At 31.5% G+C, this 58,090-nt stretch overlaps 5 protein-coding genes across 8 annotated transcripts; 1 reads left to right on the top strand and 4 right to left on the bottom strand.

Annotated features, from left to right (window-relative positions):
• Positions 1–2,213: 2,213 nt before the first annotated feature.
• ARC5 (P-loop containing nucleoside triphosphate hydrolases superfamily protein) lies at positions 2,214–8,678 on the bottom strand. The gene is made up of 15 exons (XM_020366659.3): positions 8,302–8,678; positions 7,721–8,230; positions 7,512–7,645; positions 7,325–7,417; positions 7,091–7,154; positions 6,793–6,841; positions 6,544–6,626; positions 5,757–5,914; positions 5,615–5,675; positions 5,164–5,226; positions 4,647–4,747; positions 4,160–4,217; positions 3,621–3,953; positions 2,594–2,758; positions 2,214–2,493 (listed from the first exon to the last, which is right to left on the bottom strand). Exons 1-15 carry the CDS (start codon positions 8,623–8,625, stop codon positions 2,428–2,430), a joined length of 2,262 nt encoding a protein of 753 aa, XP_020222248.1. The 5' UTR covers positions 8,626–8,678; the 3' UTR covers positions 2,214–2,427.
• A 2,797-nt stretch (positions 8,679–11,475) lies between these two features.
• LOC109804799 (FAD/NAD(P)-binding oxidoreductase family protein) lies at positions 11,476–14,096 on the bottom strand. The gene has a single exon (XM_029272727.2). The coding sequence runs from the start codon at positions 13,010–13,012 to the stop codon at positions 11,594–11,596; it is 1,419 nt and encodes a 472-aa protein (XP_029128560.1). The 5' UTR covers positions 13,013–14,096; the 3' UTR covers positions 11,476–11,593.
• A 140-nt stretch (positions 14,097–14,236) lies between these two features.
• Positions 14,237–20,246, bottom strand: LOC109804793 (uncharacterized). 3 transcript variants are annotated; one of them, XM_083068715.1, is made up of 4 exons: positions 20,096–20,112; positions 19,979–20,023; positions 18,967–19,124; positions 14,237–16,722 (listed from the first exon to the last, which is right to left on the bottom strand). In XM_083068715.1, the coding sequence occupies exon 4, from the start codon at positions 16,380–16,382 to the stop codon at positions 14,463–14,465; it is 1,920 nt and encodes a 639-aa protein (XP_082924841.1). In that variant the 5' UTR covers positions 16,383–16,722; positions 18,967–19,124; positions 19,979–20,023; positions 20,096–20,112; the 3' UTR covers positions 14,237–14,462. The 3 variants fall into 3 exon arrangements, with proteins under 3 accessions (XP_082924841.1, XP_082924840.1, XP_082924839.1); XM_083068714.1 differs by lacking the exon at positions 19,979–20,023 and having other exon boundaries at positions 20,096–20,246; XM_083068713.1 differs by having other exon boundaries at positions 19,979–20,165.
• Positions 20,247–30,960: 10,714 nt separating this feature from the next.
• LOC109805329 (beta-xylosidase/alpha-L-arabinofuranosidase 2) lies at positions 30,961–35,576 on the bottom strand. The gene is made up of 7 exons (XM_020367368.3): positions 34,826–35,576; positions 33,951–34,238; positions 33,657–33,826; positions 33,447–33,544; positions 32,822–33,172; positions 32,127–32,537; positions 30,961–31,709 (listed from the first exon to the last, which is right to left on the bottom strand). The coding sequence occupies exons 1-7, from the start codon at positions 35,228–35,230 to the stop codon at positions 31,138–31,140; spliced, it is 2,295 nt and encodes a 764-aa protein (XP_020222957.2). The 5' UTR covers positions 35,231–35,576; the 3' UTR covers positions 30,961–31,137.
• An 11,348-nt stretch (positions 35,577–46,924) lies between these two features.
• Positions 46,925–56,931, top strand: LOC109804867 (somatic embryogenesis receptor kinase 4). 2 transcript variants are annotated; one of them, XM_020366759.3, is made up of 11 exons: positions 46,925–47,301; positions 48,717–48,849; positions 48,927–48,998; positions 50,241–50,384; positions 50,560–50,628; positions 50,718–50,789; positions 51,794–51,867; positions 53,706–53,840; positions 54,594–54,929; positions 55,563–55,957; positions 56,229–56,931. In XM_020366759.3, the coding sequence occupies exons 1-11, from the start codon at positions 47,199–47,201 to the stop codon at positions 56,562–56,564; spliced, it is 1,869 nt and encodes a 622-aa protein (XP_020222348.1). In that variant the 5' UTR covers positions 46,925–47,198; the 3' UTR covers positions 56,565–56,931. The 2 variants fall into 2 exon arrangements, with proteins under 2 accessions (XP_020222348.1, XP_029128561.1); XM_029272728.2 differs by having other exon boundaries at positions 48,689–48,849.
• The last annotated feature ends 1,159 nt before the right edge of the window (positions 56,932–58,090 follow it).

Genomic DNA, 58,090 nt, shown 5'->3' with positions numbered 1-58,090 from the left:
TGTTTATGTTAAATTTTGCTAAAATTAAGTAACAATTTAAAGGTAATCAAAATATTGACATTTTAATATATTGTGAAAGGTATATATTACATAAATTTTGATCTATATAAATGAAGTATTAAACCATCTTGAATTAATATAAAATTTTGCATGTATAATTTACAAGTAAAAAACTTTTAGTCTAATAATAAATTTTAAAAATTTACGTGTAATAATTGATATAAGTTATAACTGTATCATTTGATCTTTCTCCCACATATATATGTTTTTTATTTACAATGATAGTAATTTTAGAGAATTTTCTAATTCTCTTATCTCATTTAATTTATTATTTTGTTATATTTTTAAATAAATTTTGATAATTTAAAAAAAATTATCAATAATTAACATTCTAACATATGTAATACACAACATAACTATTTGTTTATATAACTAAATTTATAACAAAATAGATGTTTTTAATTATTTAAAATTTGTAAAAATATAATTTTAAACAATTTTAAATTTATGAAAAATAATTTGTTGTGATATAAAATTTATTTTAATCATTAATAATTTTTTAAAATATTAAAATGAATATGAAATTGACACATTCAAAGATATAAGAGGTCAAAAAGTATTGAAATGAATATAAAAATGATATATTCAATATTATAAGATGTTATTTTTTATTTAAATAAATATAAAAATAATATACAAAAAAGTTATAAATATAAAAAAACAATACAAACAATAATACTAATATATATATATATATATATATATATATATATATATATATATATATATATAATTTGGATATTTAGTTACTACTCATTAAATAATGAACGGTTCATTTGATATATAAAATAATAAAAAAACTAAAGTTAATTTTTTCATGATATTATAAAATTTCTCATTTAAACATATCATTAAAATATTAAATTCAAATTTTATATTTATAAAAATAATAAAATTTTAATATTATTTTTTATTATTTAAAAATTTTAAAAATAAATTATGTACACGTAATTAAATTATCGTGTTATATATATGTTATAGATTAAGGTATAGATTTTTCTTTTTAATCTTTTTCTTTTTTTCCCTTTCGTTTCCTAATCTGCCCTTCTGCCTCCTTCGACCCATCACTTGCATTTTTTTTCTTCTTCCTAGTTCCTATGAAACTTCAACACTGCCTCTTCACTGGCACCGCGAAGCCCATTGCGAATCGCACACCTGCAAATCATACTGCAAAAGTTGCCACTACCGCAAACAACAAATCGTGAGCAAAACTCACAACAAACAACTAATCGGGAATGAATACCCTCCTACAAATTAAAACAATGAAAAAAAAATTCTCAAAATATGCTCCTTCATGCACACACAATGAGAAAAATCCCTTGCACAACAAATGTAAATCTAGGAGAAGTTGGTGGTTGGTCCCTTGTTTTCGCTTGAACTGGCCACCATTTCTGTGCCAACTTTTCAAGAGGTGGATTTGAGTTTTTCTCATTCCTCTAAATCCTTGATGATGCTACCGCTGCATCCACATTCAACCAAAGTTTTTCACTACCTTAATAATTACATTAACATATTTGTTGTTATTAGTAATAATTATGTTAATCGGTGCATCTCCCTATGCCATTGGGGTTGGACCCAATGCCAGAACCCATCTGCAGCCATCATCAGAAGCATTGGAAAACTTCATCCCAAGATTGCTCTCGGTACATCTATCACTAGTCTAATTTGTTTCTCCAAACCCAATGCCATTCAAGCATAATGTAGTATAACCGAAGTTGCCATATTTCCTAACTTCAGCATCATGAGGAGACAGTAAAGCTTTCATTTTCAAATCCATTATCCAGGTTTGTGCACTACAGCTACAGAAGGTTGAAGTAGCATAACAGTTCATCACATGCTACTACAATACTCACATACCTACCAGAACTTTAAGGCTAGAAAAGCAAATGACGATATACAGCCTCCACCACTTACAAAGCCCGATGTATCTGATATCTTGGAAATATATGTTACACGACCTAGTTTAGGGCCAGAGTTCAGAATCAACAGCATACATGCCATGATTATTGATTTAACTCGACATGTGCTAATCCAGTGTAATTTGCTTCTTTTAACTTGTAGACATATTCAAATTATCTTGGAACTCTAAACAACCAAATATCTGTATGTGTAACATGCAAGAATAAAAAAAGAATGTTCAAACACCCAATGTATTCTAGAAGCACAGGAACTGACTTGAGAAACCATGAGGAAAAAAGATTTTGTTAACTACAGTAGAGTCCTCATAATGAACATCTATTCATCCCTCTTCTATGATAAGCCATTAGGTAAGCACAAACATAGGAAAAATGAAAATTCATAAAATCTGTAAATCACATGCCTATTTGATTTGAAAATTGTACTCAGCAGTGCCAGAAGCTCACATATTCACATGGCTCGATTTACAATTAGCTGCTCGTGTATCATTCTGAATTTCTCTTTGAGCCTCTTGATCTGCAAAACCATAAAAAAGATAACATTATGAATAACAAAGATACAGTTGGCATCTCAGGAAATTGTTCGTCAGAAAACCATTTATATGAATTATGAATACCCTTTTCAGTTCAATTTCTGTATCTCTCTTTTGCTGCCCAAATGAGTGCTGCAGATTGGTCATGTCAAAAACATTATCCAGGTCATCTTGAAAAGCAGATTCCAGGTCTTCCCGGAGAAGTGCAGGCAACTTGTCCACAATGGGCATCAAAAGGAAACAGTTGAACTGCAAAATATTAGGTATAAGCAGTCAATAAAAGATAGAAGAAAAAAATGGGGCGGAATTCTAAATTATTTATGATTTTTATCATGATAATTAGTAGCCCCAAATTAATGCATTGTTAGTGTCTTGACATATTTTCTTGTAGTATTAGTTGTAATCAACCTGAACAACAAACATGAAAGAATGAAAAGAAAAATTCAGGTAAACAAGGTGTCTAACTAACAAATAATAACTAACTTGCAACCTTGTGCTGTAGGCTGCTTTCCATGTGTACATGAAATGTTTAGCCCGTGTACTGATCATCCTTTGAGAAATTACAAAATACAAGTGCTAAATGAGAGGAAAAAAAACTTTTTTTACAATATCTGATGTTGATGCAAATTAAATTTTTGTTAAGTATTGGAATTATTGGAAGAATCATCAAATATATTTTCAATTACATACCTATATTTATACTTCACAATTTACACTCCAAACAAAATGGATTATCGGATTATTCTAAACTCAATCTTAAAACTTATTTCCAAAACACACCAATTTTTGTAACCTCAATTCTTTATAAAAAAAAATTTTAAAAAAAAACCTCAACCACAATCAATTTAAGATGGCTTTAGTTTCAAAGAGCTACAATTTTCTCTTATAATGTCAATGTCTTGTTGTAAAAGCAGAGGGCACCTCTTTGACCAAAAAATATTTCAAAACATCCGAAAATTTCAGCAAATATTGTAGCGTTTGTATGTACATAAACCCAGACAATCAACCCTTCTTTTCTGTGCTTAATCTATTTTACTTCAAGCAGGAAAGGATGAAATTCACAGACCAAACACAAAGATGCATAAATGAACAAAAAAGAAGCATCACAGACCTTCAATTCTGTGGAAACCAAGAAATATTCTCTAATTCCATGAAATATCTGTTGTACCAAGCCATAAACTATCCTTTCAGATGAAGGTGCAAGCCTCCTATTCCAGAGAGTACTATCCAGAAGGTCAGCAAGCTTTGTTTCTGTTGTCTGAATGGATGAACTAGAATCAGTGCCAGAGGCCACATGGCTGAGTTTTACATCCGGTTGTGACTTTGCTTCTTCTTTCTCATGTGCACTTGTTTGTGATAGAGCAGTTGCTGTAGGATTATTACAAGCATTGGAATGTTCTGTTCCACCAAATGAATCTAAGAACTGACGTAACCCAGCCCGACTCTACGAAGTTCACAGTGACACCAGAATGAGATATAAAATTAGCCATGTAAACTTAACTTGGCAACTAATATTTTATTCATTTTCTCTGAGTTTAAGTGGATATAATCATACAAGCCTAGCTTAAATTCAAAGTAGGAGCAAGATCATTTTAAAATGCAGCATGCTAAAGCATCAGTCTCTGTAAATGCACCTTAAATCAAGAATACCTTATTGTGGAGAGACCATGAAACATATCGTGTGGTGCTTACCAAGTCCTCCATACATCTGTAGCAAAGCATGGAAAAATGAAATTTAGAATATAGCAAAGAAACAGTCACAAATATTAATATTAAACAGGTATCATGTATGAAAAAATAAATTATGGATGAGAATGTGAAGATGAACTCATATATGATTCATGGTTGGGAAGTTCAGTTCAGTTCATTTATATTATCACATCACATTTAGTACAAAACGGTTCATTTTTTATGATCAAGGGAAAAAAAATGGACTCTAATATCTAAAAAGAACAAACATGAAAAAATGAAGGGAAAAACATAAAATCGTGATGTAATGCAAGAATGCTACATAATACACTTGATGTCCTTTTTTAAAAGTTAAACTATGCTTCTTACTCCTCGTACTAAAATTAAGCTTATGTTTTCATTTGACATATAGAAACAAACTTGTAGCAAATGGGACAAGGTGGTTAACTTTTCACGGCATGATTTTTCAGTAGACTCTGCAAAGTTGTTGAAGGCAGAGGCAACACGCCTGAGGAACACCTCATGGCCACTTAGATATTCACTATCTTTCTGTCAAACAAAAATGCATAAATAAAATAAGTTTGGAAAATAACAAACTAATAGTTGTACAAAGCTAATAGGATATTTGCATAAGCATAAAAATTGGATTCATAAAAAATACTAGAACCAACTATCTCAAAAGCATGAGCTGTTAGGTGAAGACCTAAAAGGTTTTATATCATATATACTACACCCCATGCAAGAGCCCTTCAGGATTGAAGCACTGATAAGACCCACCCCTACCTTGTGGTAAAACTCACTTTTATTTGCAATAATAGGGCTGACAAGGACAAAACTTTAGGCAACTTGCTCATGGAGGCTATTGGTAGTTGATACCATGTCAAGAACTAGGTATCCTAAAAGCTGAAGCTGTTAGGTTAAGATTTAAATATTTTATATCTTACAGAAAAATCCAAAGAGAATACCTGAAGAAGATAAACAGAGATCGGAAGTAATCTCTTAAGTATATACAACAGTCTGGACCCCAACTGTGACAAAGAATAGAGAATTAATCAGTTAGTTAGACTTGGAATATGAGAAAAAAATGAAATATTAATAATTCAAAGAGTACAACAAGGATCATTATTTGTACAGCTTTGATCATAAAAACTTTGCTAGAATTATGAACACCAAATAACCTGATCGCTACAGAAAAGGAAACTTGGACCAATCAATCCTAATGAAGGAATAAATGTTATCCTGATTGCGTGATTGTAATTCTGACTAATAAAAAAACTCTGATACAGTGGATTGAAGTGAAATTATTAAAAATAAATCCATCGCATGGTCTTATAAGATGACTTGCATTCCTAATGAATTTAAATAATCAAAGAAAGAAATTGAAAGGAACATATTCATTTTTATAGCATTAATCACCTGATGAAGAAAAGGTTCAAATGTGTCATGAGCCTTCGCAACAGCAATTACACAAGCAGTCCTGGTTACTCAATAAAAATTATTTTAATATTTAACATTGAGTAGTATTACAAGAATGAATTGGTAAAACACGCTGAATTACCTAGAGTAGTTTGTTCCATCATGAATGTCTTCAACTCCACAAGCATTTACAATTTCTTCCCGCGTAATTGGGGGACACTTGATTCCTCCAACCACAAAACGAAATTCAGCCATTGCCCTATGATATTGTGCACCACCATAAAGACGCATCCCTGCATTCTGTATAAAAGGATAGGCTAGCTTGTCATATTATAGAAACAAAGTAAACTGAAAGCATGAGACTGAAATGTATGTATACAAGCCTAACCAATGAAATCAGAATTCTGTAAGTGTTTTCAGTAGCGGCAAGAAAGAAGAAAATTCTTAGGCAATTCAATAGGCCTAATCACTCCTGAGTCCCGATTCCAAATTCCAGCCTCCCCTCCCCTCTACCTCTATTTCCTTTTTTATACCTCAATTTTGTTACAAGCTCCCACACTCACTCCCCTCCATCTACTACCAAGTATGCAGTTAGTTGAGCCCTTCTTTCTCCCAGGTGCATTGCACCTTTTAACTTTCCTAACATACACCTTAGTACTGATGGCCTTGGGCCTATATCACCAGATGTTTGCTTAACAAGCTGCTGAGAGAATTTTCACCTACCACACAAATATAAAACTCGTACAAAAGCAATAATTAACAGACATAACTGCAGAGTTAAATTAAATCATCATCCAAATGAAAAAAAAAAGGCAATTATACAGATTTTCAATAAGGGGAAATAGTAAAATCAGGAGTAGTTAGCTTGATATCCTCTGCAATTGAAAAGTAAGGAAGAACATTACAGTAAAAAGTGGGCAAAAACTTACAGGTATTAACTTGTGAGGGAATTGAACACTATCAGCACCAACAAATGCTCCTCCATTTATTCGCTCATCTTGCAGTGTTTCACCTGAAACAACAAACATAATAAGTCAAGGAATTTAACCACGGCCATGACCATTTCCAAGGTCAAGGAGATAGCCAAACATAGTAAGCTTGCTTTTCAATTATTGTGTATTATTTATTGTTCAATAGGCTTGTCCATAAAAAAGAGCTAAGGTGAATAGGTGATTTACCAAACTTATCAGGAGGCGCAACAACTGTCCCTTTAAGCAACAAAGACAACTGAACAATAGAAAATATGCAAGTGAGGGAGGAAATAATAAACGTACGTCTTCAAGGTTTGAGCACTATGTATGAATTCAAGCAGCAGACAGAATATTGGACAGATAAACAATTCTACTGCACAAGCTAAACATCCCAGATTAAATACCCCTTCGCTTTGTAGGACTTCTAATATCCACCAACATATGAAATTTACCCAATAAAGAAGGTCAGATACAGAGAAGAAAATTGAACATATGACAAAGAAACCTTGGTCAAGAACATATCATGGAAGGCTCTTCCTTTCTCCTTCAGTTTGGCCTCATCAAGTGTGCTGTATATAATGTGAAGAAAGAATAAAACAAGTGATAAAAGGAAAACAGAGATAGATGACAGTTATAAATTAAAACTAATAATAATAAAAAAAAGCTAATATATATATCATCCTTTTCCATTCCCAATTAGATCATGTACACCAAAAGTATTTTTAACTTCAATACATACCTCAATTCTAGATCTATATCACTCAATTTCCTTGTCACACTCCGGTACTCCTTCTCAAGAAGAGGAATGATCAATGGTACGTTATTTATATACCTAGCAGGATCATTATTAAGGACGCATCCATGGAATATTAAAAAATAAGCAGACGAACAAGAAAAACAAACTATAATGTGTTGAGTGTGAAAACCTCTTTTGCAGCAATTCTTCCAGAAACAACCGAAGCTTGCTCACACCTATCCTACTCCTTTCCTGCTTTGACAAAGCCCTGCCCAACTTCTCCTCCAAAGATGCAACATCTTCAATCTCCCTGAAGCACACTGCCTGCATCCATAAGTAAGAGTAAATAAACGAAGGAAATGAAACTATGAAGGGAGAAGTGGGGGTTTATTCTAAAACCTGTTTAAACTCATCATTGGAGGCATAGAGATAACCAGTTCCAGAACCAACTCTTCCAGAAGGCACGGACGTGAAGAAGGGAGAATCCCCAAGAATGCAGCCGTCGAGCGTAGACGGAGGCGGCGAAAGGAAAACCTCAACATCGGAAGGCCGCGCGAACTGCGGAATCCTGGTGTCGAGCTTGGTGGAGACGATGACAGTCCTGGCCAACTCGGGATCGACCTGCATGACGACGCGCCTGGTGGTGGCGTTGCTCCAGTCGCTGCAATCCTCCAGGCAGAGAATGATGAACTCCTTGTGCTGCATCTTGGCCCGCACCAGGGACTCGACGGCGCGGGCCTGGGCCTGGAGGGCCCTGTTTTTGCGGCCGGGAGCGGGCGCGATGAGGCCGGGAGTGTCGATGATGGTGAGGTTGGGGCAGTACTTGTACTGGACTTTGATGATGATTTCGTTTGCGGAGAATTGGCTTGTGTCCTGCTCCAACCTGGCGTTTTCTGCTTCAATATATGCCTGCGATAATGGAGTGTTGGTGTTAGTTAGGGTGTGAATTGAAGTTGAATTGAGAGTTTGTGAGTTGTGACCTGGATTTGAGGGAGGGATTTTTGGTGAGAGAGGGAGGGGTCGGTGTCGGAGACGAGGTGGCAGAGAGGGGAGTCGCAATGTGGGTCGTATTTCATGTGGAGGGTGATGGGCCTGCGGGTCTTGGTGCCGCCGCCCACGTGGTTGAACTGAAAGCCCATTAGGGCCTCGACGAGGGCGCTCTTGCCGTCGGTTTGGTGGCCCACGACGAGAACCGCGGGGGCGTCGAAGGGCGTGTGGAGGTCCTGGGCCAGCGCGTGGAGCTCGTTGTAGGCTTCGTAGAGGCCCCACTCGCGCTGCTGCTCCTCCTCCTCCTTAGTTTCCATTTCCGCGCTCTTTTCTCAATTCAGATAACACCAGACTGAGGGACTTTTATTTTCTCTTGTAATGTTCTTTACGATTTTACCCCTCAAAGTGAAAACTCAATCTTTGTTGCGCCCTGCCCTCCCATCATTGGATGCGTCATTCACGTGTCTCTTCTCTCTCTGCATATTTAGTTATTTACTAACTCTTAACTGTATTCTTAATTATCATAATTACGTACTTACTTAATTACTCCCTCCATTTAGAGCATTTACAATGGCATCTCCACCACTTTAAATGGGTCCTACATTGCCACGTCACTTATAAGCAATTCATATTATATTTTTATAATTTTTGTTCTAATGAAAATTGTTTATAAGTACCTTAACTTTTTTACAACTCATATTACACTTTTTGACACCTCACATGATATTTTATGATAAATTTTTATAAAATTAATTATTATGAATAATATATAAATATGAATAACTAATAATTAAAATAATTTTCATAATAAAAAAATTTTAATAATAAAAAAAGTTACATAATAAAAAGAATATTAAAATTTTAATAATAACATATGAGAGAAGTTTTATCAAATTATTGGATGACCCTCATCCAATCAAATCTCTTCATTTTCAATTTTACAGGGTTAAGAACCATTGATTCTGCAAGCAACAAAGAGAAAAATTTAAGAATCGTTGCTGTCACGTAGATTTACTCCAACGAAAATTTCTTGTAAGCACCGTTACTTATAACTAAGACACGCAAAGCACTTCCCGCTGGAGGTGCACTTAGTATTAGTATTAGTATTAGTATTAGTTAGTCAACGTAATTGAAGTCAACGAAGCCAAGAAAGGCACTCACTCACATCACATGCCCTCCCTATAGTTAAGCGCTGCCCAAACTTCAAATTCAATTTTGTCAATTGTGATAAAAACGCAACTCCGAAACACATTTAGAAAAAAAATGTGCGTTTCTAAAATGAAAAAAAAAAATCTATTTCTTACCATATTTAAATAGACACTTGGTCTGTTTAAAACATAAGAAAAAGAGTTGAAAATAAAAGAAAGAAAAAAAAATACATATTTGTTAAAAGATGTACCCTCTCACAAAGAAGAAAGGAAAAAATTGTAAGACTTGTTCAAACATTTTTTCTTCTTATTTTGGAAAGTGAATAAGACAAAAATTAATGAGTTAAAAACAAAATATTCTTATTTATTATGCATCTCCTTTTATAATTAGAATATTATGGCTTAGCAAAAAAAAATTATAATATTATGTCATTATTTATATGAATATTTGTGTTGTAGAATTTCTTTCCTTTTAATTTTGTACAAGCTAAAAAAATGTCTCACTTTTTACTGGTTTTCTTTTCTTTCTTGTTTATACCTGTATTTTTCTTTCTTATTTTTACCTGTATTTTTCTTTCTTAAATAAAAAAAATCATTAAAGTAATACAACTCTTTAATTTGATTAATGTTACATCAATTTTGTGTGTGTTTGGTTCAGATTTTCAACATAATAAATCACATTAAAATGGAAAGTATTAATTATAGTTTTTATATTTTAAACATAATTTTTATTCTGAATCACGTTTTGGATATATAACCAAACATGCACTCTATAAAAAAAAAAAATCTGTTACATTCCCTTTTGGATTGCTGCTAGCAATTCTCAATGAGATTTGTGTCATAAACAACATGTTTCTCTAATTGAAAAAACAACGTCTTGCTCAAATAAATTATTTTAGTTTTTGCCACACTTGTCAATTTGGTTTATATTTGTTAGTTTGTTATTTATTTATTTATTTTCCTCTGATTCCAACCCCGTTACGGTCCCTACTTATCCTTGATGATAAGTTTCCATTGCATCATAGGAATTTCTATAAAGAGGAAAGATTTTCTTTATCGCATACTTTATCCGGAAAAAATAAGTTTTAGAATTTTTATAATTACATGAATCATACTCATTTGAAAAAATATCTCCGTGATTCCCGCTCATTAATACGGAAAGTACTACAAATATATCTGCACAAAAGAGATTTGTAATAAATAAATAATACAATTAAATGTACTTATACCAAGTATAGGGATGACAATGGGACGCGTGGGATCTTATTAGATAAAAATTAGTCTTATACTTATTTTATATCTGCATAGATATCTATTAAGTGAATATTCATAAATTTTTTAAATACTCACGAATATCCATAGATATTCATAAATATTTATAAATCTTTTAATAAATTAAAAAATTATATTATAAATAATTTTAAATTTATATTTAATATCATTAAAATATTAAAAAATAAAAATTTATTGTTAATTTTGAACTTGTATTTAACGTTAATTTTGTTGAAATAATAATAAAAATGAAAGATAATTAATAACTTAATATACATTAATCTCACAAGTAAGTTAAAGTCTCATCACAAAGCTATAATAATTCAATCTCATAATTTCAAATGAAAGTAAATAACTTACAATACATAAATTTTATTGGTCCACTCAAAGCTAGAAAATCAATCAAATTATATCTGACATAATTCTATAACATACTTAACACATGTTGGTAACTTCATCAACATCACTTTTGTAAGAAAATAAGATGAGAGAGTATAGTTTTAGGGTTATGTGGTACAAGGATAATTAAGATATTTAAGAAATATTATTAAACGGATATCCGCGGGTATGGATATCATCATACCCACCCCCACCCCGTTTATAAACGAGTAAAAACTTATCCGTCCCTATTATCTGAAGGTACCTAATTAAGCTATCTATTTATTATCCGTAACGGGTTTTATCTACAGATACTCGCGGGTGCAGGTATTTTTGTCATCCCTACTCAAGTATAAGAAAGAGAGAAAATGAGAAGATAAATATATATATATATATATAAGATAATTTTTTCTTGCAAAATATAAGATAATTTATGTAATTGAGTGATATAACAAAGAGTAAAAATAATTAAATTTAAATAAATAGTTTAAGCCGGAGTGAGGGCTATATCCTTCAATAGGGATTCTGCAGCCCTCCTTCCAGAGACCAAAGCACCATCAAACGTGGCAGAGGTCAAATAATCACCACACACATACAAACCCGACTCAACTCTCGGGTTTTTCTTCAGATCCGTGGGTGGGCACTGATTGGGCTGTGCAAACCCGATCCGATAAGTCCTCAAATGCTTCCACTCCCTAACGAATTTCCCCCCAAACCAACCCGAAAGCTCCTCAACCACTCGACCCACTAACTCATCATCAGACACGCCCTCAAAAAGCCCAATCAATGATACCGACACAAGGGCCTTATCGGGAGGCCCATACGACGGGGCCACATTGGTGGCAAAGAACATGTTATTCACAATCCCCTTACCCGACCCGTTCAAAAACAGAACCGGCTCATTAACCGGAATCTGCTCCCGGTTCGCGGTGAAATACAAACAAACAGTGCTACGAACCGGTTTTTTAGCGACCAAACCGGTCCTTCCCGCGAGAAGCTTAACCGCCGCGGGCTCTTCAACCGCGACGATGACGCCCAGCTCGCTCTTGAAAACGTCGCCGTTTTGCATCCTGACGAGCGGCGAGCCGGAGGCGCGGGGGTCGAGGGAGAGGGAGAGGGCCTTGGAGTTGAGGAGGATCGAACCGGGGGGCAGCGCCGCCGCGAGCTGCTCCGGGATGGCGGAGATGCCATTGGCGGGGAGAGCGTTGTCGCCGAGGGCGAGGCACTTGAAGATGAAGTCGAAGAGGCGCGACGAGGTTTGGAGGGTGGGGTCGAAGAAGATTCCGCCGAAGAAGGGGCGGAAGAATGTGGCGATGATGGAGTCGGAGAAGCCTAGGTTCTTGAGAAGGTGGAGGGTGGGGAGCTCCTCTGCGGTGAGGATTTGTTCGTCGGATTTGGCCAGGACGCGGATTCGGGTGGATCCGATTAGGAGCTTGTCGAGGGGGGTTCCGATTGGGTTGGTGAGGGATTTGGCGGAGTCGATGAAGTGGCGAAGGGGATCGGCGACGGTGTGGAATTGGCCGTCGTAGAAGATTTGGGCTCCGGAGTAGAACTTTTGGAGGTTTAGGGTTTTGTAGTTGAGGAGCTTTTGGGCTTCTGGATAGGCGGTGATGAAGATTTGGAAGCCGCGGTCCAGGAGGAAGCCGTCCACAATGTCGGTGCGGACGCGGCCGCCCACCGCGTCGGAGGCTTCCAGGAGGAGGAAGGGGATGTTGCGGGAGTTTAGGTGGGTGGCGGCGGCGAGGCCCGCTAGGCCGGCGCCGATGACGATGACGCCGGTTTGGGGAGGCGAGGGGGAGAGTTGTGCGGAGGATTGGATTTGGGGATTGAGTTTGAATCTGAAACGTTTTGGAGAAGAGAGGAAGGAGGGGTTTGTGCATGGGAGGGAAAGTGTGATGCTAGTCATTGGAGTTTGGATAAGGTTTTGGGTTAATGATCATTGATCAGACCCTTTTTTTTTTTCACTACAGTCTACAAGGCTTTGCTTCTGGTGCACGTGCCTCTTTCTCTTTGATTGGTTTGGGTAGAGATGAGAATTGAGATGATTATCTCATGTCTTCACGTGGGTCAGATATTAATATTATCACGTAGCATGCTTGCTAGCGGAAATTGTTTGGATAAAACTACATTCTTGTGTATGGCTGATAAACAAAGCTACCCTAGGATACTCATAATTCAGTCGTCGTATTCCTCAATTTTTTTGGGTAATTTAGGGCTGGAGGGAGTTTAGAGCAGCTCCAAAGTTAGTCTAATGTTGGACATGAAACTCATACCTCATTGAATAATAATTAAATTATCTGCACAACGAAACAGCTTGGACCATGCGTGCTTGATCCTGCTGGAATAGATGATTCCACTACCTGTTCCTACATAACTCGAGAAGAAATACTCAATTGCTGATTTCGTGTTTATAAAACTAACGGACACGGTGAATCGGTGATATGTAGGAACGAAATACTCTTTTGAATGCTTACCCCAGATTTGCTTTTCGTGGAACGATACTCTTCTTTCTGGGATCCAAACTGCAAGATATTGATACGGTTAAGCTATCAAATACCGAAGACACAATTTATTTCTTATTGACGTTGAATGAGAAACGCATGCTACTTGACTGTTGTCTCAGTAATAGTACGTACAACTTACCAAAACTATAAGTATGCTGTAGATGTTTTCAATAAAATGCAATTCATTATATGTACTTTGCTACCCTAAAAATTTTCTGACCAGACCAATTTATTGCCTTTTTTTGGTTTATTATATCATCACTTTTATTCTGCCACTTGTTTGGGCCTTGAGCTAATGGTGGGTGGCTTATTCATAAGGCCTTTCGGGGGGTGTTGAAACATGACCACTAATTAATTTATTTTTTAATATGTAACTTGGTTAAAACCGATTTTAAAAAACTACTAATTAATGACTTGAAACCAGTTATGTCCAATTAAGTGGATAAAGATTTTAAATTCAATCCATTGAATTAGACATAGATTATCCAATTCATACCCACCCCTTTAACTCTCGCGCTTCTTTTATTTCTTCATACCCTCAAACGGATGTAGACATATAACCTGTCATTACTGGTTTGGACATAATAACCGATTCTATAAAATGAGCAGATGTGTGCAGATATGGATTAGTTTTGCTAAATTGAATATTTTTTCACAGCATTGGTTGCAACCTTACATTGAATAATGAAAGCCATTGTACGGACGAAGCACTACAAACAATAGGAGCCTAATAATCAACACCCAACTATACACAAGTTATTGAACAAGCAGAGCACAAAGCTTTATGCACAATTCCATGATGGAAATGGTCCCTAATTCCTAAATTGAATCTACAACTTGAAAGTCACCATTTCAGATACCGTCAAGTGCATTTTTGAGATTCCCTCCAAAATACAACATGAGGTCGCCACCGTGTACCCTGCCCTCCGGCAGATTAAAGTCGAGACCTTTCTGCGCACCACTGCAGCCTGCGGCTGAGCTCTGGCAGTTTCTGTCTTCATCTGGCTTCTTGGCAGTCAAGAAGTTTGAATAAGATGGTGATTTCATTGAGAGCGGAACTAACACCTCCTTGGGTATGAGGTGCTGTCGAGTTGGTGGAGTTTCCATAGAATCATAGGAGTCAGACACAACACTGACTCCAGAGGAAGAATTGTTCTCAAAACTGCTGCAGGCAGTGGAAGCAGCAGGTACAAGACCGCAGAAAAGTCCCGGTGCAATGAGACTGCCCTTGTTCATATCCCGCTCTTGCACCAAGCTGCTGTGAGCAGCACAGAGCCCACTCTTTCCCCTTGCAAACTTCTCACACTTTCCATCTCCCCAACTACATCGCTTTCCTCCACCATGGGCCTTGCAGAAATCTGTGCTCCCTTGAGCACTCTTCCCACAGCCTTCAGACTTGCACCGCTTCCCCCCACCATGCCTAACACAACAGTCCGTACGGCCACGTGCACTCTTGGTGCAACCTGCAACAGCACACCTCTTTCCACCACCATGAGCAACACAGAAGTTTGTGCCTCCATGTACACTTTTGGGGCAAATGCCACCTCCATTGAAAAGGCAGCGCTTCCCCCCACCATGTGCCTTGCACAGTGGGGTGCTTCCTTCAGCACCTTTGGTACACCCTGCAAATGAGCAACGCTTCCCACCACCATGTGCTTTGCAAAACATGGTGCTCCCTTGTGCACCCTTTGTACATCCTTGGTATTGACAACGGCGTCCACCCCCGTGAGAGATGCACAATCCAGCCTGACCTTCAGCACTTCGGGTACAACCTTCTATTCTACACCTCTTACCCCCTCCATGTCTAATGCAAAGTCCTGACTTACCCCGAGCAGCTTTTGCACACCCACCTGGATACCCGCATCGCCTACCACCACCATGTGCAATGCAATAATCTGTCTTCCCCTCGGCACTTTTAGTACATCCCAAGTATTGGCACCTCTTCCCTCCACCATGGGCTTTACAATAAGCAGTACGGCTCTCGGCACCTTTGTTGCATCCTGGTTTCTGACATCTCTGTCCACCACCATGTCCAATACAAAGCCCCGAAGCACCTCGAGCTCCCTTTGTACAGCCAAAAAATCTACATGTCTTAGGATTGCTTGTTCGGTTCTCCGAAGTTATACCTGTACCCTGGGGCCCAGACGCAGTACCAAATGAGTAATTTACGGCATCAGATGGTTCTGGGCACAGTTGAGATTTAGTCCCAATAATTAATTCTTGTGTCTGCACTGAAGTTTCAGCATTATCCATTCTTGGAGCTAAAAGAAGTGATGGTATATAGCCACCTGATTTCTTTGCTGAGGTAGAACCCTCATCAACAACAGGAATCCTTGAATAATAATTTTCTGCAGATGATGGGCTTGAGAAACATGACAGATTCACATCAGTCTCAGTTGAACCTGAGCAGTCGAGCACACTTGACGCCTCATTTGTTACACCCGAAAGGCCAAGTTGAAGGATTGATTCGCATTCAGATGGCATGTGCTGAGAAAAAAGATTGGCTGACTTTTTCTTCACATTAAACCCCAAATTGTTGTAGTCATCACCATATGCCATTGGGGTAGGGCCCAATCCCAGAACCAATCTGCAGCCATCATCAGAAGCATTGGAAAACTTCATCCCAAGATTGCTCTCGGTACATCCATCACTAGTCTTATTTGTTTCTCCAAACCCAATGCCATTCAAGCATAATGTAGTATCACCAAAGTTGTCATATTTCCTAAGTTCAGCATCACGAGGAGACAGTACAGCTTTCATGTTCAAATCCATTATCCAGATATTGTGCACTACAGCTACAGAAGGTTGAAGCAGCAGAACAGTTCACCACATACTACTATAATACTCGCATACCTACCAGAACTTTAAGGCTAGAAAAGCAAATAACAATATACAGCCTCCACCACTTACAAAGCCCGATGTATCTGATCTGTCCATTTTCACTATATCCCAAGCAAAGTTTTGCAAATCTTTCAATGAATTTAATTTTACCAAATATATCTTATAACATCTCTTGGAAAGAAACCTTTGATAAGACTTCTCAACACTGATGTGAAGAGTTCTCTGGAGCTTCTCGTGCTCCCAGTGAATAAATCATTAAGCTTCATTAACCCTGGCAAAGATATAAGGAAATAAGTTATTAATTTATGAATTAATACTTAAAGAACCTATTTTAACCCACGATGCACCCATATAAAATAATTCACTACCATGACCCATGATTGAGAGGGTTCATGTGATTAAAAAATGGAAATGACATATGTCTAACCCCTAACAACCCAAGCAGAAAAAAAAAATCCAAATTAATGAAATGACACATTGGTAGGAAGGCAAAGGTACAAAAATATTATTGAGCAAAGGCATAGAAATTTCTAAACATATTGACACACAGCTACAAATGACTGGTATCATTGTGAAACAAGAATCTTGATCTGAATGTTCCTAGAGTTCAAATAAATTTATGCATGTAGATTTAGTTTCGTAGCTTCCTATTTTAAAATACACCTAGGTATTGCAACATGAAAAACACGTTTCCATATTACTTTTGTGCTGTCTGTGCACAGTAAACGATGAGCTTTTCCAGAATATTTAAGATATGTTTATAAAGCATGATGACATCATATAAGGAAACATAAGAAAATAGGAGAGAACATTTTTCCACAAAATGTTTTAACAAAATTATGGAAAAAACTAGAAATGATTGGAATAACTGTTCTTTCTCTCCCAAAATCAATTTTTCATAATTGAAGCCTGAATAATTTGCTTAAGCCTTGTCACTGTTAAATTTTTGTTTGGCTGCCATCTGGATGCATAAAGATTGCAAAGGATGGTGCCTTACTGCCTTTTCATTATAGTTTAGGTGAATTTGATATATCTTGACTTCAAACAATCACTTAAAAATTAATCACCTTGAAATTAAAATCCATACTAAATATTAGTGTAAGTTGTTCAATCATTTGAAGATAAAAAATTAAAATTGATCTTGACGCTTTTTTACCTGTGAGGGATAATTTTTTTCAAAAATCCCCAAAATGGGTAAGTTTTAAAAAGTTGTATTTGTGAAACATGACTTCTAAATCAAAGTTGTATTTTACAAATACGAAGTTTACTTTTTTTTTATGGAAGTCATGATTCGTCATTCTACTTTTAATTTTTTTTTAAAACCAAATGGCAAAGTCATATAGTGAGAACACGACTAGCCTCTAATGTTTCGTTCTTACTTTTTTTTAACATTAAAATAATATTATTATGTTTAAATAAAAAAATTTACATTGTGTTTTAAAACACTTTCTGTTTTGCTTTTTTTTTTTAAAAAAAAGAAAGTAGAAGTCGTGTTTGAGAAACAAGAATTTCAGTTTGGAATTCGTGTTTCACAAACACTTACCCTATCTTCGGAAATTTTTGTTTTAAGTTACCCATTTTGGGAGTTTCTAAAAAATTACCCCATATATTATATATTAAAAAAACCTGGTCTTAAATTACAATACCACATGTCTTTTACATACTAGCTTCTTTACCGAGAAAAATAATATGAAATTATTATATGAAAAATCAAACCTAAAAAAACGCGGTAGATGTAGCTTTCATTTCATCAAACAATTAAAAATATGTGAACCAGATTCACATTACAAAACAAGTTTCAAAGATTGTTTATACAGTTTTTCAAGCATTCAACCTTCATAAAAACAGGAAAGAGTGTCTAAGCACCACACCAAACATCGATTGTTGGGTTTTACTTAACATGCCAAAAATAAAAACCAAGAAGATCTGAAGATGGGAGAAAACCAGAAAACCTTACTTCTTCCAAAACGTATTTCACCTTGTAAATTGGCAAGTGACATTTGGCAAATATACCGAATTTGAGCCGTCAGATCATAATTAAAGTATTGGACTTTCAGATGCATTACTCTTGGAGTTTGCAAGAACCTCATAAGGTCTCCAAGTCTCCAACGAATGCACTAACAGTCATAACTCTTGATGAGGGAAAAAAAAAATATATATATATATATATATATATTATAGATAGTAAAATGGGACAAATATTTAAGAGATATAAGTTGTAATAAGTATTCTAAGCCAAAAAAAAGATTGAAATTTAATTAGCAAGAATAAATGGAAACATAAAACTGTTCTATGTACACCAGAAATTAAAAGAGAAAATACAAAGGGAAGAAGATCAGCATGTAGAAGACCAAGTTCATTCATTTCATAAAGAAAGAACCTCACATCTTTTTGGAAGAGAATATTAAATATAGCTTTGAACAGAAACAGAACCAAAGAGAAAAAATAAAATGAAATAAAGCTAGGAACAAGGAAAAATAAAGGAAACTGGAAACTTCACAAGGAGTTTTCTGACCTTTGCCAATCTAATAGTGGTAGGATCCATTCTCATTTTGTTTGAATAGAACTCCATAGTCATAAAGCCTTTCAGTGTATAAATTTCTTTGCAAAATTTCCAGCAGAAACCAACTATCCAAATATATAAGAGAAGGCCAAAGATATATAGAGTTGCTCCTGCATAAAATTTGAACATAACGAACAATTCAAGCCTCAAGCTAGGAAGTAAAGGCAAAATAGGAATTTTCGTCTAGAGCAGAACACTCAAGATAGCAAACTAAGCTACACTAACTTCAAGGCTTCAACTATTCAACCAGGATAACATAAAAATATAATTGGTATACAACCAGTATATATCTTAGTAATATAGCGCACTCCTAAAAACATTATCATTCAATATACACACATGGCAACTATTAGAGAATCAGCAACAAGGGGATAAGCAGAGCAGCAGATTCAAGAGAAGAAAAAAAACCAAATCCACACATTGTTTTGAATCCAAAATTAAAGATAATACCAAGAGAGAGAGAAAATATTCAACAAGAAATATAAAATAACGCCAAGGGGATATGTAGAGAAAACCAATCAACTGAAAGGAAATCCAATTGCCTGCATGATACCCTCACCAGAAAACAAGACAAGACAAAACAAGGATTAACACAAACAGATCGAAGATTATCATATTTTCCCGAAATTTCACAATCAGAATTAACCAGTAAAACACAAACAAACACAGTCAAATCTAGCAAATTCCCAAACCAAAAACACAAAAGTGAAACAGAAAAGCATGCCATCTCAGCTATAAATATATCCCCCAATTAAATATAGCAACAGCGCCGACAAACACAAGCATAACAAATAAAACAGCCATGGAAAATCAGCTAGTTAAAAAAAAAAAAAAATCAGCTACACAAAAAGCAACTAGAGGAAGCCATAAGAATACGAAAAATGAACGAATCACAGAGCAATTGGGTTACAGAAACACGGTAATTCGGCAAAGAAACGAGAAGCGAATCGGATTAGACATATACCGCAACGACGAAAAATCTAGATTGAAGCAATAGAAGTTTCCAGATCTGAGAATCACTGAAAACCCTGAGAGTTGAAAACTAACGAAGAGGAAGACGAAGAAAAAGACAAGGAAATACCGAAATATTGACGAAAGAAGAGGCGAAGGGAAGAAGAGGAACACAAGCCAGACAGACACACAGATAGAAACTCGTTACGTAATAAAGCCCCGCAAATAAATAAAGTAGGGGCGGCTCTGTTATTTCTTTTTTTTTTTTTTTAATTTCAATTTTACTAAAATTTTCTTCGGCGAGTACGAACGCTAAGCTGAAAAATATCGAGGGGTTGCGGAATGACAAAAGTACCCTTCTCCGCAAGTGGGAAAAAAACAAGCGTCACATGCTGGCGGGGCATGCATACTTTTGGTCGAAAAGGATACCATGCGAAATTCCATTTATGCCCCTGGGTCAGCGTTTCGTACGGTCGAAACGGAGGGCGGTTTCGTCTTTTCCCATTTTGTCCACTGCAGCGGGTGTGTTTTGTCTTGGGTTAGTGGAAGCAGGAGCTGTCGTGGCACGCTCGTGTCTACCAACGTCGAACAAATTTTGGGGATATAATCGCCTGCGGTAACGGTGGCTGCACGACCGTAGTCGTGACTCGTGACCGTTGATGTATCTGAAGTGAAATCAAGTCAATTATTCGAAGAAAGCTACGAATCCATGATTTTTATTTTCTTTTGGGTGTGACGTGAAGATCCTTGTCGCCTCAACGAGTAATGATTCATTTTGATCCGATGAACATTATTTTATTAGTATATGAAATTAATAAAATATTATACAAATTCTGAAAATGTAAAATAAACTTTATATTTAACTATTTTGTATTTAATACATAATAAAGTAAAATGTAACTAGGTTGATTTTGACATTTGTGATAGTAACTGGTTTAGGGTTTGTTTAGCTGGTGGAGAAGAAGAAAGGTAACTTGGTATTGGAGGAAGCTTTATAGGAGAAAAAAAAAAGGTTAGTTCTTAGATGACATCATTGGCGGAAATGAATCTTAGAAATTAGTTCCGCACACGATTCAAATACATGATAGCCAATTAGCTGCACCGCTGCAGCGTGATTCTTATCTATTCTGGGACATAAATCCCTATCGCTGAATCTCATGACCTTCAATAGGCATATGTTAAAAATTAAATTCCTTATGAATATGAACAATTTCAAAACTTGCTTTTCATTTTTTTACGAGTCGTCTTACTTCTTTTTATGATAAATATTAATGCTTAGATAAAGAGTGAAGTGGACAAAATACAAGCAAGAGATGAGAGAGACTAAATAAAAAAAATTAATAGATTTTTAAGAGGATATGAATTAAAAATAATAAGAAGAAAAATAAAACTTTTTTTTTACACTTTGGTTGAATATAAAAGCAAAAAAGGACAGAAATAACTTTTCTTTTGAAAACGTATTTATTCTTAACTCATAATTGAAAAGATAACATAATAATTAAAAAAAATTAGGTGAGTCTCACACATTTTATCTTTTCTTTTTCTTTTTCTTCAATGATGGTCACACACATAGATATTTTCTCACTTTTATGACTCTTGTTAATCAAACAATATAAAATATAGTTAGTCTTCTCTTGTCTCTTCTCAATCTTTGTTAAACAAAAAAAAAATGTTTTTATATTTTGTAAGATATTAAATTTATTTATTTTTATTTAATATTTCATATATAAGCTACTACATTCAACTTAAATTTTTAATGTTTAATGTTAATATACATATATACTTACCTAGTCTTTTTTTTTTCAAGATACTGATAAAAAGTGGTTTATGTTCCTTTTTTATAATAATCAATAAAAAAAAATATCTCTTATATTAGTTATTTTTTTATAATAAATATTTTTAGTTAAAGTTTTTTTTAATTCAATATGTAGTTGGTAGATCAAGTTATACTATAAATAATGTTAAGGATAATTTTTTGAAAATATAAGTTTTTGATAGATTTAATATTGTCAACTAAATTAACAAAATTTCTTAATCATAGTTAAATAAGTATTTGGGATAGTCTTAATGCAATCAAGATATTGAATTGTAACACTGTCATTTTAAGTTATTTACTTCAGTTATGTGGTTAAGTGGTAAGTAGAGTTAGTTCAGGAATGTTATAAATAATTTTTTTTAAGATAAAGACTTTAGGCTATTTGCAGCGTGGGTTGCTTATAAGCAACCCACTGTGTCACATTATCTCTTTTCATTATTTATGTGCTAAAATAGGTTGTTTAAATTTTAGCAAAGTTGTTTGTAGAAGCTCCGTTGTTTAAGAAAATGAGAGAAAAAGTGCTAGAGATGCCCTTATAAGTTCATGTTTATATAGAGAGACTTTTTAAATAACTCATAAACCCTTCCCTTCTTCTACTTGCTGAGACTTTTTAAATAACTCATAAACCATTCCCTTCTTCTACTTGCTGAGAGATATTTCATTCTTCTTTCTTGTAGTTGAACCACTTGGATCACTTGAGGATTGAGAGCTTCTGAAAGCTAAGGTTTCATTTCAGAGTTGTACAAAGTTCATTTCTCTTCTCCTCTTATTGATTTGGTTCTTCAAGAGGTAAGGAAAGCTTTGTAATTGAATTCGATTGATGCATGTGGATTTAGTCATCTTAAATCATTATAATATTAATTGGTATTGTTTGAACTTGTGGGGTGATGAGTTATGGGGTTTGGGTTCCTTTGAAGTGGTTATGAGTTAAAGTGTTGAAACTTTTGTATGCTATTAAGTTGTTCTTATTGTTAAGGTTATAAGCATGTGGGTTAAATAAATGTCTTAGCTATGATACATAAAAAATTATATGAGTAAAAGTTATTTTAGAAATTAGAATATCTCATTGTGCAAATATACATTGTGGTGCTTAAGTATGGTTGAGACCCTTTAGTAAGTAATTAAGTTGACTTTTGAATGAGTAAGATGTTTTTTAAGTTTTCTTCTTCATATTTTATGCGATATCCATATGTGGACAAGGTTGAGACATACATATATAAAGTGATTGATTGAGTAAAGTACTAAGTCAGGAACTTAGTCTCTAACCTAATATCAGAGGGACATAAGTCGGTGGAAATCTCATAAGTGACTTAATGTCGCAAACTAGTATTGTGATAGACTCATACTTAAATTGTTCCACCTTAGTAATAGTACTTGACTTCCTAATTTAAGAGTCAAAACTTGAGAAATCAAATTAAGTTGTTAAACAGGTACTTTTAAAGGCTTGAAGTTGTCTATACCTGACCTGATTGTGATAGGTCAAATGTTGTGGTTCGGTAAGGTCTAACAACTAAAATTGCTCACGCCTACCGAAGGAAATCCTTTTAGTTGATATGACAATGCATTAGTTATATATTAGTGTATGATGGCTATGTAGTTGAGATGAAGTTGTTAAGTGTTATATGTGGTAAGTTGTATGAGCAGTATTTGGGACATGCTGAAGCTAATGTTGTTGTTTATGTTGATCAAGTTGATATTGATGTTGGGCTGAGAATATATCAGGATTAGCTAGTAGCTTGTGAGGGTCATGAAGATGATGACTGACTTTCTTTTGTGTTGTTGCTGCTATGATGCAATATGGTCTTGTATAGTCATTTGACCGACGAGTATAATTCATTTTGCATACTGTTATGTATTTGATATAATTATATATTTTTTGTACAAGGTATGTATATAGTCCATGAGAGCTTATTTTAAAATTTTTATTTTCTACTCTATATATATATATATATATATAACTTACATGATTGTTTACATAATTGTCACATAATAACCTTAGATTAGTTGTTATTTACTCCCTTTTTATTGTATAGTAGTTGAACCGTAGAAGTGTGTGGTGATTTGCTAGTTGTTACAAATACTTTTGTCAATACCATGAAAAAAAAAAAATTGGATCTTATAAAAAATCAATAAGAGGGAGTAATACTTGTAAATAATATATTTAGTCTAAAATACCCCTAATTTAATATCTATTGTAGGATAGTTATGGAGTTGAATAATGTATTTGTTACATAATTGTATGTGATGAAAAAAACAAGGTCATTGATCAGACTTGAAATTTGTAAAAAAAAAATAATTTTAATAAATGATAAAACCTCAATAATTTTGAAACAAAAATAATAATAAAAAGATTCGTAAGATAATGAAAATACGAGGTATAACTTATTCGATAAATATATTTTTACTTGCCAAATATTTTATTTTAATATGATGACATCATCACTTTTCATTTATTGTGACAGTTTCCTTTAAAATAATTACTCATAATAGGCTAATATTATTTATCAAGTACTTTTATAAGTTTATTAATCAAAATAATTTTACTTGATACATAAGCTTATACGAGTTTATTTTAGAGGTTTAATTTATTTTTATAAGCAAATTAATAGTTTATAGTTTATAAGCTCTTATATATATATATATATATATATATTTGTTACTTTAGTTTTTTTTCTTTACATAGAATTTTTTTTTAATTTTATCCTGTCATTTTTTTCATTCTTATTGTAAAAATATTTTATATTTATAAGCTAATTCATCATTTATATCTAACCAAATATTTTTAATTCATCTGATTAACTTACAAATTTTTAACTTTTCAACTCTCAACTTTTATACATCTTTAGTTAGAATAAACTCATAAGTATTTATCTAGCTTGCAAGTTTCCATTGGGTTAATAAATTAATTGGTTTATTGCACCCTTTACAAATCGAACTTCAAAGCAAATTGCCATTGCTTTCTCTAGTCGTGGGTCATTAGGTTAGGATATGGACCAAGCAAGGACAAACTTTGGCATTAATTTCTAGCAAGCTGTGAACACTTCCAAAACTTTCTAGCCCTCGTACTTGCTTTATTAATTGGAAAATGACTAATATATACTCTATTGGTGGTTATACTTAACGAGTTTATGTATATAAGAAAAAGAAAAAGATGTACTAAATGATTTAAGGTGATAAAAATAGAGGAAAAAAAATACACACATGCATATTATTAATTAATTAGTATTAATACATATAGAGTGAAAAAAAAGAAGATAGAAGATGAAAAAAATACAAGCATGTATATTGTTAATTAATTAATTAATTAGTATTGATACAAACACACAATATACAATAACTCAGCAAAACAAGTATAAATAATACTTCTATACATTTGGTCTCTCTATCTCTATATTACTCAAAATAGTAAAAAAAAAACAAAAAAATAAATAAAAAAAGCTTTAACAAGCATTGTTGCCGAGTCAAATGAAATAGTTACAATTGGTACCATTTGTATATCTTTTTATGTCAGTTTTTTTTTTTTGGTAAGGACTAAGGATTTTATGTTAGTTTATCTATATATACACTAATAATTTAGTTTTTCTGTGTATTATTAGTGTAAAATAATTTACATTTTTATTCTAAAATAATGATAAATAATTTTGTATAAAAAATATACTAAACTTTAATTCAGTAATATTTCAAATCGTTTAAATCCGTTGAAATAGTAATTAACAAATAATTTAATTACAATACACATCGACACCAAGTTTTACATAGCAATTTATTATTTAATCATAAATTTTTATATATAAAAATCATAGCTTTTATATAATTACTTTCATAGTCGTATTAAGAACAATTTATAATTAGTTAAAATTATATGAAAATTAAACTTATTAACAAAGCAAAGTTGCATGTATTAACATATAAGAAATTTTACAGATTTATAGAATGATAACAAGCTCACTATTAGATAACAAGCTCATTAAATAATTATATAGGTAAGTGACTATTAGATGACATCATAAATTTTTATATCCTAAGAGCACATCGAAACTACCCTTGAAATGTTTGGATTCAACGCCATTGCGGTGCACGCTGCGTCTCGAGCGTGTGGGGCGCGCGTGTGCGGCTCGTAAATGCATAAAGGGTCCACTCTGCAAGGGGACAAATGAATTGGGTGTCGAAATCTAAGAGCATCTCCTATGTCTTTCTGCCACATCACTACCACATCAGCTCTGACTCACTTTATGGGTTGTTTAAATTTTAGCAGAGTTGTTTTTATAAATAATTTTGCTAAAATTTAAGCAACAAAGTGGGTTAGAGCTGATGTGGCAGAAGGGTTGCTTATAAGCAACCCCATTGCTCTAAGGCAGTGGACACGTGGCATCGAGTGATTGGGTGACGCAGGTGGCAATAATTGAATGTGACACACATGGGGGCAGTTTCTAAGGAGATCCGTTGGTGACGCCACCACCTCTCACCCGCGGACCCCACTATGGTGTAGGAAATAAGAATCTCTTATTATTATTTTATTTTAATTAATAAAATATTGCCATTGCACGGTTCCCAAATTTGGTTCGAAACAAATGGAGCCATGATCCAGTGAGAGCGACCACATGAAATGAAATCTTATGTCATCATGATGAAGTATACTTTGTTATTTGTACTATGTACTTTGTACTTTGTAGGCACTGGCACTCCCATCCCATGTGTGGGATGCGCGCGCAAGAATCAATCTAGATCCAACCATGTGTTTGTGTAAAGTGTAAACTTCTGTTTCACTCAATTTTAAATTATGGCTTAAAGTTTTATTAAATAAATTCAAAATATTTTTAAAATTGGTATATGAATGCAGATGATAAATCTGAAATGGATTGCTGATATATTCAATGTGGATCACTGCTTGATTAAAGTGGATTGTTGATTTGTCATTAACATGTGCTTGAAAACTTCTCAAGCTAATCAAGATCTTGGTCCGATTCCAGACGTTGCGATGAAAGATGTTGCACTTAAAAAGTAAATAAATATATGTTTAGTTCTTAAACTGGGTTGATTTTCAATTTTATTCATTGAATAAAAAGTAAAAAAAATTTTACTTTCATCAACATTTTTTTTCATAATGTAAAAAAAATTACTCTACGATGAAAATTTTAGAGATTAAAATTAAAAAAAAAATATATTCAAAAAATAAAAATAAAATTGACAAAAGTTTAAGAATAAAAAACATTTAATCTTTACAAAATTTATTTAGATATACTTTAACGTATGTTTGTGTTTTCCTAATTAGAAATCACCTTCAACACTAATTTATCAATTTTTTCAACCACATTTAATTGTATCAAATGATGTGTAAACATTTGTTCAAACACACCTTAAGAAAATAATTTGGTAGAATTTCTTGTGCTTAAAGTCGAGTGATATTTTTCATTTTTAATATATATCTTTTGCAAGATATAATTTTACTTAAAGTAAACCTAACCTAAATGAAATGATTTTTGGGTCAATATTTTCATCACTTAAATACAAGTAAAAATAAGATAAATGAAGGGAAGTAGTCAAAAATCATTTATACTTGTTTTTGATAATATATTGAGTCAAAATCATTGATGTTACTTGTTTTTTTAACATATAACTTGTCATCAATGAAAAATATATATATTATCAATTTCAGGAGCATAAGTAGGTACATGTTAACTTAAATTGAACTATATTTTATGGTTTGTTTTGGATAATTATTTTTTTAACCCAACATGACACTATTTAGTTTAGGTTTCAAGTTACAAGATGTGTTTCAGTTGGCTCATCACTTGGAAGAAGAGTCATTGCAACCTCTCCCCATATGTTTCCATCGATATATTAATGGTTCTTCCTCATTCCTCACTATTGTCATCAATAACAAAGTTAAAACATGTTAGGGGCATTACCAATATTGTCATCAATAACAAAGTGAATGAACTTGTCAAGCTTTGTCAATATTAATGCATGATTCCCAATGCATGAGAAATGGAGTTCTCTACAATAGAACGACATCATGGTGTTTACAGAAGGAGAAGGAAAATAAGTATATAAATAGAGATGAAATGAACCTTTTTTTTAATTTTTTCTTTTAGAATTTATTATTTATTGCATGACTCAATAATTCAAGTCAAATTAATCCAATAGAGAATTTATTAATTTAGTTTAAATTGTTTATTCAAATCATCGTGAATTGGTATAAATGGTATATTCTCCAATTCAAACATGTATTCTTCATGATATTAAATATTATTGAATTTTGATTAATGATTAAGTAGATATTATACTTAGTTTGAGAATCTTCATCATGTCATTAGTTTCATGCTTGATAGTCATAGTGTATATTTTTACAAAATCAAAAAAGATTACTTACTCTAAAAAGAAAACTAAAACAAACCCAACATAATACTATTTATTTTATTTTATTTTGTAAAGAATCAAACCCAACCCAATTATAATCCTAATCAAATTTGTCTATCATTAATTTAGTAAATACATCTTAAAACAATAATTTTCTTAAAAACTATCAAGTAAAATTAATTGTTATAATGGAAATAATAAGTATTAATAATAAAAATTATAATAATGACAAAAAAAATTAAATTTGAAAACCTTGTATATACTACAATAATCCTGCCATTATTATATCTGTCAAAGTCAGGTGCGTTTGTCCTTAGCCCTAAAATATTGAAGGCTAGTATCCCACGCCAAATTCTTAACACAAACTAACAAATCAATATATATCATGTTTTGATGGAAATGAATTCTTTCATCAGAAATATTTATAATACACTTTTAACACTTACTAAGATATTTTATTTTATCAAGTGAAATTTATAAAGTTCGCTAAATAATATCATCTTTAACGTATTATTTGTATTCTCCACAAAGGATAGCAAAATGATGTTACACCACTACTATTTGATTATTAAAACTATACAAAAATAAATAAAACATTATCAAAATGATCATTGAGTTAGGTTTCAACAAATAAACTCTCAAATTTTTTTTGATTGGATACTTACATGTATGGTAGCTATTTATTTTTAGATTGCCTTTTGGCGTTAATCAAAAGCAAGCCTCTGTTCTTATATATATTTTATTCACTGAACCTTTTGTATTCATTTGACAAAAGAAAATTATAAAAGCCTACTTGTCCCTTGGAATATCACATGAGCCATTTTATTCTCACCACTCTCGAATCTACTGACAAATTCATTGAAATGAAATATTTTATTTAGTGCATAATTAGATCACTAAATTTCATCATCAGAAGCAAGCCATTTTCTTATATATTTAGCAAATGATGTACCTTATCTAGTTATCTTAGCTATATATCATTTTTACTAAAAACTCAAATTATCAAAATTTAATACATCCCTTTTTTTTTATACAATTTTTTTATTTGAAAAAGTATATTGTTTCAATTTAATTTTCTAGTTATTTTATATAAATAAGTTTGCTAGCTATATTCTTATTTCTTGCTATCTTATTAAAAATAAATGTAAAATTGTTTGATAATAAAATAAAATTGTAATATCTTAATCAAAGTTAATTATTTGATAGTTTTCTTATTTTTTGTGTATTATTTTAAACAACAAATATTTTAAATTGAAAGTAATTTCTAGTACTGTAGTAAAAACTAATAGCAAATTAGTGATTTAATAAATAATTGAACTCAATGATGCCACCAAAATTTGATTGAAAATTTGTTTCTAATAAACGCATCAAACTAAACAAGTTGGTGATATATATTAAACTATGATTGATTGATTCTATTTGAAGAAACTGAAGTACTAGCATGGATTAGTTTAACTACATTATTATAGGAAGCTCCACCTTGTCGAGGTTGTGCATTTCAAGGTCTTCCAACTAATAATTTTGATTAATCATATAATACGCAACGAAATCCAGTAACTAATTACTTAGTTTAGCAGCATATTTTATGTAACTACGCGTATTAGTCACTATCTATGAAAAAAAAAGGGAGAGTTCTATTGTTGGTTTTGACGCCCAATTGTATTTTTGCGTCATTGACAGAAAATTAGTGACTCATTTTTAAAAACATTTTCTTAAGTTGGGTGTTTCAGCGTTGGCATCATCAAAGTGTGGTCCAAAATTTGAAATTATTATTCAAGAATCGGTTAGCCAAGCTTTATAAATAAGGCATAATGCAACAATATATATTTCAATAATATATATCATTTCCTAGATATCGCTAAAACAGGGATATTCTAATGATATAATATTAATATATAATTTGGACAAAAAACTATTTTATTAAAATTATTAAAATGCAATTTTCCACGCATAAGTTTACACCGTATGCTAGCGCTACTAGAAATGTACGATTGCAAAGTTTACTGTAAATATATTTATAATATGACTTTTTAAATTGTATTTATTTTTCTCATAAATTAAAATGATTTTATACATCTTAGTTTTTTAGAAATGAAAAGAACTTTATAAAAGTTATTTACATAAGTTGATTTTAGCTTACACCATAAGATCAACTCATTCTATTTTTTTTTTCTATTATAAATTTATACTATTAACAATGACAATATGTCTTTTTTGTTAACTGTTTTGTCTCGTAACTTTCAAAATAATATTTTTTCTCATAATCTTTTTATTATTTTTCTTTTGTACTTCTCTTTAATTCTATTTATCATACTTTTCATACTCTCTAATTATAACTATAGTTAACAATTATTTAACTTCAATTATTTTTATTATTTAATTTAATTTATCTTTATTTTTATGCAGCAGTATGAAGTTTTTTATTTTTATTTTTATTTTTTTTACAATAATATTTATAAAATTGTTTATCCAAACAAGTTATAAATGTGTGTTTGCTTGAGGCCAATGGGCCATTTCCATTTTACTGAGAATTTGTTCATTTTCACTTTCCACCGTTAATTAGCAGATGTTGATCATAACGACGCTGAAAAAAAAAAAAGAAAAAAGAAAACGAGTTTTTGTTAAATATTAAACAGTGGACCACGGTGATGCAAGAGGCTAAAGAGAAAAGACTTATTTTAAGTGAATCGATATGAACATCAAGAAATGGAATGCATGCTTGAGCCTAGTGATTGGGGATCTTCTGCAACATGGTTTGAACGAGAATTAGTCTAACACTTGAACAGTATTGTAATATATTAAAAAGAAATTATGGTGGCTTTACTTAAAAATCTTGTTTTTGATATCAATTTCTTTTTTCTCATTTGAATAAGAAGAAATCCGAGAATTTGTTACAGTTACCTCTAACTTATTTCTGGTCCCCATTAATTTTTTTTTGTGAGGAAACCAATGAGGAAAAAAGAAAAGACCAAGTGCTGAAGATTTGAAGGCTTGTTTCAAATCATCACACTCAAAGGATGCTTCAAGTTCCCCACATGAAGCAGATGCTGTCCTAAGGCAACTTTTCTGTTGCCAAGTTCATCGACTATACTCAAATCTTTACAAACATCTACTTTGAACCTAACCACTGCTTCTGATTTTTCTATCAAGTGAACTTTCTCAAAACCCAGCAAGTGTTTCTGAGGTGCATTGTGCACTGCTGGAGGAGTAGAGAACAAAAACACGGTATGTCCACTGCTCATTTTCCCCTTGTTCTTGATCCTAAGGTGAATATCAAAGGCCAAGTTTTGACAATGTTCACCATCAACATCAAGTGACTGGCATTCTGAGGAACGACACACATGATCCTCAGCTAGAGGAACTGATAACAACTGAGGAGCTTTAACTAACTTATGCACAAAACTGGAATAGCTTAATCCATCTCCAAATGAGAAAACAGTTTCCCCTTTATAAAATCTGTATGTTCTGCCAGGGTAACCTGTGGCAGGATCTGGTCTCATGTTCATGTTGGTCATTGGGACTTTGTCTACATATGATTGTGGATACCATGTCATAGGTAGCCTTCCACCTGAATCAGAAAAACCATTCATGAATGTGAGATTAAGAATAAAAGTTTATTTGAATAAACTTAAAAGCACATTTAGAAGAAAAAAAATATTAAAATAAAATAAACTTTATCATAAACTAAAATTAATGTATGTATAAATTAATTTATAGAAACTCTTATATTAATTTTTATAAAAGCTTATTTTAAACTAATTTTAGCATCTTTTTTATCCGTGAGAGTCAAATTTGATATCAAGAAATTTACAACACTTATATATCATCCTCAACTAATTGAGATAGACTCCCTATTGTTCGAAAGAAATATATCTAACCGGACTTTATAAACTAGTAGGGCTAGTATAGTAGTCATGAATATATAGATTCAACCTTCATTGTTGTTGTAATTTTTCTTACTAAAAAACCTCAACGAGAGACTTACTTGGATTATGAAAGCCAAAGATGACATCAGCTATGGCAGCTCCACCGGCTTCTCCAGGGTAGCCAACCCACACGATGCTTGTGATTTTATTGTTGGTTTTAGCAAAGGACACATCCATGCCTCCTCCAGACATTATGACAAGAATCACAGGTCCCTTGGATGCATTTGTAACCTCAGTGACTAGAAGTTGCTGCTGACCAGGAAGAAGAATGTTGACTCTGTCTAGACTTTCCGCCTCTACTGCCAGACTTGCACCCACTATAATCACTGTGGCATCAGCTGAGGCTGCAATCTTTTTGGCATCATCTAGCACTGGATTGGGGCAGCGCACGTCAAGACAACCAGCAGCATAGCTTGTAGGAACCAAGGCTGTTAGGCCTTGCAAGGGTGATGTATACTTGCATGGAATGCCTGAAAATTTTAAGTAACTTGTTAAATGTGATGTTATGCTGAAAGTGGAGATAACAAGTCTTGAACTTGTGCCATTTCAAACAATGTCATCTATTTTGAGTAGTCACATAAACTTCTCTAAAATATTTATAGGAGAAAAAATAGGAAGGAATGAATTTTCATAAACTAAAATTAGATTATTTATAAGCATTAGTTAAAAATAAATTTTAGAGAAACTATACGAGAGAATTTTTATAAATTAACTTATGTTGAAGTAATTCTATAAGAGTTGAAAGTTTTGATACCTTCATAGTTTCCAAGCATGACCCTAGTAGCATTAGCATTGGGTCCAATAACTGCCAACGATTTAATGGCTTTGGCGTTGAGAGGCAGTGATCCTGGACTGTTTTTAAGCAACACAATCCCTTGCCTTGCAGCTTCACGGGCTAGTTCTTGGTTTTCTTGAGTGCAAACATCTTTTGGACCTAGCTTTCCGTAAGGTTGCTTGCTTGGATCACCATCGAAGAATCCAAGACGCATCAACGTGGCGAAATTGTTGGAGACAGCATTGTTAATGGCTGCTTCATTGATAAGGCCTTGCTTCACAGCACCTTCTGTATATTGGCCAAGAAATCTTCCACAGTTCAAGTCCAGCCCTGCCAAATCAAAATTTTTATAAAACAAAGATAAGCAAACCGAGATATCTTATAAGTTAGAATAAGACACTTCAAAGAATTTCACACCACTGGACCATATGCCTAGTCAAAAAACAATAACATGAAAAAACTTAGACAATACAACAATGAACACATATTTAATACTAGTGGTAAATTAATAAAATTCAAATGAATCCGAATTCCAAGACTTTTGCCAGCAACAATAATGTTAAAATTAATTGGCTATGAATACGTGATTATAAAGTCTTTTTACCAGCCAGAATGGATTTGGCTGCAGCTTCTTCAGGAGTCTTGGTGTAGTGTTGATCTTTGTAAAGCACTTCAACCGAGTCACAGTCAGAAACTATATATCTGCATGGGCCATATATTCATATTATCGTAAAGATAACATCAATAACAACAACAAAAAACAAGAATATGGTATAGACATTATTATATAAGTTCTAGGAAGAATGAAAGATACCCATTTAGTTTCCATTGGCCCCGGACAACACCCTTAAGGAGGTCAGGGTCTGCGCAAGTTGGCTTTCCATTAACCTTGTTGTAGGAACACATGACACTGGCAACATTGCCATCAATCACACAGCTCTTGAATGGTGGTTGGAATGTGTCCTCCATATCTTGCTTTGTCACCTAACACAATTAACTAGCAAAACATCAAAAAGCATGAAAAAAATTCTGTTCATTCCCATCCAATCCATCCTTAAGAACTTGTAAAAGTTTTAGACCAATGGTAGATTATTATTAATATTATTACCACAGCATTGAAGGTGTAACGCTGAACACCTTTCCAGTTATCTACATCATAGGCTGTGTAGTGTTTGCAACAGGCAGCAACCTTGAGCTTGTTAGGGTCCCCACCATCAGTTTGTTGCAGACCTTTGACATAGCCAGTTGCATATTTGCTAGTGAGAACAGGGTCTTCACCTGGTGTTTCAAGACCCCTTCCCCACCTTGGATCTCTGAATATGTTAATGTTGGGTGACCAATATGTCAAACCAGCAAGACCCACATTGTACATTGCTCTCGCTTCCGTTGAAACCACCTATCATCACCACAAAAGAGTCGTAAAATAAACACCATTTCTAAGTTTAGACCCTTTTTTTCTTTCTACTATAGTACTTGATATCTTCAAACTTCATTAACCCTGCATTTTAATTCAACTTAAGTACATTATCTGAGATTTGAATGCATGTTTTATTTTTTTAATTTTGACACCTGTAATAAATGAACACAAAACACTCTTTTATATACTTTCCCTTTAATCTCACTACATTGGAAAAAAAAAGGCCTCCAAAATTATGCACATTCCTTTTTTTTTCCTTGTCGGTCTATAATCTCACTACATATGATACTTGAACTCAGACATCTTTGTTAAAAGAAATCGAGTCTCATTTTACTGGTAATAATTATTTGTTGGTTGCAAGAAAAACATTTAAGGCAATTTATATAAGTTTTTTTTTTCCTTTCCTTGAATCATTAAGGAACTGCATTATGATTTATGAAGAAATTATTCCACATGCGTTTAGCACAGAAAGAACTACTAACATAAACGGCTAAAGTTAACAGCATTGTCCTTTCAGTAAAGAGAAAGAAGAAAATTAAAGGAGAGAATAAGGCTCATTGACTGACCCTTCCAATGGTCTCAAACAAGGAAGTGTTGAAAGAAGCAGCAAGGAGAATAGGCATGGGAAAACTAGTTGCACCAGGAACCACGTTGGAGAATCGCGTCCCTGGACCCACGTTGGACACTCCATGAAGTGCTTCTGACCACCACTCGTACTTAGGAATCCCAAGCCTACTCACATCCACCGCAGAGTTCACCAAGTTCCCTATCTTCTCTTGCAGTGTCAACCTCCCCACAAGGTCCTTCACCCTCGCTTCCACCCCCAACGACGTGTCGCAGAACGCGTACCCCCCCACCGCAGGGTCCTTCCCAACATCACACGCGAAAATGGCACCCCAAACACCACCACAACTCAACAACATTAATGTCACAAAGAGACACAACAACACAAGATTGTCACCGTGACCCATGTTGTGTGTACACACACGAAGTAAGAGGAAGAGGGTATCTAACTATGAGTGTAGTGATATATATATTATGTTATGTGTCGTACATGTTATTATAATAATATAAAAATGTTGAGAGGGTGGTGTTGGAGTTTTGTGGCCCGTGATGGGAGTGGAAGAAGGAATGGCCTATGATGCTTTTGGCAGAGAGCCAAAAGCAATAAACGAAGGAATCTCCTTAGAGAGAAAATGGAGCTTAAACGAGTCCGTGAAACTTACTGAAAAACCTTTCCATGTTTCAGTGGTTGGGGCGTTCGTTTGTTTGGAAGCTCAACTTGCAACTAGATATAACATGGGAAATCCCACCGTATCTTCGTCTTGTAATGTACCCTTTTCGGATTCTCAAATTTTATTCTTAATAAAATAGAGCTAGAAAGGGATTAGAGTGAGTAACTTTCTGTAGGAGTTAATGAAAGTTTAGAAAAGTTAAATATTAAAGTCATTCATATTTCTTTTTCTCTATTTTTTTAATGAAAAGTAATAATTTATTTTTTTGAATATTTAATGTATTTTGACTTGAACAACTATTTATTTCTTGAATTTAATAATTAATTTACCTAATTTTATGCCTATTCGTCTTTGCGCTACTCACTCTCTCCTCTGTTGCTTTTTTTTAGTTGTTAGTTCTTTTAATAAAATTTTGCCTATAATAAGTTATTTTTAAAGGAAGACTACATTAATTATTTTTTTCAATTATAATTTTAAATTTAATTCAATTTAAACTTGTAACTAACATACATTTATTATGGAACAAAAATGAAAGCATGCATAATAGAAAATATTATGAAAAAAAAAAATTATCATGCTTTTTTTTTATTTACGTATAATAACCTTAAAAAATTATTAAAAAGGAACATATAAGAGAAAAAATATACAAACATTTTTTTATTAAATATAAACAAATTTTAAACTACTTTTATATAATTTAATAATATTCTTCCTAAAATATCATTCATTTAATGTATGATTTTTCGATTATATTATTTTTTTAACATTTATAATAAAGATAATTTAAAAATAATACTACTCCATCTAAATCAATATATATCAAAAAATGCTTATTTTTTTTACTGAAATATAAACTAATTTTAATCAAGTCAATATTATTTAATATTTTTAATCCAATAATATTCCTATGATAATAAATGAGAACATTATCTATCATGAATGTAATTAAAAATATTTTAAGAAATGTAATGTATATTTTATGTAAAATTATGAAAATTAAATATATTTAATAAATTTTCTTAATTTATGTAAAATTAGTTGTTTTTATTTATATATAAATCCAAAATAAATATTAATTAACAAAATTTAATACAAATAACTAATTTCTTTAATATACATAAAATCGATTTTATTTGCTTAGGTTCATTAATTTTTAGACACAATGTAATGTTATCATTTTCATATAATTTAGACTAAACGTTATTTTTTTAACACGTGATGACATGCCATTTTTTTTATTAAACCACTTTATAAAAAAGTTAACAATGTGTTATTAATTTAAATTATATTAAATCATTTTTAAAATTAAAAAACTAAATTGATTTTTTAAAATAAAAAATCTAATTGAACTAGTTAAATAATTAAATAGATAGATTAAAGGAGTAATTTAGCTTATATTTTATATATTTTTTTGTTAATTATAAAAAAGTCTCATTTTGAAAAAAAAAAAGAAAAAGAAAAAAAAGAAGATCATATGGTCATGTCACGTGACGATGAAAATAATTAGTTGGAAGGTAAAGTTTTATGGTAAATTGGAATACTGATCAGTGAGGACTGTGCAGTTGGTTGAGAAGGTAATTCACGTGAGACAAGTATGGCGGCTAGCTTAGGGTTTTGTGGGTCATAGATTAGAGGGTATCCCACACATTGCGTAAAGTGAAAACAAAGAAAAGGTTTATTGGAAAAATAGTAGTAAAATTAGGGCAAGTCACAGACTCACGTACCAGAAGATAACTGTGCAGAAATTTTCTTACCAGTTACCAGTTACCAGTTACCAGTTGCCACAAATATTGCATGGGAACAGGTTCTCTACATGTGACCTAACTGCGAATAGGGAAAATGAATCTTGTGACCTTATAGAGTTTATCACATATCCCAACCCCAACATGTGAGGTTTTTATGCTCCATTCAAATTAATGATTTGGGTTGTTATTTATGGGATGAATTGTCCACTATAAGAAACTAATAATGAGTAAATATTTTATGACTATATAATATTTAAGAATTTAATGTCGTACCATCCAATCTAATAATTCTACTAATTATTATTTAATATAGAGAAATGTTTATTCACATGCTTTTGTTTTAGGTAGTCAGGTAGACAAATCGTTAGTGTGGTTTTGTCATAAGATGCAATGTTCTGTTCATGAATTACAAGGGGTCCTCACTCACCACCCTCAGTTTTTTAATGGATCTTAGGAGCACTTTCCTTTTCTAACTTTATTTGCTTGTGCCTTCAAATCTTGTAATGAGAACAAAGGAATGGGATAAACGAAGAAAAAGACTTTAATTTTGTTATAAAATTATTAATCAATAATTGATGTTAACATGTGCATGGATAAGAAGTGTACAAGGACAGCTTGATCTAGAGTTATATAATATATTTGGTACTTCATTTTTTTTATCTCATTTTCCCAAGAAAAAAAGCTTTTTTTTTTGTCACGTGCATTATGAACCTATATAAAAAATATAAGAAAAGTTTGGTCTTTTTAAGTAAAATTTTACTTAACTTAGAGACAAGCCACTAGTGAAAAATTAGCATATTACGTTACCCTTTTACGTCAGAAATACGAAAATCCGACGTAAAAAAAATGCGGTGGCATTTTTGTAATTTTTGCGAACTCTTTTACGTCGGACCCTACCAGGTCCGACGTAAAAAAGGACGTAAATTTGAATAAGAGAGCGCGAGGCACACCGTGCCCATTCACTCTTCATCATTTTTCATTTTTTTCTCTCTAAACCTTCTCCTTCTCTTTTGTTACTGAATCGTTTTTTTGTCTTTTGCAGAGGGATGAACTCTTTGTTACTCATTTGCACATTGTTGTTGCTTCTCAAGTATGAATCAAGGTTTCGTTAGCACTTTTCTACTTCGCATTGCTACTCTGGCTATCTGTTTTATTTGATTTTTTGGTTGTTCTATTTGTATAGGTAGTGGCCGTTTTCTTTTGGGTTGTTATACAAAGCTGAATGGCTTGTTCTGCAAGCAGAACGACCCGTTCTGCAAGCAGAACAACCTGTTCTGCTTGGAGAACGGGCCGTTCTGCTTGGAGAACGGGCCGTTCTGCTTGCAGAACAGGCCGTTCTGATTGCAGAACGGGCCGTTCTGCTAGCATTTTTATGTTTTTTTTTATTTTTTTTTATTTTTTTTCCTACTTTTTTACGTCGGATGTCTTAATGTTCGACGTAAATTTACGTCGATTTTGAAGATCCGACGTAAAATTTACGTCTCCCGCTTCTACGTCGAAACATTTTCTGACGTAAAAAGCTGAAAATGTCCGACATAATACACCTCTTTTGTACTAGTGAGCTTTAATGTGATTTTTAAATACTAAAAGTCATGAACAGAAACATAATTGATCTAACCACCACAAATAAAAAAAAAATGTAAATTTATCAGTGACCTCAAGTTTATTGCACACTAAACTCACACATGCATATATATACCACAACACTTGTGTTTGATTTTCGTTCAAAAGTTTCAAAAACGTTCAATTCAATATCATAACTATAATATGCTTTATAACTCATGTCAAAGATGATGACTTCGGATACCTTTAATTTATTTTAAAAACAGTATCAATATCTGTTCATATTAAAACAATATAAAATAACTATATATACTTTAAAATCGCATTATAAACGAGTTAGAATTTAATTTTAATTGGGTTTTTAATTTTATAATTGCAAAAAATTTCATATATTTATTTCAATTTGTTTAATAAAATTCAATGTTGATCATGAAAAACATGTAATTTGTAATATTGTGTGTTTTAGTCTTATTTATTAATTAATGTTATATTTATGTAAGTGTTGAATTATTGTATTTATTTTTGTTTTAGAGCTCTAAGGGTCAAAAAATTATTGAGAGTTAAGTTGATTCTGCAGTGATTTTAATTAATAAAACAAAGATGACAAAGTTTAGGAAAGAATATATAATATTTTTTAAGAAGAGAATTTCATGAGTTCATTTTCTTAAAAATATACATTTGACCAAGATAGAAAATGTAGATAATAATTCTTTTATTTGATTTGAGAGAAAATAAAAATAGTTAATTTCTAATGAGATATTTTTTTTACATTCAATTTAAATTATTTTTTCTCTCTTCTTTCTCATATTCTTTCTATTATTCCAAATTAAACCGGCAATTAGGGGTAGATGTATGAGTCAAGATCGATAGATCCACCCACTAAACTTGTAGACTTTGCAGATACAGACTGATTTTTTATTTATTTATAAATTTTATCCAATTATATCAAATTTTAGGTCTGATTTGTGTAATTCGTAGACTTTACGGACTTAATTTGAAAAGTCTGCGGATTAGTCCATTTAATAATAATATATTTTATTTTATTTTTTTAACACACATATTTGATATTTAATTGATATATTTAGACTTTCAAATTTTCAAGACATTAAGATTTTAATGTTTAGATGGTATATTTGAATTTTAAAATTTTTAAAACATTAAAACTTTGATATTTTTGTTAGAATGTGTAAATATGAATATATTAAGACTTTGGTCTTTTACTTAAAATATTTAACTTTATTACAAATATACTTATATTATATACATATCTTCATGTTTCTATAGCTTAAAAAAAAAACTCTTTCAAATTAAAAAAATAATTCTTTTAATTTTTATATTTATTCGCAGAATTAACATACTGGATACGAATTTAAAACTATTAACTATTCATTTTATAAATCAGATTTATCTAACCGATTAAAAATGCAAATTGAATGATATTTCAAACCATAAATAAGTCGAATCAATATACTCCCCCCTTACTGAAGATTATGTGTTTATGATTTTGCAAGTTAAAACATCATTACTGGAGAAAAAAAATAGTATATTGTATCAAAGTTTCCTAATGACGATCTTAACTATTTTTTTTTTTTTGTAAAGTAAAATAGTTAAATAAAAAAATAATAAGTCTACATTTGATTGGTGAATGATTTCTTGCCAGTTCAACTGCAGCTGCACAACGGCTTCGCTCAGTTGTAGTACCACCACTGTACTCAGAATTTCCCCAACAGATCATAAGTTTATACTTTTACGAGTTTGATGACTAATTTGGACTTAAATTGAAGTTACATGTTGAATTTAGTAATAAAATATCATACTTAAGTCATTCTTGATGCTGATTGTTTTATTAAAAACTTCAAAATGTAAAATAATATAATATTGATTTAAATATTTTTAATCCTTAAAAAATAATAAATGTCATTTTTATCTATGTGACTTTTTTTTAATCATCTCTTTAATATTTAAAATGATTATTTTCACTCATTTTATAAGAAAAAAAATATATTTACAAGAACTAAAAATAAAATTTATAAATTTTAAAATATTAAAAAGTAAGAAATTTTTTTTCAAAATCAAAGTTAAAATTCATTCATTTTATAAAGACTAAAATTATATTTAAACATATAAAATAATTATAGATAAAATCAAAAACCGGTACAATTATGTACCATTCTTTTATAAGTATCTCGTCTTAATTAAATAATAATCTTGTTCAAGAAATAATGGAGTATTAAATTAAATAGATACTTTGTTCAATCGAGAATAATTCAAACTTTGATTGGTAATATTATTGTAAGGTGTTAACTTCTACTAAACTAGATCATTGTTAGTTGAATTTATATCATTTTCAAAAATAATTTTGAAATTTCTTTTTTGCAACAAAATAATTTAAAAAAGTTAATATTAAATTGTAGTTTAAGTATTAAAATAGTTACGTTACAGGAATTTAAGATGATGGGATAATTTAATGGCCTTGATTCTCGCAATAGCGGTCCAATGCGAGAGGCCTGAGATTCTCCACAATATTGTCCTCTTATTTTCCCGCCAAACACGGGAAGGGAGAGAGACACCAGACATCAAATATGGGGCCATTTATTCACTACTCCTTCTATATTTTATTCATAATCATTTAAGATTTTGCACGAAAATTAAAAAAATAATTAAAATTTTAGTTTTTAAAAATATATATTACTTATTTTCCTATTTTACTCTTTTATCTTTTTATAATTATTTTATTAGAAATATATTATCTTTTTAAATGCAACATTAACTTCACATAAGTGGTTAGAAAAAAAATAGGTAAATATTAGAAATAAATAGACACATTGTTCAGTAAACATACATTAATTATCAAGGATAAAAAAGAGAAAAAAAAATTAATAAGTCATTGATTTTAATAAAATGACAATGAAAAAAAACGACAAATTATGACAAAACGACTATGAATAAAAAATGGAGGGAATATATCATACCACATTGAAAATGGGATAAAAAATTATAATACTACCTTATTTTTATATTTCTGGATAAAAATCACGTGCTTAATTAGGATGATCTTTTCTCATTTTTTTCTTTTAAATATTTGTTTGAGTAAAAGCATATTTAAAATAAGATAGAATTAATTTTTTTAATGATTTTTCAAACATCAATTAATTTCAGTATTTTAAGGTATTAATTTTTATACATTTTAGTTGGAGGATACTTTGATTTTAGCGAAGCTTTAATTCTCTTTCGGGAGATTAGTTCAGATATGTATGTAGCACTTAATATATTTACCATTAAATTTTGGCGGACTTTAATTTTATTAAACACCACTATGTATATAGATGGATTATCATGTTCATCGCCTCCTTTTGTGTTGTGACATCTAAATTTGTATGTCTTCATTGTGTTCCAATAAATGCATGCACCGAGACAAATCTGAACTCATGGAAGAAGAGAAAAAGAACATGAAGAGAGAATAAACGAAAAAGGGAAGGGAAAAAATACTGCATGCTGTCACCAGAAAATTATCTCTAGTGACTGTACATAGTTGTTGGAGGCATGTTAATCACAATGTACAATAATGGTGATTGAGGATAGGAGATGATAGTGATATAGTGTTAGGGGTAGGTGATAATTATGTGAATCTTGAATTGATCTAAATGATCAAAATTGTGATATAACTTTTGCTGATGAAATATTATTTTAACACAGATAAAAATCAAACTTGGGTATCAGAAAAATTGTGATGTATGATGACAGAAAATGTGATATAGGGTTAAGATTCCTCAAGTGACCTATTAGTACAAATTCCGAAGCTTAAGATGTAGTTGCAATGTTGCATTAAGAAAGGGGTTAGGATATTAAAAGGGACGCGTGAGGTACATGAAAGTCAATTGAGGACTTAGAGATCTGAACAATGGACAACACAAGAGTGGGCCATTCTTTATTATGTTTGTTTGTAGTAACAGTAGCTATGCCAAATGATGTTGTTCATCACGGGCGTAATTCAATTCATGCATAAGCTAAGCTGTCAGTCACAGTTGTCATTAAACGATAAAAAAGTGTGATATAGGGTTTGTTGGATACATGATTACATACTTGTCATTGAAGCTACTTCCTCTGCCTTCACAATTTCCCTTTGCTCTTTCTTCACCTCGATCCATTATTGCTTCTCAGTCATGTACCCTTTGTGAATGAAAATGAGTTACTTGGTGCCTTGACTCTGATTCTCATATACCCTTTCTAAGTGTTTGTGTAGTGCATCATTTTGGATTCAAGTGTTCAAATGAGTCTGCATGCAAAATAATCTTTCTTTTTCATCTATTTTAAACTGAATTTCAAGATACAACTCAATTTACAATCAGATTTAACTGAAAGTCAAACATGAGAATTTTTCAGTCTTATTTTTTAATCACGCCTTAATCATAGCACAATCTTTCGATACAGTTGCCCCACATCGATAATAGGAGAATGGTGATGTGAGATTTTCACTTGATAATAATTCAGTTAGGGTAATTTGTTTTTATTTTTTATTTTATTTTATGTTTGAAACTTGAAAAATTAGACGGGGAATTAGGTGAATACTGTAAACAAAAAATCATGTCATGCAGGAAAATTTCATAATACTGCAATTCATAGTTAACCAATGCCTTGTTGCACTACCAGTCATATTGCATTACAGTATTAACAGCTTCAATTCAATTTACAATTTTAGCTTAATTATGTCTTTGGATAAGTATTGAAAATTAAGTTTGAATGAAATTTATTTTATAAAATTGATTTTGAAGTGTCATGATTTATGTTTGATTGTTTTCTGTGTTTGCCCAAGTTAGGTAGAAACCACTTTCATATTAAGTAGAAAAATTGTTTTTTTTACACAAAGTAGAAAAATTGTTAAATTTTGTGGTAGAATCTTTAAGAAAAACTTTCCAGTTTTGATTTCTTAAATATAAATATAGATATTTAACCCGTATTTTATTAGTCTTGCCTCAAATTCATGCAGATCTGGTTCAAATAAATAAAATTGAAAATTTAAGTAATTCACTTGTAATAATAAATAGTTATAAAATAAATAAATAAAAATATCATGATCCATTTTTTTTTTGCTTCCATTGCTGATTAAGTTTTTATTTATTTATTTATTTATTATATAATAAAGTTAAGTCAGGTTAGATCAAAATCATGGCTGATAAATATACCCCTTTTTTAAAAAAAAAAAATAAGTACACCTCATATATATATATATTTACAAATATCTTTAATATTTTTATTCATTAATTTTTCAATTTTACACTTTGAACTTTTAATTTAGTAGATTCTTCTTCTTTTTCACACACCTCTTTTTCTCTCCCTTTCAATTTACACATCTCCTTTTCTTTCCATTTCAGCAGGTAGTTTTAATTTTTCTGATTTTCATATCACTTTCTTCCTCTTCATCTCTTTCGGTTGTCACATGCACTCGAACCATAAAATTGGTAAGCGACGGTACTATAAGCACGTGTGACTTCCTCATCAATTTTGAAGATGTCAAGCTAGAGACACATATTTTTTTTCTGAACACTTCCTCTCCTTTCATACTTTGAAAAAACATTAACTTTAGTGTTTTGAAAAATACTTTTTAGAACATTAATTTTAATATTCTAGAATAGTGAAATTAATCCTCAAAAAAGGATTTTCCAGAATTATGTTTTTACATACTTTTTGAAAGTACTTTTCGAAACACTAAATTTATTATTTTGAAAAAAATCTTTCTAGAATTATGCAAAATAACACACTTCTAAAAATTACTTTTCAAAATACTAATTTTATTGCTTTATAGAATAGTAAAATTAATGTTTTGAAAAATACCTTTTGAAAATATGTTGTTTTACATAATTTCGCAAAGTTTTATTTTTTCAAGAACAGTAAATTTAATGTTATATTAAGTGCTTTTCAGAAGTATGTTAAAAATACAATTGTGAAAAATACTTTCTCAAACACTAATTTCACTATTCTGGAAAATACTTTCCGAAACACCAAATTATTTGTAACCCTAAGTTAAATGTTGTGTTTTTTAAACGTGTAAATGAGGAAAAATGTTTGAAAAGAAAAAGCAATTTGGTTTGACACCTTTGATATTATCAAAGAAGTCACACACACTTATAATAATATTAAAAATCATTTTTATGCCTTGAGTGCATGTGGAAACTAAAAGGGAGAAAGAGAGTAATAGTGTAAAAATTGAAAAGGAAGAAATTAATGTAAAAATCTAAAGAATTTAAATTATATACTAAAATAGGTGGGAAGTAGGAGAAAGATAAAGAGGTGTATGTAAAAATTGAAAAGTGGAGAGAAAGAAATGTATAAAAAAGAAATAAAAATGTTAAATTCAATAATGTTGGAGGTGTAAAATTAAAAATAAAAAATTTAAAAAAATAGTTTTTTTTAGAAAAAGGTAGACTTATAAAAAAAATTGGAGGTATATATATTATCGGGCTAAACAAATTAGCCCATTGGGCTTTGATCCATTTCGACAACCCCATTCTCTTTTAGAAGCAAGGAAAATTGTGCATAATTTTTTTGGGTACAGAAAGTTGTGCAACATTTTGGACCCATGTATCTTACATAATTTTAAACACTTAAAAGATAGAATATAGTTCAAAACTACATTTTTCGGATGATACAAGAATAGGAGTCCATTTTAATTTGTTGGTTTACTTTTTTGGCTTTTTGCACATTGTTTGGAAGATTAAAATGAAACATGGAGGACATATTTTTCCTAGAAGATTTGTATTTAATTTTTTTAATTTTTTTTTTGAAAAACTGTTGTGTAGTGGAGGGGGAAAAATATCCAATTTGGGCGCACGGTGATATTTTCTTGGTTTTACAGCACCAATTTATAATTAAGAGCATTTCGAATTGTACAATTACGGTAGAATAGTTTAACTCACTTTTTGCGAGTCTTACAATGGGATTTAAGAGTTTCCACAAAATTTTCTTCTAAAGATTAAGGATTTAAAATAAGTTTTACAATTGTTTCATAATTTTTAAGAACGATTAATGACTATTGCTTATATATCTTACAATGGGTAAATAATAGGCGTGAGCCATTCAAAGTGCCAAATTCTATTTTGTAAATATCCCTCAACCTTAGCAACCAAGAATTGAACTCATAATAATCGAATAATATATAATTAAAAATGCTTACATTAAGTAGTACGATATTTATATTTTTAATTAATAATTAAAGTTTGATTTTTATTTCAAGTATCGACTAGAAATATTACTTTAGTTTTATAAAGGTTAAAAAGAAGTTATACTTCTGTATAAAATAATAAATTTTTTTTGAAACCCATAATTTCTCATAATATCCCATTCCAATCATGCTTGCCAAGGAGAGAGTAGCAGGACAAATGCCAAGATCACCTCGAGCTTTTGGTAGGGAGATGGAGATGGTCTCCCACTTAAACCAATAACAAGGATTATTTTTACATGAATATTCTTACCTAAAAAATTCTTTTACTATTTTTTTTCTTCTTATCTCTCTTGATTTACCCGTCTATACATGCTGCACAAGGAGTAAAAAGTTGTAGGTGTAACAAGATTAGTTCACGTGGAATGTGTAAACGAATCGAAGGGGTACTAATCTTATCAAAAGAAAATGATTAGGTGTAATTCTTATATTAAGGATTTAAGGGAGTACGTGCTCGTGACAAAAGCAAGTAGACAACACTTGTCAATTGTCTAGTCAAGAGGACTTTTGTTTATAAATCCTTTAACAAAGTCGCAAATGCTTTAGCTTTTGATTTATTGACGAACAGCATGTTGTATCCAGCTATTAAAGTTTATACTTGCACACACATAAAACCGAAAAATACAAGTATTTTCTTTAAACAAACATGAAAATATGTATTATAATATCCTATTCAACACTGGTTCCGCTGCACGAGAGATCAATGCAAATAAGGTGGACTGACTCATAACTTGTAATCATACAGGGCCATGCATGCATGGTGGTGGGGATATATACTCGTATGTAGTGTTCCACTTTGAGGCTCCTTTCTTACTTTAAAGTGAACCAATGTCTCTCCTTTCTTTTTACAAAGCTCACTTCTCATCACACTTTTTCTTAAGTCACCTATAAAATAATAGAAAGTAGGACACATTTCTCAGCAAAAGAATGCAACATTCATTGACTTGCCTCTCCAGTCTTCCCCCAACTTACCATAAGCTTTCATTTGAAAACTGTTGCTGCCTGCAGCAACATTTTTGTTTTAAATTGGAACTATCCAGAATTCGGTCATGCTATGACTCTAAGTTGACTGCTAGCAATGAATTTGTTTTGGTCAATTTGCTTGTGAGCTTGAAGGGTGTAGTGGAGATCAACTAGTACTTATGAGGGATATTCAAGTGCATGTGCATGATTGAAGAGGATGGCCAACATGGAGCGAGTGAGTTCAACTTTCATGCGTTTGTTTCTTCTTTGGACAATTTTGGTGCATGGCTTGGTGCTCAAGGTTTCTGGCAACGCAGAAGGTGACCTTTTATGCTTACTTTGCTTATTTGGTGTTTGACTTGATGGTTTATTTTATTTTCCTGTTTTTGTTGCTTTTAAGCTGTATTGCGTTGTGTCTGGCGCATGTGTTTGAATGAGTAGTAAAACTGGAGAAGGATTTAGTTTGTTATGCTTTTATGTTGAAGACTTGGAGAAGCTAGCTTTTGAAATATTTTACCTCAGTTCTCTGCCTTTGCTTTGCCTGTAATATTTTTGTTAATAGAATATTATCTTATAAAAAACATATAAGAGAAAATTAGTATTTTTTGTCCACTCTAAATTAAAAAGTTGGATTTTGTTGAAAACAGAGTATAAAAAGAAAGGTAGGTTGAATCCTAAATTATTAAAATCTACAACTTCACATATAAAAGAAGGTAAAAAATCAATGATATATTTGAGTTATAACAAGTATTTAAATAGTAAAATTAATTCTTAATTAGGTAAAGTTAAAAGTAAATTATAACTAAACTAACAAGTAAACATCATTTAGTTATGTAATTTACTTTTTTTAAAATATAATTTTTTTAATCACATTTACAAGTAAAACAGAAAATTGTATCAACTTTAAAATATTTAATTTATAGTGAAAAAATCTCAATTGGTAAGGTTTTGTTTTTGTCATCTAACTTTGTATTTTGTTTGTCCTTATGCTATAACAGTGTTGGATCTTACAGTTAGATCCAATTTCATGTGAAAATTGTGTTCTATTTTTCTTCCGAAAGATGAGGATGAACGATTATTGAAATTGATTGAGGGGTTCGTTAGATGTTGGATTGTGACAAATATATTAAAAGATTGTGTGATTTCATTAGCTAAAGTGAGAGAATGAATTGGATTGTTCTTCATGATCCATTTTCTTATTGTTTCGAAGAAGAGATCTCCACATTTTGACAGTAATTAATTGAATTTCTTTGGGCCTTCTTCTCACCATTAACGTGTGATCTTCACTCTATAATAAGGAGAATCAAATGCTGCAAGATGACCTGATTTGGTTTTCTACCAAATCCTAGTGCTTGGTGAAGGTGTGAACTAATGGTGAGATCTAACACTGTTATAATGGAAAGACAGAGTACAACATATTAAAACACAAATTAGGTGATTAAATTGAAATGAAACCAATGTTTAATTTAGAGGACAAAATACTAACTTAGCCTTTTAAAAGTTTCTGCGGTGAGTTGGCGCTCTATATGAAGCTTGGGTTGTAACCTCAAAACGTTTGACGTTATTCTTGGGGAGTTATTGAGGAACTTGGACTTCATGATTTTATTTCACACAATTTCATTGGAGCAACATAAATACTGACACCTGTTTAAACTTTTTACTCCTATCCCTGTGGATTTAATATATTTGGGATGTTTATGTTTGTAGTTGCACTTGAATATTACCATTATGGCAGGTGATGCCCTGATGGCATTGAAGAACAATATGAATGATCCTGAAGATGTTCTTCATTCTTGGGATGCTTCCATTGTCAATCCTTGTACCTGGGTTCATGTTACTTGCAACCATGAAAATAGCGTGACCCGTGTGTAAGATGTCTATGTTATTTTTGACTTGCAGTTTCATGAAAGTTTGTGCATGACAGGTAACTTTTTTGTTTGGCTAGTGATCTTGGAAATTTAAAGCTCACGGGCCAACTTGTTCCTCAACTTGGAGAACTCCCAAATTTGACTTCCTTGTAAGTTACAAAACAAATACAATTTTATTGCTGAATTTACGTCTTCTTTCTGACTATATCTTTCTTATTTCTTGATTGTTGGTTGAAAGTTGAAACAAATATGACTAGGCAATTATACTTTAACTTGTATTCAAAAAATTTCCTGACGGTTCTTTTATACACTAATTGCTTTATGTTAATGATATGTTGATTATATTAAGTAACAAGTCCACCAGGAAGTTAAAATTTCCATTAGCAAAGAGTTTGAAATGAAAGAATTGGGTGTAACTATGAAAATTCCTTGTATGAAGATTCACAGGGACCGTCGAGGAAGAAGAACATTCTTATCTCAAAAAGGAATATATTGAAAAAGTGCCTGAAAGTTGAAATGTTTAATGAGTATTTGAAAATCTGTTTGTAATTTTTAACCAAACTTAAAAGTAAAACAAAAAATTGTAAAAATTTTAAAATATTTAATTATGGTAGTGGAAAAATCTCAATGGTCGATCATTGATAAAATTGTTGTTCAAAGATTCACATCTTTAATAATCCCGCAAATATACTTAGAGCATGTTTATATATTAGTTACAAATACTTTTAAGAATTTTTTTTTATTGAAAATAAAGAGTATTTTTTTAATAGAAAAGTTCTTAAAAATGTTTCTAAATTTGTATGGAAACAAACTTACTAAACTACTTTTGAATTCCAAGTTTCACCATTGCTTGAAGTTGGTTTGTCTTTACCACACTTGCATGCCCCTTAAGGCTTTATATGACTTGAGCAACTAGTCGAGTTCAAGTGAAAGTGGAGACCGTTTCCACTCTTTAAAACCATTGATACTAATGGTTATAATTTCATATAAACAACAATTCATTTGGATGGTCCAAAAGCTTTCTTGTCACCTGTAAAAGGTGGCTAAGCTATTTTGAATTTTTTCATCATTTTATTTTCATTCTTTTAAAGTGTTTTCTTTGTTCTTTATCCTCATTATTGTTTTTGGAGGATTTGTGTTAATCTCATTTTCATAGTGGAATCACATTGCTTTCGTTCTATTTGCTTATAGTTCATCCATTGACTTGAACTTGTGCTTTTGCAAAACATATATACACATTGACATTTTGTGTAGTTCAATTTTTTCCTTATCAGCTTCTACTAGATTTTAAATCGTCATTGCATTGATACAAATGTATTATGCAGTTTTCAGTTATTAATTGGAATTTTTTTCTTTGTCAAAATCTAAACATTTTTTTGTCTCAATGACAGGAAACTTGATGGTAATAATATATCTGGAACAATCCCAGATGAGCTTGGAAATTTGACAAACTTGGTGAACTTGGATCTTTACATGAACAACATTAGTGGTCCCATTCCGGATAAATTGGCCAACCTTAAAAAACTACGTTACCTGTATGACATGCTTTCCTTTATCTCATATATCTTTAATCTATAAAACTTATTTAAATCAAGTATAAGACGCACCCCCCCACTTACTGCTTAATGATTGTTTGTTGTCATGTCTTGTAACTCTTCTCTGTCAATAGTTTAATATCTGCAAACTAAATGACACTGTTCCATGAACTAGGCGTCTCAACAATAACAACTTGTCAGGAAAAATTCCTATGAGTCTGACCAATGTTTCTCTACAAGTGCTGTGAGCTTTACTCCTAAAATTTATATTTTATATTTCACTTTTGTGTTATTTTATATGTAATCTGACACCATGATCATTGTTGAATCTAGTGATTTATCGAACAACAACTTAGAAGGAGATATCCCATTCAATGGTTCCTTCTCATTTTTCACTCCCATCAGGTTTGGTACAAATTAAATTCTGTTTCGCCACACTTTGCCTTCCTTTGGTAGAAATGACTAAGAAATAGGAAAGAAGGCAATGAAATGACAAAGAATTAATTAAAATTGAATGGTCGTTTGGCAGATATGAAATAGGAGAACGAAGAAATAAAAAAGTGTATATTCTGCAATTTTTTTTTTTAAATTTGCACATGAACTATACACACTTTAAAATTCCTTTGTAATTGATTAAAATAATATTGCACCCGATTAAACCATTTTTATGCGCAAAATCGTAAATGTTGTGTATTTAATTAATTAAGTTTTTTATTAATCAAATTTTTGTACTATTTTCATATTTGAATATGTTTCAACATATTCAATACATTTGATCGAATAAGATTAATAATCGATTGCAGTTGAATTTTAAATATTTTAATTTAATATTAAAGTTAAAAATTAATTTTAAATATTTTTTCTTTCCTTTTTTACTTGTTTTTATTATTTATTTATTTTCATTTTTATATACTTTATTCCCTAACTATTTCTCTCCATCTTACAAAACATATATAATGGGTCCGTTTGTTTATACTTAAAAAGGAATGTTTATAAATAAATGATTTTAGAAAAAAAAATTCTTTAAAAAATAGATATGAATTGTTTCTAAAAAAAAACTAGAAAATTGCCTATTTTAAAAAAAGTTTAGACAAATATAACAAAAAAGAAAAAAAGTGTTTATTTTATTTAAAAAATGTTTTTATTATAAAAAAATGCTTATAACAAACAAACTCAATATTATTTTTCTCTATTTGTTTCCTTTTTTTCTTAATCAAACAACTTATTTTCACTCGTTTATTCCTATCTTTTTTATTTATTTTTTTTATCTATTTTTTATTTTTTATTTTTACCAAACACACCATTCAACACTTCACTAATAGTCCATATTTGGGATGTGGGCCACATTACTATTATTATAGAGGGATGAGATATCAAAATTTTACTAAGCCCTTTATTTATTGTTACAGTTTTGAGAATAATACTTTATTGAATCAGATCCCTCGTGCTCCACCAGCTCCTACACTGCAACAAAATCCTCCAGGTTTGTTGATATTTGTTTTATTGTTGGTAATGAATTATTTTCAATGGATGATCTACCTAAAAGCATATGCTATAACTCTTAAATTACTCTCATGTGAGAGTCCACTTATTGGCTTGAAACAGACAAAATATAGTCTTACAACTAAATTTAAAAGCAAACCAACTTTGCTTAAAATTGTAATATTGGCGCAACAATCAAACTCTACACCACCAGCTCAACTAAACTTTGATACCATGTAATTTAAACCACTATGAGAACCAAAGACTCAATATTAATACTATGTAAAAGTAGGTTTTCAATTTTGGTGCTATTTTACTTTTGTTTCTTCTACAATCTGCATCCATTCTAATCCTTTTCATACTACTAATGTTTTCTTCACCCTTGTATGCCAGAAGGCAAGGATTTCGAAGGTATTGATAATGGATAGGTTGCGTGATTTTTTTTTTCTTTTCCAAATGCTTATTCTGTAATTTTGGATGACTTCTATGAAAGAACCTTTCCATTCTTAAAAGTTATTGAAAAGGATGGACTAATTGTTATCTATTGCTAGCAAGTCCGTATAATTTTTGCATCAATATTATTTCTTAATTTATGCCTTGGTTTGACTGTGTAATAAATTTGTTCAAAATCAGATTTGAATCAGATCAGAATTATGATCAGATCGTAGGTGATAGGCTAGTTTTTTGCTTCCTAACTCTTTTCCTGATTGTGGTAGACTTGGTTTCCTCTTTGATACTAATTCTGTTTATAAATCAGTGGCTATATTATTCGAATTCTATTAAAGAAGCTTCTCTATTATAATATCATGAACAATGATCTTTGATGATTATATATAGATACCTTAAGCATATCTTCTTTTGTGTGGTTAAATGTATAGTGTCTTACGGTGAATGTGTTTTAACCCATGATCTTATTTTGAGTGGAGGGATAAGCCTAGAGTGTGGTGTGACATATAATTGAGAAAAAGGAAAGTGGGATAGGGGAAAAGTTATTTTGGACTTGGCGATGCTTGTTGTTAACATCCTGTTAAGAGAAAAAGGAAATATTCATTTGATAAAAGATGGGGGAATGAGAGGACAGGGAGAAAGAAGAGTTTCCCAATTTGAACCGAGTGACTCTTCCTTTGATGCTGGATCATTGTAGTTTTTCCTTTTGTTTGAAGAATACCACATTACCACACTATATGCTTAAGTCTATTCAATGCGAAGCTGTTAACAATGAAAACATATAAGTCGGAAGAGAGGAGAACAAATGGAAAAATATAGCTTGAGTAGTGGGGATGCAAAAGTGCGTTCACGTTTTTTGCATGTATATGAATGTTTTCAATGACTTGGAAGTGTTAAAGTACAAGTTTACCAGAAAAAATGCACACATAAGTACTACCCACTAAAAACAAGAATTCTTACCTACTTTTACCTATTGCATGTTGACTAAAGCACACTACATATCACTTACTTTCATCTAAAACAAATTTCATATAAAACAAATACAAAACAGCAAAGTTTATATTCAAATATCAAGAAAATTTTCAAAGTCTAAAAGAACACTACAACAAAATTGTCATATAGTGACATACACTCTATAATGACACGATACGTGTCATTAAAAATTACTTTTACACACACAATAAATATAATATATGTTAGTATATTGTTAAAAAAGTATGGGTATACGATATAGTGACACACAAAACATGTCGTTAAATCTTGTTTAAAATCAACACTAAAATTGTATGTAACTATATGTCAAATAGATATCACTATATGTAACATTTCTTGTAGTGGAAGCACAATGGAATTTAGTTATAGTTTCCCATTTAATTTTGTTAAATCTTGTAGATAAAGGTATCAGAGCTATAGGAGCCATAGCTGGAGGAGTTGCTGTAGGTGCTGCACTGTTGTTTGTAGCCCCGGTAATTGCATTTGTTTATTGGAAAAGAAGGAAGCCACAAGATGATTTCTTTGATGTTGCAGGTTAGTTTATTAACAAAAAAAATGTGGTATAACATACTGATTAAAGCTGCATATGATAATTAACTGTTTGTAGTTGAGATTTTTTATTATCATAATTAAATATTTTAAAATTTCTATAGATTTCTATTTTGTTTGTTAGTTTAATTAAATGTTGTTTATGTTTAGAAAAAGTAATTGTGCAGACAAATGATGTTTTCTTGTTAGCTATTAGGACTTAAGTACATGAGAAGAGTCCAACTCAAAAGATTAGTCTATTAGATAGGAGAATCTCAAGTTTAAGTACTACATTAAATTTCATATTTTATTAAACGTGGAACTCCTAACATTGTTGCCCCCTTTAAGGGTCGATGTCCACTACAACTTTCACCCTATCGACACTAATCCAGTGGTAGCTTCACTCACCTATTAGTATTTGATTTGACATTTTAATCCAGCTTATAAGTTATGTTTTTCGTTGCCCAACTTTCAACGAAAACATCAATGATAAGGATATGATATTAGCTTAGTCATAATTTGTTGTTTGCTTTATTCAATCATAGATTAGTTAATTTTGATATTTAAGCACTTTTAATGTGTATAAAATTGAATTCATAACTCAAATATATCATATCAGTTCTTATCTCTTTTTATATGTGGGAAATTACAGATTTTCTAATCTCAACATTTATATTTTGTTTAGTCATACACCGTTGTTTTTTATGTTCTGTTTTCAACAATAACCTTAATTGAATTTTGTATCTCCTCCAATGATAGCTGAGGAGGATCCGGAAGTTCACCTTGGTCAGCTTAAAAGGTTTTCACTACGTGAACTACTAGTTGCAACAGATGGCTTTAATAACATTCTTGGTAGAGGTGGATTTGGCAAGGTTTATAAAGGACGCTTAACAAATGGTGAGCTAGTAGCAGTAAAAAGACTTAAAGAGGAACGCACACAGGGTGGGGAGTTGCAATTTCAAACTGAAGTGGAAATGATCAGCATGGCTGTGCATCGAAATTTGCTTCGCTTGCGTGGCTTTTGTATGGCACGTACTGAACGCTTGCTTGTGTATCCTTTCATGGTTAATGGAAGTGTAGATACATGTTTACGAGGTACCCTTATTAGACTACTCTACTGGGGAGGATTAATGTGATATGTACTGCTTTTATTATTGTAAATAGTATAAAAAAGATACTTTATGTCTATGTGTATTTAAAAAAGAATAAAATAAAAATGAGTCATTAATAATAAAAGAATCTAAACAACTTTGGATAGTTATAATTTTTGAAAGATGGTAGAGAGAAAGAGTAGTTTGAGAGATGGTTATAGAGACAAAATTGTCCATATAAGTTATTAAATTTGATCCTTTGTTGGCGCTAATTTTTTTCATACATTCATCCAATTTTGTTTGACCTCACCATTTAATGTGGTGAAAGAGAGTACAAATCAACTCTTCTGCTAAATAGTGTAAAAGAAATATTGTATTTTTCTGAGGAAGATATTTTATAAAAATTATTGGTATAAGGTTATTACACAAACATATTTTACAATGATGAGATATTGTTCGCATTGGGGTTAAATCCCCACGGTTTTGCTTTTAATCATCATCCAAAAGGTCTCTCTATCATTAAAGTATTTTTATGCTATATAAGTTGTTATTTCTTTGTATTATTTTATTGACGTGAGACTTATTTGTATCCCAACATACATGTTATTCAAAGCCAAAAGTCTTTGTGTTTTTGTAGATAGACCAAAATCAAAACCACCACTTGAATGGCCAATACGGAAGCGTATTGCTCTAGGAGCTGCTAGGGGACTTGCTTATTTGCATGATCATTGTGACCCAAAGATTATTCATCGTGATGTCAAAGCTGCTAATATATTGTTGGATGATGACTTCGAACCAGTTGTTGGAGACTTTGGTTTAGCAAAGCTTATGAATTACAAAGATACTCATGTTACCACTGCTGTACGTGGTACGATTGGCCATATAGCACCAGAGTATCTATCAACCGGAAAGTCTTCTGAGAAAACTGATGTATATGGATATGGTGTGATGCTTCTTGAAATAATAACTGGACAGAGGGCTTTTAATTTGGCACGACTCGTCGTCGATGATGAGATCATGTTACTTGATTGGGTAGGTATTATGTTTAGTTATTTACTAAAGATATTATGTTAGTACTTCTTGTTCAATTAGCATCCACACGTATTTTTCTAAATACTATGAGGTTGAATATGATCCAATGGAAGGAAAATACAAAATTGTTTTGGTTGTTCTTATTTTTCTGTCCCAAATGTCATCTTCCTGGTTTTCGTTGTTTAGTTTGTCGTTATTGCATCAGCTATGTAACGATGTTAGAACCAATGACTAATGATTTTGTTGGCAAATGGAATTATTTTGATCGCAGGTGAAAGTAGTTCTGAAAGACAAGAAGTTGGATGCACTTGTGGATGCAGATTTAAAGGGAAATTATGATGGGAGGGAAGTAGAGGAGGTAATCAAAGTGGCCTTGCTATGCACACAAAACTCCCCTTTGGATAGACCCACGATGTCTGAGGTGGTGAGAATGCTAGAGGGTGAAGGTTTGGCAGAAAAATGGGACCAATGTTGGCAGAAAGAGGATATGATCCAACAAAAGTCCAAACCCACCAATCTCCACACTAATTATTGGCCATTCCCATTTGATTCACCATCAACTTCAACTTCTAGTATTCAACCAGATGAACTGTCAGGCCCTAGATGATCTTTGAACAGAGAGAAACATTTTAAATATTGAGGTGTTTAGCAAAGGAAGAAATTCTTTGTAGAAACAAATAGTTTCTCTTAAAGCTCTGCAAAATGTTGGTTTGGTGCACTTTAGCGTGCCATGCCGTGGTTTAATAATATATATAGTTCGTGTCTAATTAAGTATTTCTAAGTCTTTGATCACTGTTACTAATTCACTACATGTTCAGTGAGTGTTACATAGGGGCCAGGTTATAGTAGTGTCATATATAAATCTACACTGGTCATTGTGTTTTGTATATAATGTGATTCATGAAACAACCAGTTAAAAGTTAAAAGGAGATGTCTGATTCGATGGGTATTAATATTATTTACACCATTTTGTATTTTTGTTGGTGCAAATAATTTTGTTTATAACTGCTATTATTAAGGATGTTGATATAAATTTATGGTATTATACTTTGTGTTATCTTCTGTACTATTAATATAACCATGTTTCTTCTAAAAAAAATAATAATATGACAATGGTCGAATGTATATATATATATATATATATATATATAGAGGAAGAATTCGTTTACTTCATGAGTAAGTTTACCCAAACTTACTTCATTCAATAATTCATGTTTTACATCAAATTTTAACGATCCAACCGTTGAATTTAAAGTTCTTAATGCATAGATCAAATATGCAAATTTTTAAAAAATTTGAAAATCATTTGATACTTGGTTTCATTAATTCAAATCGAAGGATAATTATAAAATTATTTTGTACATTGATTTGAATTAATGAAACAAAATATCAAATGATTTGCAAATTTTTTAAAAATATGCAAATTTGATCTATGCATTAAGAATTTTAAATTTAACGGTTGGATCGTTGAAATTTGATATACAACATGAGTTATTGAATAGAGTAAGTTTAAGTAGACTTACTCCTAACGTAAACTAATCCATCCTCACACACACACACATATATATATATATATATATATATATATATATATATATATATATATATTTCATACTCATATATATGTAATTTTTTAATTTTGTTTTTCTTTTTAATTTGAAAATTATTATATTAATTTTAATTTTATGTAATAAATAAATGAAAATTAATTAGTACTAACAAGAAAATATTATTAAAATATATTTTAACAATTAAAATATATTTTATTCGAATGTAAAATGCTTGTTTTTTTTAATAAGAAGTTTTGTATCGGTTTTTTTTAATCTATTTTAATTAGTATTTATCATATTTATTTTGAATTAAACTTTAATATTTTAAAAATATTTTATCAATAATTAAAAATAACCTTATATTATAATATAAATTATTTATCATAATTTTAAAATATAATTCACGAGTTAAAAATATTTATATTAATTTTTATTATAACATAATACTTATTTTAAAATATAATATTTATTTATATAACTAATTATAAATTTTAGCCGTATATTAACTTGATTTGTAGAATTCACGTATTAAAATACTTCTTTAGCAAATATGCATAATGGTTCGAAATGTGCATAAGATTAA

This window comes from Cajanus cajan, chromosome 2 (assembly GCF_000230855.2).
Source record: "Cajanus cajan strain Asha chromosome 2, NIPB_CcT2T_4, whole genome shotgun sequence".
In the NCBI taxonomy this organism is placed as follows: Eukaryota; Viridiplantae; Streptophyta; class Magnoliopsida; order Fabales; family Fabaceae; genus Cajanus; species Cajanus cajan.
This window is presented reverse-complemented; position numbering and strand designations above follow the sequence as displayed.

What these genes read in the sequence shown, in the direction of transcription:
- ARC5 (XM_020366659.3), bottom strand. Translation starts at nt 8,625, where the DNA reads ATGGAAACTAAGGAGGAGGAGGAGCAGCAGCGCGAGTGGGGCCTCTAC. An exon ending in TTGAACCTTTTCTTCATCAG is followed by an intron (nt 5,227 to 5,614) that starts GTGATTAATGCT and finishes TCTTTGTCACAG; the next exon opens with TTGGGGTCCAGACTGTTGTA. An exon ending in TGGTTTCCACAGAATTGAAG is followed by an intron (nt 2,759 to 3,620) that starts GTCTGTGATGCT and finishes AATATTTTGCAG; the next exon opens with TTCAACTGTTTCCTTTTGAT.
- LOC109804799 (XM_029272727.2), bottom strand. Translation starts at nt 13,012, where the DNA reads ATGACTAGCATCACACTTTCCCTCCCATGCACAAACCCCTCCTTCCTC.
- LOC109804793 (XM_083068714.1), bottom strand. Translation starts at nt 16,382, where the DNA reads ATGGATTTGAACATGAAAGCTGTACTGTCTCCTCGTGATGCTGAACTT.
- LOC109805329 (XM_020367368.3), bottom strand. Translation starts at nt 35,230, where the DNA reads ATGGGTCACGGTGACAATCTTGTGTTGTTGTGTCTCTTTGTGACATTA. An exon ending in GGCCAATGGAAACTAAATGG is followed by an intron (nt 33,545 to 33,656) that starts GTATCTTTCATT and finishes TGGCCCATGCAG; the next exon opens with ATATATAGTTTCTGACTGTG. An exon ending in CATGCTTGGAAACTATGAAG is followed by an intron (nt 32,538 to 32,821) that starts GTATCAAAACTT and finishes TAAAATTTTCAG; the next exon opens with GCATTCCATGCAAGTATACA.
- LOC109804867 (XM_020366759.3), top strand. Translation starts at nt 47,199, where the DNA reads ATGGCCAACATGGAGCGAGTGAGTTCAACTTTCATGCGTTTGTTTCTT. An exon ending in GGTTTCTGGCAACGCAGAAG is followed by an intron (nt 47,302 to 48,716) that starts GTGACCTTTTAT and finishes CCATTATGGCAG; the next exon opens with GTGATGCCCTGATGGCATTG. An exon ending in TCATTTTTCACTCCCATCAG is followed by an intron (nt 50,790 to 51,793) that starts GTTTGGTACAAA and finishes TTATTGTTACAG; the next exon opens with TTTTGAGAATAATACTTTAT.